The sequence below is a fragment of the Myotis nattereri genome, assembly GCF_964212035.1.
Source record: "Myotis nattereri genome assembly, chromosome: X".
Taxonomy (NCBI): domain Eukaryota; kingdom Metazoa; phylum Chordata; class Mammalia; order Chiroptera; family Vespertilionidae; genus Myotis; species Myotis nattereri.
The window spans coordinates 124,007,656-124,079,744 of NC_138078.1; the positions used below are offsets into that span (position 1 = coordinate 124,007,656).

A 72,089-nucleotide genomic window follows, 5' to 3' on the forward strand; every position below is an offset into this window, starting at 1 on the left:
TCTGGCCGAGGCGTCTGGCCCAGGCAGGGGGGACCTGCAGCTGCAGCGGCCCCACGATCGTGGGCTCCGCTTTAGGCCCAGGCAAGGGACCCCTAGCTCCCGGGACTGCCAGCTTCGACCGTGCCCAGCTCCCATCGCTGGCTCCACCCCTACTTCCTGCTATCACTGGCCAGGGCGGCAAAGGCGCCTGATTCTCCGATCATGGCTGGGGGGCAGGGCAAAAGTGGCCCCAGGGCCGCCTTTGCCCTGCCCCCCAGCTCTTAGCTCCCCCCTGGGTTTCCGATCACTGTCAGTGGCAGGGGGCTTCTTCCTGTTTTCCCTTCCGCCTCCCTGCATTGTGCCTACATATGCAAATTAGCCGCCATCTTTGTTGGCAGTTAACTGCCATCTTAGTTGGCAGTTAATTTGCACATAGCCCTGATTAGCCAATGAAAAGGGTAGCGCCGTACGCCAATTACCATTTTTTTCTTTTATTAGTGTATATATCTACACTAATAAAAGAGAAACATACAAATTGGTGTCACTTCACTACGTCCACCAGCCAATCAGGATGAGTATGCAAATTAACCCAAAGAAGATGGCAGTTAATTTGCATATGCAGGCTTGGAGCAAAGACTGAAGATGACTGAAGACTGAAGAGGCTTGGCTTCTCCACTGAAGCCAGACCAAAGGCCTGGGTTCTGGGTACCGGAGGAAAACCAGTGCCAGCAGCCAGGGGAAAGAAGGCTTATTGTGCGAATCTTTGTGCAACGGGCCTCTAGTGTGTGTGTATGTATATATATATATTTATGTGTGTGTGTGTGTGTGTTTGTGTGTGTGTATATATATATATATATATATATATATATATATATATATATATTTTAAACACACTGGGCTGGCCAAATAGCCTACTTCTTCCATTTGAGGCAGCTAATTTGCAACTCCTTTGCTAGTACAACTATTTTAAGACTAGAGGCCTGGTGCACGGATTTGTGCACCAGTGGGATCCATTGGCCTGGCCTGCAGGGATAGGACCAAAACTGGCTCTCCTACATTCCCTGAGGGGTTCCGGATTGCAAGAGTGTGGTTATTGGGTGATGCACCCCGCAATCGGGCTCCCTCCTCTCTGGTTCCGGGTGTGTCACCCAAGAACTGCAGCTGCCAATTCACCACAGCATGGCAGCTCCTGCCGTCTTCCCCCTGGTGGTCAGTGCACCTCATAGCTACCGACTGGATCATCTGCTTCCTGGTGGCCATGTGCGTCATAGCTATTGGCCAGTCAGCTGGTCGTTTAGACTTTTACATATATATAAATATAGATTTGTCAATAAATATTTATTTTCCCATATACCCACTTTATGGGTTTTCAGATTTCAACCTCAATTGTTTTCACTCTTACTCTCCTCACTCTTACTCTGGTTTCTCTTCAGATCGAATAAATCTTTCGCCTTTTACATACCGTTATATTGGCTGGGCTGCAAAAATATTCATTGTGGGCCACATGGGACCTGCGGGGTGTGAGTTTGACATGCTTGACCTAGAGCAGTGATGGTGAACCTAAGACACACATGTCAGAGGTGACAAGCAAACTCATTTTTTGGTTGATTTTTCTTTGTTAAATGGCATTTAAATATATAAAATAAATATCAAAAATATAAATCTTTGTTTTATATGGTTGCAAATATCAAAAAATTTCTATATGTGACACGGCACCAGAGTTAAGTTAGGGTTTTTCAAAATGCTGACACACCGAGCTCAAAAGGTTCGCCATCACTGACCTAGAGGAATCATGGTAACTCTACAATGGCTCTCAGAACATTGTTACCAGACTCAATGGCAAGTTCTGAACACCAGCCACCAGCACCTGGATTACTTCTGGTTCAAGGATGAATACAATGAGTGACTGGGAGAGGGGACAGATTTAACATATATATGAGTTGTCTATTTCTCAAATTCTCCATTTAATATTTTCAGGCTGCAGTTGACTGAGGGTAACTGAAACCAGTGAGAGCCAAACAGCATAAAGGTTCTGGGGATACTACATTATCATCTCATTTAATCTTCACAAACTTCCACAAGTGGGGTTGCTATTGTCATCCCTACTTTACCAGGGAGAATCTAAGGATGAGAATTTAAGGGGTTTGCCCAAGCACACACAGAACTAGCAAATCAGACCACCTTTCTCTTGAGCCTGTGTTCATAATCACTTTTGTATATAATGTATTTTTACTAACTTAGAGAAATGACAGTCCTCATGCTGTCATTACACATCAGGGTTGGAGTCCATAATTTCAATTAGTTTGTTGATGGCAGACAAAGATGCCACATTATCTTGGTGTATCTGAATGTTTATTTCCCAGACCACTGAGCAGCTACATGTCCTGCAGAAACAACAATTGATCAGGAATGGAAGGCAAGGAGAGAAAGAAGTTCCCTTTCCCCTCCTCCCACTTTTCCCTGAGTCTCAAGACCCAACTGATTAGGCATAAAGAGGTGTCATGACAACTCACAATGTCCTTTAGGACACATTAACCGCACCCTTTTACAAGGTCCAAGCACTGACCACCACTACTTGGGTTACTGCATGATCACGGATGAATATGGTGAGTGAGAGGTGCTGGAAGAGAGAGAAGATATTACCTTGGTTTGGGTACCGTCTGCTACTTATCTGTTCCCTGGACACTGGTTATCATGGTCTCAGAACTTTTCTTTGGCTTGCGCAAAATCTCTCCTCTAAAAGCTCCTGTAGGAGGAGTTACCAAAATGTCCTAATAGTGTTCATTGTATTTCAAAAGGTCCACTGGGCAGTGGTCAGCAACACTGGCTTCAAGATCCAACTACAAAGAGAAAATTGAAGAACTCAGTCTCAGGTAGGATTTTCTACTCTTTCTCAGTCTCTGGATTCAACCTCGGCCATGACTCTTAAATTACTGCTTTTTTAAAATGCCAGTTCACATAAATGGGATGTTTAGTTGTGGAAAATATGGTTGTGAGTGGTCACACTTCTCATGCCATATTACCTAGCAATGCTCTGATACAGAGCAACCATATGCTTAACATTAAAATGTGACCCCTGTAGGTATTGTGTAGGGGTAGGACATGGATTTTTATAGGATGTGAGAGGACTAATGGTGAGGACAGGGCTTTGTGGCTTTTTTAGTGCTGTTCTATGAGGAACTAAAACAGATTATGAGATGTGACTTGCTGCCCCACTCAGTCTCACATAACTGAAGAAGGTGAGGCACAGATGCCTGTAAGAGTGGGGAAGACCACACATTACCTTTACTTGAGTGGCAGGGAGGGCTCAGTCCTCCAGGTTTCTTTCCATCCCATATAGAAACATGTAAAACCAAAACAAATAGACGGTGGAGAATGGTTTCCTTGCCTCCCACAAGGATCAAGAGGAGGCATTCTGAAGAGGTGGAAGCCTGGGGCTCTGAAGCCAGGCAAGGGGGTTCATATCCTGGTTCTGCAGCTATGTGGCTTTGGGCCAGTTACATACCTTTCCTGTGCCTGCCCACCAAAGCTGTTCAAGGTTAAATGAGCTACTGTATGTACATCCCTTGGAGAAGTGCCTGGCAGGCAGACACCCTGAGCAGAGGTCTGGTATTGCTGGTGTTGTGACTCTCATTACTGTATTCCTGGTAAAACAGGGAGGCCCAGGGAGTCTCAGAGACTGGAGAATGGGTGTCTTCACCTCTTCTTTCCCTCCCAAATAAGAATCTGTTAAAGACACAGATCTTTACAAATGTACTCCCTGTCTGGCTCCTTTCCTATACTCTACCAAAAGAACTGCCATTAGCAGTTTGCTGTACATTTTTCAGATCTTAGTCTTTGCATTTACTTTTTGCCATATGGATGACTCTGTGAAAAAAGACAAATGGGATAAGGAGACAGCCATTGTTTTTCAATGTTCTTTCTTCAATTACCATTTCTTGGAGATCCTGTCCATGTCAGTACATAGAGGACCCCTTCATCTTTTTCAATAGCTGCATTTTATGTCATACTAGTGACCCAGTGCACGGATTTATGCACATTGGAAGGAAATTATTTAGAAGGTGGCTGGTGGGGTGGGACTAGGCAAGATGGGCCAGACATGCCCTGGGGCCAACCTCCTGCAGTCCCTCCCCCAGTGTCTGCTGAGTGAGCGGGGTCCCTCTGGCAGGTGGGGTCCCTCAGCCTGGCCTGTGGGGATCAAGCTGAAACCAGCTCTCCAACATCCCCCTAGGGGTCCTGGAGTGCGAGAGGGCACTCTGCAAAGTTGCTGTCGTACAGGGTGGGGAACGCAAATGCAAGTGTGCAGTAAACCAGATTCGGGGGCGACAGTGCCCCAACAACAATATAACCCACAGCTGAAGGTGGAATTGTGTGGCCCGCGAGGAATTGGACTCCCTCCTCTCTGGTTTCAGGGTGTGCCACCTGAGAACCACTGCTGCCAAGTCACTGCAGCTCAGTAGCTCCTGTATTGAGCATCTGTCCCCTGATGCTCAGTGCACGTCATAGTGACTGATTGGGTGGTCAGACACTTAGCATATTAGCCTTTTATATATATATACATATAGATTATTGATATGCTATAATTTCTTTACATACAGAAATTGGAAAATTGCCTATGGCTTCTTATGTGAATGTCTCTTCATAATAACCAAGTCAATTATTCAGATAGTTTACAAAAAGTAAAATTGAATGCTCTTGAAACACACAAAAGAAGACATTATATACTCTAAAATAAAATATGAAAGTAAAGAAATATGATAGCCAATTCACTTGGCCACAAAACATATGTGAATGTAATTTTTTAAATAGTGGGAAATTTGCATGAAACTTTTTGTGTGTTTCCTGTTTTGACACTAAAAATACCATTCCTTGCTAGATAGGAAAAATAATTATTGTTATCAATTCTTCCCAAAATGAATCTATGCATTCAGTGCAAGCACAGTCATGACTCTCAACAAGATTTTGCCATGAATGAACTGATTATTCAGTAAACTTGAAGAGAACACATGTGGGAGTACCCATGGTATCGAGCTTTCTTTACAATATATGAATATCTGCACTATAGATTTAGCAATTAAAATAGGAATTGAGACTATGTCAATGTAAAGGAACACAGATTCTAGACACAGTCACATGTACATAACAAAATGAAAGAAACTGGCTGGCATTTGAAGTCAGATGATGCCCCAAAGCTATCTCTTATGACTCGTGCTGTAACCAAGTGACTGTGTGTGTGTGTGTGTGTGTGTGTGTGTGTGTGTGTGTGTGTGTGTGTGTTGGGGAGGAGGCTGGGGGAAGAGGCCCCTAGGTCCCCTGGATTAACTGGGTTTCATCACACTTTCTAGTTTTTGCACTCTTCTACAGCTGTCTGTGGTGTTGAACAGTCATAGATAAAGACCAGTCTGAAGTCATTCCTAGCAAGCTCTCAGTGATCCTCAGGAGAAGGGCAGATACACACATAAAACCCAACATAGCCTCCTCAGCTGGGAAAGGCAGATACTCACTCAAGAACTTGGAAATAGTCCCTGGCCAGCTTGGCTCATGTGCTGACCTTTTTACTTGGTAGGCAGCTGGAGATTCTGAGAAATGATGTGGATCTGTCAAAGAGGCTGTGGATGCTGACATAAGCCACACCAGGTTAGAGTTGGCCTTTGAAAAAAATTCATGTGACTTACCTGTTTATGCCTGCCTGTGACTTTTGAAAATGCAGAAAAAATGATTTAGGATAACAAAGTCCTCCTTTTGACAGCTGTTAAAATAAAACTGCATTTTCACTCCTTTTGATTTGATGTGTTTTTATGCCATATAACTTTCTTGATTTACACTGAAGGGGAGTCCATTCATTCTCACATACTAAGCAGCAACTCTCAGATACTGGGGATGGTGAGATCATGCTGCATGTCAGAGTTCTTCCACCTTTAATGTGAAAAAGCAAGGGAATAGTGATGTAGTACCAGGCCACTCTAGGACTCAGAACTACTCTCCCTAGGCATTTTGGAGAGACAGCCACTATATTCACCTCTAAAGCCTAGTTGCTTACCCTGATGAGAAGACATTAAGAACAGGCCATGAGCTGGGTGGGGAGCTTAGGACACTCTTTTTTATTACTCTGATTCTCATGAAAACATCATTTAGAAACTACAGCTGTGTTTGTTTATTCTACTAAATATAAAAAAATAGATCACGGACATTTTAATATGAAAATATCAAACCTTCAGGGCCTTCTAAAGGTCATTGTTATTCTCATTGTCCCCAAAGAGTGGAACCCACGCCCCCCCCAGGTCCCTTTATTTTGCCATGTTGAGTAAACCTGTTCAGGCCACTGTTAACAGAAGAGAATTCATTTGACTGAAGTGAAGCCAGACTATAGGTCATAAAGACCGGCAGTGCAAGGGCTTCCAGAAAAAAAGTTCCCCAAAGGAATTGCTGGGAAAGGCAGATACCCACTCAAGAACTTGGAAATGGTCCCTGGCCAGCTTGGCTCAGTGGGTAGAGTGTCACTCAAAGACTGAAGGATCACAGGTTCGAGTCTGGCCAAGGGCATGTACCTCAGTTGCAGGCTCAATCCCAGGCCCCAGTCAGGCCGTGTGCAAGAAGCAACAAGTCAACGTGTCTCTCTCACATTGATGTTACTCTCTCTCTCTAAAAATCAATGGGAAAAAATATCCGCCAGTGAGGATTAACAAAAAAAACAAAACACAAAAAAATAAAGAACTTGGAAATGGGTGTTAAGTGGCAAATTGGGCATTCAGAAGTGAGAGCTAAGCTGAAGAGAAGACAGAGAGAGCTAAGAGATAGGAGGGGTGGTGGATATGGGCAACCTAAAATGACCAGTAAGATTACCTTAAAATAAGGACAAAAAGTTCATACCATCATATATTCCAGGGATGACTCTCCTGTAAAGTGATATCCAAAAGTAAACTCCAAGCAGCCTTTCCTTTACCCTCTCTGCTCTCCCCTTACAATTTGTAAACCATTTCCACAACACCCTCTTGTCCTTCTCACCCACCTACAGTTCAGGGGCTGTCATTCTGTCTCCTTTGCTCAGTTTCTCCCAGCTCTTTATTATGCAGACAATTTAACCGCTCCATGTCCTCTGCATACCCCTCCCTGTTCATACCCCCTTCACTTGTGCATGCTCTGAATTGGCTTTGTCAGAGTATAGCCAGTCTCTCCTCAGAGGGTCAGGTATGGCTGTGGGATGGAGGGGAGGGTGTCTGAGCACCGCTGAGCTACGACTGTTAACCTCCTACTTGTGAGCAAATAAAGGCAGTGGTGTGGGGGAACATGAAGAGCTGAGGTGAAGACCTGAGGGTAGAGCTAGGAGAAGATAAACCAGGGAGCTTGGTAGAGGGAGGAAGAGACAAACTAGAGATCAAGGACCCATTATGGCCAGTCCACTGGCATCTAAGGGAAAACACAATACTTACAACATAGAGCTCCATGAACCAACATAGATAAATCTCACAATCATCCTGTTGAGAGACAACACCAGCAGCAAAGAGAAATTTAGCAATGGTGACTAGCACACGCCAGGCAGTCTTGGATATATAGGGACATAGTAAAAGTGTCCACACCAGTGGGGCAGAAGGTTCAGGTTGAACTCTATATTATCTCACACTTGGCTGACTCCCCCCAAAATTGGTATTGACGGCTCCACTTCTCACAGGGGATGCCTACCATCCATGAAGGACTGGTAACGAAGGCAGTCTCACACAGATCATGTGAACTCTGACTATTCAGCCAAGGGAGGGTGTGAACTCCTATGGGAGAGTCTGGGTGGGTTGAAGACCAGAAAGGCCTTCTTCATAGAGGCTCAGTGGTGTGCTGAGTTTACAGGAAGAAAATACCCTTTACCTATGGTGATGATGAGGTCTCAAAATGTCCACTCGGGGGGCTTGATCTGTCTCTCCAGAAGTCAGAATCACAAATAAGATATTCAAAAGGGAAATGGTTGCCAAGGAGACAGAGAGAGAAAAGAAGATTGACCAGAAACCAAGGAGTGCTGCAAGGGACCAGCCATGTCCACACTCATCCTCCTTAGGAACCTTCCTCCCTTTGGTTTGTAGGGACACACAGTGCTCCTCTTATATGACTCTTTCTTCCTATAGCGTTTGACTCACATCCACTGTCCAGTGCCTGGAATACCAATGCCAAGTGTCTCAGGAAGATCCTCAATCACTCCCAAATGCTCTAAAAGACAGGCTCACAATGCTCACCCCTCCTTGATCTTTCTGGGCTGGGGACAGGAATAGGAACAAGAAGTGGATTTGAAACCAGGAAGATATTGCTTCCTCTCCCTCCTCTTTTTTTTTTTTTATTGGCTGCCTTACTCCCCCTGTTCCACTCCAAGTTAATGCCATCTTGGAGGAAAAAAGAGAAGAAAGGGGCTCACTGATATGTGTGGAGGGGCCTGTGTTCTGGGTGATGACCAGAGACTCTCCAGTGGAGTGCTGGAGCTGTGTTTAATGTACATGCACACACTACCTGTGCATTATGTATACTTACACGTGTGCATGTGTGTAATACCAGGGTATTCAGTGGCTGAAACACTTTCTCTTTAATCTCATATCTAACCATAGGACTGTTTATGAGGGAGGACTGGATGCAGAGAAGGCTGGGAGCCCAGAACAGAACTCATCTTCCCTTTTCTTTGCTACTCTTAGCCCTCTTGGTAGTGCTAGCACCTTCCCCATACTCAGCCTGAATCTTCTTCACTCCTAACTTCTTTTTTGACCCCACAGTAAATCAACAAATCCCCTGTACTAAACTGACACAAGAACCCTTGGTGTTTTTATTTCCCAACCTGAGAAAAGAATGTCTCTGAGTAAATGCGTTTTTGCAAGAAGGAGAATCATTGATGTGGCAAGACCCAAAGCAAGTCGGTCAGGTAGAATCAAGGGCACAATGAACAGAGGAAGGAGCAAGTAGTTACTCCATTTGGGATTAGGAGTATTTGTGGAAAGGTGTGCCAAACGAAGTTGTTGCTCCCTGAGAGAATGTTCCTTTCCCTTCATGCTGTACTCTCCTGGTTTCTGCATAAGACAGATGGATTCAGAATTGTTACTGAGGTCTAGAGTAGTGTGGACTCTCAGCATATGGCGCAGCCTGAGGGCATTTTCCACCTGGAGGCTGTGTCAGTGGGTAGAGTCAGATAGCACCCATCAGTACCAAAGATTCCCCCAAATCCTGCAAATACATATTTTTTTTATCTAACTCAGATTTTCTTATTGTTTTTTTTTTTCTAGCATGGAGAGCTTTGATTCATGTAATAGCAGACAACTGCTTCATGAAGTTCAGCTACAGAATAAGAGAAACTTCCCAATGGACATGCAAGCATTTTGACACCACTTAGAAGTTTTGAGGATATTGGCAGTTTCTAGCAGATTTGTAATTTCAAGTAGCTCAGAAATGTAACTTTCTTTATAGCTCTATATCTTAGGTCAACCTGCTCACGAACTCCCATTTCTACTGATGGAAGAAATTATTGAACCTTGTCCCTTGAAGGTGACTCAATCTCTCCTAGTTTAAAACTTAATCTTTCTGGTGCAATTAATTATCTATTTTGTTCTGGATTTCAATTGTGTAGATTTAAAATCCAATATCCTTATACGGGTTGCTTTCCCCTCTTATATATACTCCCCCATGTCCCTGTCCCCTTCTTGCTTTCCCCCCTTTCCTTCTTCCTCCTTCCAGTCCTCATCCCCCTCTTCCTCACTCCTCCTCCACATCTCCCCTTGCTTTTCTCCTCCTTTCCCTCTCCTTCTCTTTTCTCCCTACCAAATCATTACTTTTTCTGCTTCCCCCTCCTCTTCTGCTTCTCACTCTTCTTTCCTCTCTTCCTCTTCCCCAAGAAATTATTTAGCTACAGATGACTACAGCAAGGACCTGTCCTCTTTTCCCTCTCACCTCTCTTAGTCTTTGAGTGTTTGTGATCCCCACCCCTCATATATATGGTGGATGGGTGTAACTGATCCTTCCTGGCCTTTGGCACACACTAGCATCTGCTGCCAGTGCTGATGGCTGCTGCCATGGCCTCCAATCAATATAGTTGTACACTTTGGGGCATCTTCTTCCAAGTTCCAGGCCTTGTCTTGTTACCACTCCTCTCGGCATTTCTATGGAGTCTCTTTCTGAGCCTATACCTGAAACTCACTCATGCTATTCATTAGCCCTCGGGAACTCAAGGATACTGTCTCAGGATCTCTCCTCCCTAAATGCCAGGCTCATTTTATGTATGTATGTATGTATGTATTTATTTATAAATCTTTATTGTTGAAAGCATTACATATGACCCTTTTATCCTCCCATTGACCTCTTTTAACCCGCCTCCACCCCCCAAACCCAGACCTTCATCACCCTATTGTCTGTGTTCATGGTTATGCATATATGCATACAAGTTCTTTGGTTGATCTCTTCCCACCCACCCATCCATATTCCTTCTGAGATTCATCAGTCTGTTCCATGCTTCTATATCTCTGGATCTATTTTGTTCATCAGCTTATTTTGTTCATTACATTCCACATATGAGTGGGATCATGTGATACTAGTCTTTCTCTGACTGGCTTATTCTGCTTAGCATAATACTCTCCAGATTCCTTCACGCTGTCTCAATGCGTAAGAGCTCAATTTCTGACCTCCTCTTGACTTCTCCTGCTGGTGCGGGGCACTGATAGGGTGTGTCCCTCCCAGAAATACAGGTAGAATGTAGGGCCAGGTTCAATTCTGCTCTGGGATTCCCAATCTTTCACATTTACTGTCTCAATACTCTCTCATTCCTTTCCAAGCCTCTTTCCAGGGTCATTTCATACAGTTATAAAGGTTGTGCACTTTGTATTAAAGTGAACCCATTCACATGTGATGCACCTTGGAGTTGTGCAGTGCACAGCCTGCCTAGCAGCACATACTGATATTGTGTCCAGCCCCATCCCTAGCTCTAGAAGTGCCCTATTCCCTCTTCTGGGAGAGAAGCAAGCACTTTATCCTATTCTAGATCCTACTTATCTATGGCTAAAAAATGCATATATCTAGTCTATGAGCTCTAAGCTTTGGCTATCTGAGGGTCTGCATATACTTCTTTCTTTTAATAAAACCCAGCTTTTGCAAATAAAAACATTAGCTTTAAAAACTAAGGTCTATGCAGTGGGCTTCCAAAATCTGTTTTAGAAATCCAAAGCTACACCTTGCTTGGCTGCTGCTTTTTGTCATTCTTCTACTGAAGGGGATTCCTCAGCTTCAATAGGGAAGGGGTCATGAGCAGCAAAAGTGATTTTGGGAAAGAAAACTCTTGGTTTCACATCCCTAAATATTTGCCACTGCAACTTTTTGTGGTGGTTAGATAGGTCTTGGTGTGTATGGCACAGTAGATTCACAACTGAAATTCTTCCACAAGGTCAAGAACACTTAAGAATGGTCCTATATTCAAGGACCAACAAAACAAAACAAAAAGAGCTTTGCCATGTCCACCCCTCCCTGCTAAAGAGAGGGCACATAAGAAAAGGATTGATGGGAACAAGAACCACAAAGTGATGGTAAGGCAGACCCCCAGGGAGCTGGGCTCTCCTGTCTCTTCCTGGGCTTGTGTCTCAGAAGGGTGCCTGGTTCAGGAAATCTCTCCTTAACCATTGACCCTGAGAATGCTCTCCACCACCCAGAGACACTTTGCTGCTAGAAGGCTCCAGCAAAGGAAATCAGACCATAAGTTCCAGGCCCAGACAATGTTCCCCACCCCCTAATAGCAGGACTCCTGCCTCCAGTAGCTCCCAACACAGGAAACATTCTTCTTGCAGAAGTTAGCAGAATCCCTTCCTCCACCACTAGATGGCCAGGTCTAGGAAAGCTCCTTTCACCCCCTCTAGCAGCATCAGCAGGGAAGACATGCTATAAACCAAGCATACCAAATGGAGCACCACATCATCTCTGAAAATCATACTGTCATTACAACCATAGTCCACAATAGTAGGCCAGGGCTGCATGCCAAACCTAAAAAGGGGGCTGCCTGCTAAAGTAAAAAAAAAAAAAAAAAAATAGAACCAAGTGTCTCCTAACAATATCCAAAATGTGCAGGATACAATAAAAATCATACAAAGAACCAGGAAGGTCACAACTCAAATGAGAAACAAAAACAGACTGGCCCTAGCACTAAAATAATTCAGATATCAGAATTCTCTGACAAGAATTTTAAAGCAGCCATCATAAAAATAATTACAAATTCTCTTGGAAAAAATATAAAATCTCAGAAAACAAATAGAATACATAAAAAAGAACTGAATGAGAATCACATAACTGAAAAATATAGTAACCATGGGGTAGCCACAGTGCAGAGATTTCTGAAAACAAAACCCAGACTATCATCCTACAAGTGGCTAAATTACAATGTAAATTAAATTCCAAACTTCACAGGGTGTCTTCTGTTAAAGTAAGGGCATTGATCGGAAAGAAATGAGATCTTGAATGTTGGCATGGGGACATATGGACAGATCCCAGTCACGCTGAGGACAGTGAACCCCTAAATTCTGCTGAGTCTTCTCTGCCAATAGAAACAACCCTTCCACACCTGTCTGAAGAGGTTAAACCTGCTGCGCCTAAAAACCTTTAATGGCTTCCCCTGAGGTAGTTTACTTCCAAACAAACGTTGCTGATTTTCCTCATAATCTACCCAACACTTGTCTTTGCTTCTTGACTAGTCATGAGTCCTAGCAGGCTCCAAAATGTGAAGTACAAAGTGTGACCCATGAGAAGGCACATTACACATCAAAAGAACTGTGTGATTTTTTCCAATTTATACAGACAAAAATCTAGGGAATTTGTGTGGAAACTAATATTAAGAGTATGAGATAACAATGTGAAGAACGTAAAGTTGGATTGGGCTGAATATATGAATATGGGCCCAGTAAGCAGAGATTCTGGACTCAATCATGCAGCTCGATGGATTAGAAAAGGTGCTATCACTTTTGTTGGTCGGTTGAAACATGGACCAAAAGGTGGTCTACACTAAACAAATTTAAAATGCTAGAACTCCTTTGGTATACTGTATCTGAAAGCTTAGGGAGACTGGAATGTAAAAGTGGATTTATCATGTAAGACCTGTTCACCCGCCCTGGGAGAACATATCTTTCATGACTATGAGAAATGCATTTTTGAAGAGCTCTGTGCTCACTCTTCTCTATAGGTCAGAAATTATAGTTGTGATTACTGCCACTGAACCAGTATCTTTAAATGCAATGGGGATAACTGGATCCCAGGGTGACAAGGGCCAAGTGAGGGCACTTAATTGACAAAAAACAACGTAGGCATAGTTACTGTAATAGACAGCAAAGTCAAAGAAGTAATGAGAACAGTCTGACTTACAAAGACTTATGGCATTGGCTAGTTGATCATTGTGTCCCTTGAAGAGAAATAGATGGGTAGTCTATTATATTCTTACTTGGACTGTATAAGTGAAGAATCCTAGGTCAAGTCCACTGAAGATTAATTTAAGTCACCAAAACAGAGCTATATGGCCCCAAATAAATTGTAAGACTTGAGCCAGTTTACAGACTTAGAACCCTTTAAATGAAAGGGGAGACCAGGGAGATTAAAAATGGTGGCAGAGTAAGTGGATGCTGCATGTTCATGCTCCCAGGAACAAACTGGAATTACAACTAAAATACAGGAAAACTTCCTGAATAATCAACAGGAAACTCGCAGGAGAGAACCCTGATACCCGAGGACTGAAAGTTGGAGACCACATAGAGACTGACACATCATCAGGGAGGAGATACACATCCTCTAACTTTAGAAGAAATTTTGGATGGAACACAACATTTAGATATTTGACTCAAGCAGAAACAATGGCTAATGTCTAAGACATTAATCAATAACCCCAAAATTGAAGTAATAGATGGGAAGTATGCCTTCAAGACCAAGTACAACTTAAAAGATAAGAAGGCTCTGCTTAGACTCTTAGATAAGCATGACCAGTGAGGCTTAGGAGGAATTCTTCTAGAAGACATAGAGGAAGGACTGCCCAATTCCCAGAAAGCTGTCAAGTCTTTATGGGACCAGATATTATCTGTAAATCGTCCTGATAAGAAGAAAATTCTTTTCTTCGATGATAAAAGCTGTCAATTTTCTGTGGACAAAGAGTTTCAGAAACTGTGGAGGAGTGTCACTGTGGATTCAATGGATGCGGAGAAAATCAGAGAATATCTGAAGCGACAGGGTATTTCTTCAATGCAGGAATCTGGACCAAAGAAAGTAGCCCCTATTCAGAGAAGAAAAAAGCCTGCTTCACAGAAGAAAAAAAAAGATGACTTACGACTCATAATGAACACATGGCTGGAGTGCTAAAGGACTACCCTGACATTGCTCCTGGAAAATAGTGAACAGTTTTGTAGGATAAATCAGAATTTAGCCTCTTGGATTTTGCAAGTCATCAAGGATGGATGGATAGCGTTGTCTTGCCAACCTGAATGTCAGCTTTACAGCCTAACCCTCAGGGGGCTTGACGGTATCATCTAAAATGTCATTGTTAAGACCCATGTCAAGAAGCTTTTAAAAAAATGTTTTTATTCAATTCTGAAAGAGGAAGGGAGAGCGAGAGTGAGAGAAACATCAATGAGAGAGAAATGTCCATTGGCTGCTATGTTTTATTCTAGGAGTTTTAAGATTTCTGGTCTGACATTACTATGGCTTTCTAATTTAACTTGAAATCATGAAGTGTGATGCCTCCTGCTTTATTCTTCTTAGGATTGCTTTGGCTATTTGGGCACATTTGTGGTTTTATATACATTTTAGGATTGTTTTTATACTTCTGCCACTGGAATTTTGATAGGGATTGCATTAAATCTATAAATGGCTTTGCGTAGTATGGATATTTTAATAATGTTATTCTTTCAATCCATGAACACAGGATATCTTTCCATTTATTTCTGTCTTCAATTTCTTTTATCAATGTTATGTAATTTTCAGTGTGGAGATCTTTAACCTCCTTGGTTAAATTTATTTCTAAGTATTTTATATTGTTTTGCATAGTATTGTAAATGGGATTGTTTTCTTTATTTCTTTTTAGATAAGTTATTGTTAGTGTATAGGAATGCTACTGGTTTTGTATGTTAATTTTGTATGCTGCAACTTTATTGAATTTGTTTATTAGACTGAATAGTTTTTTGGTGAATTCTTTAGAATTTTCTTTATATAAAATCATGTCATCTTCAAGTAGAAACTATTTTACTTCTTCTTCTTATTTGTTCTGGTGCCTTTTATTTCTTTTTTCTACCTGATTGCTTTGGCTAGGAATTTCTGTTCTGTGTTGAGTAAGAATGGGCACCCTTGTCTTGTTTTTGATATTAGAAAAAAAGCTTTCATTGTTTTTCTATTGAGTATGATGTTAGCTCTAGGCTTGTCATGTATGGCTTTTATTATATTGAGGTATGTTCTGTACCCATTTTATTAAGAGTTTTTATCATGAACAGATTGAGTTCTGTCAAATGCTTTTTCTGTGTCTTTTGAAATAATCATAGGATATTTTTCTGTCATTGTATTAATGTGGTGTATCACATTTACTGATTTGTATACATTAAACCATTCTTGCATCCAGAAGAAAAAAAAAAGAAAGGGGAGTCCAGGTCTCTGAAGGAAGGACCCCCTCCATACTGCCAAAAATATATACTGCAAATCTTTCTGCCAGGATTTACCAAAGAGACATATGGCCTTTTAACAGGCTGATTGTGCATGAGGGGGAAAATAATCAAACTTTTCAGGGAGTATTGAGCACTGCTTCTGGATTGACACTAATTCCAGAAGACTCAAAGTGTTTCTGGGGTCTACCAGTCAGAGTGGTGGTTTATGTAGGTCAGGTGATCAATGGAGTTTTAGATCAGGTCTGTTTCACAGGGGGTCCATTAAATATCTAAACTCATCCAATGGTTATTTCCCCAATTCCAGAATGTATAATTGGAATAGATATGCTCAGTAACTGGCAGAATGCCCATATTGGTTCCCTGGCCTGTGGGGTGAAAGATATTATGGTGAGAAAGGCCAAGTGGAAACCACTAGAATTTCCTTTACCTAAGAAAATGGTAAGCCAAAGGCAATACCACATTCCTGGAGGTATTTCTGAGTCTAGTGATGCCATTTAGAACCAGAAACATGCAGAGATGGTGATTCCCACTACATCCTCATTCAACTCGCTTACTTAGCCTGTGTAGAAAACAGATGGATCTTGGAGGACGACAGTAGTTTATTATAAACTTAGCCAGGCAGTGACTCTAATTGCAGCTACTATTGTAGATGTGATTTTATTACTTGAGCAAATGAACACATACCCTGGTACTTGTTACGCAGCTATTGATCTTGCAAATGCTTTTTTCTCACTAACTGTTTGTATAACCACCAGAAGCAGTTTGCTTTGAGCTGGCAAGGCCAGTAATACTTACATCGTCACTGTCCTACATCAGAGATATATCAACTCCCCAGCCCTATGTCATAATTTAGTCTGTGAAGATCTTGATCAATCTTCCCTTCTACAAGACATCTCAAAGTTCTATTACATTAATGATGATAAGCTGATTGGACCTAGTGAGCAAGAAGTAGCAACTACTCTAGAATTCACAGCTTCCCTGAGTGTCCCTGGGCTCCAGCTTGAAGCTCAGTAATTTTCATGCAGTTTCCTGAGGCAAAGTCTTTTCCAAAAGCACTTATATTCCCAGCCCATTATTTTTTAAAATATATTTTTGTTGATTTCAAAGAGAGGAAGGGAGAAACATCAATGAGAGAGAATCACTGATTGACTGCCTCCTGCACGCCCCCTACTGGGGATTGAGTCCCCAACCTGGAATCGAACCTGGGACCCTTCAGTCTGCAGGCTGATGCTCTATCCACTGAGCCAAACCAGCTAGGGCCCAGCCCATTATTTGCAACCAGGAGCCAACCTGCTGTCACTCATCATCATAACAGGGCCCAATAGAATGGGAGATTATTAAGGGAATATGAGGGTAAACCTTCAACAGGAAACCAGTTGGACCCAAAAAGATAAAAGGATGGTTTAAACTAGAAGGGGTTTTTGACACCATGCCCACGAGAAAAAATGTGTGCAGGTGATTGTATGTGGAGGGTTTGGAGAGAGGGTCTTTGCCAGTACACACTTTACCCTGTAGATCTTCTGATGTACTTCATTCCTCTTTCACTCTCCACCTTTCCCAGATACTGCCATTCCTCACTTCTGGATAAGCTAAATTGGGGAGACCTGGGGGCACTGACCTCAAAGCCTCAGTGCCAAACTGTTTTTTCCATGTTCACCATTAAGACCCAGCTCTGCAGATGAGACCAGACTGCTGACCTTAATATAACAACAGCTAACAATTTTAAGCACTACCTTCCAGAAGTGTGATCAAAATAGACAGGCTACTCTCTCCCTCTAATCCTCAAAATAATCCCGGAAGCCATTTTACCAAGGGGAAAATTGAGTCCCAAGGAGGAATAGTAACTTGCCAAAAGTCACATAGCTAGTGGGCAGCCAGCAGAGACAGGACTTGAACCCCTTTGATCTACTCCAGAGCTAACACTAACTATTGCAGCAGCAACTCTGACTCTCCATGGAAACAGGCACCCTTCACTATTCACTCTGTGTGCTTGGTGGGAAATCTGGAGAATGAAAGTTCCAGAATAAACTATAAAATGTCACTTGGCCATGTAAGGTCTACTCAGGGCAATCAAGAGAATCTGAGTGGGGAAGTAAGAGTCTGTGATGTCACAGGCTTTGGGCCCAACCAACCACAGGTGAAACCTCTTTCTCCCTCATCTATTCCCTCAGTCTCACAAGCTCTCTCTGCACATACTCTAAGAGTCACAGCTTCTTTACAGCTCTGCACCCTGCTATGGCTCTCCTGGGACAGAAAGATCAGAAACTGCTCCAACATCAGAAGCTCTAAGATCTGCTTCATTGTGTGCATCTCAGGCCAAAGCCACCGACCCATGGCAAAGCTCCAGGAGCCACCTAAGGGTTTCTCCAGGGGCCAACGTCAGAACCCACAGAAGTGCAGATAGGAAGCCTTCATGCTGGATCTTTGGTCAGCAGAAACAGCTCTTGGCTCCAGGTGCAGGAATATCTTCAGTTTCACAATCAGGAGCCATTTTTGCTTCTGGGAGCCCAGGTCAGGCCATTGTAAGACTCCTGGACCATTTTGGCCTTGAAATCAACCTCAACTGCAGGCTAAGTTTCCCCTAGCACTTCTTGCAACAATAAACAGCATGTGCAGGAATCAGCGTTGCTGAGGCTTCATGTCCCAGCCCATAAACACAACTCTATCCATGGTGGAGCTGTTTCCAATACTTTGGTTTCTGTGGGTTCAGAGAGGTGATGCACCTGCCATGGAAAGACACAATGGCAGACAGCTCTCTACTCTCTGTCTCAAACCCATGCAGGACTGGATGCTGCTCTCACACAGGAAGTACCAGAAATAAAGTTTGGTGTCCAAAAACCAATAGTACCGGCTCCAAACCAAAGTGATGACAACTTTACCAAATGACAACATAGCATCTGACAGCCCTAAAACTCACCACTGACCACCCAGACAGAAAAAATCTGACTCCAGGAGTGGGACCAGCAAGGAACCAACTGGAAGACAATAGAGGTGGGGCATCAGGCAAACCTCAAAACCTATGAACCCTCTGGTTGTAGCTGAAAGGTGAGAGGAATAAAAGGGTTAGATAGGTGGAAGCTCTGGTCTTTAAGAGAAGAAAATACAAAGTTAGATAAAGGCCATTATGAGCTATGAGCTAAAGAATAGAGTCACAAAGAAAACTTATTAAAATGGGAATTCTAGCCCTGGTTGGTGTGGCTCGGTTGGTTGGAGTGTCATCCAGTACTGTGAATTCTAGAGCTATGGCGAGATCCAGTGCCTCAGAGTGTTGGGATAGGTCCCAGAAATATAATTTTTAACAAACTCTCCCTAGAAATTCATCCTACATATAGAGGTTTGAGAATCACTGGCCACATCATAACAGATTTACAGGAGGGCAATGTGGACTCCAAGAAGGAATTTATCTGCTGAGATGAACTTCCCATGGTCAACCCAGAGCCCAAATTTAATAAATAATAAGAGCTTACCAGCTATTTGCTGACAGGGGCTTCCCCAGGGGAGTTCAGACTGAACTCTGAGCTTCTGGCACATTGCCTGGTTTGTTTATCTCAGTCAACCACTACAGGGAAACACTGGTTTCCTCTTTCCTCCGTTGGACTGAGAACTGCCTTATCCATTCAGAACTTCATATTTGGATACTTCATTTACATAAAGCAGACATAATTGAGAACCTGAGCAAGAACTTGCACTATAAAAGACAGCCTCCCCTTTGCCTCAGTGGAGCAAAATAGAAGTTGCTACCTAAATCTGTGTCTCCTGAGCTGCAGCTCCTTTTGGGGCAAATAAAAGCCTTTTATTCTTTATTACAGTCTAAAATTTATTTTGGTTTACATTCCCAACCGCTCCTAGTATTCTTGAGCTGATGGGAGAGAAGCCCTGGCTAGGATCAAGAACATGACAGGCCCCACCCAAACCCCGGGGACTTAGAAGCCTCTAAGACCGGAAATGGAATCCCTTCCAAAGAAAAGCTCCAGCCCCTCTAACGTCAGCAATCTTCTTTCCAGCCCCCCACCCGCAGGGAAGGGTAGCCTGCGGCCTGCTGGGAGTTGCAGTCCGCTGCGTGGCCCCACGCCTGCGCACTGGGTACTGCACCAAGCGAGCTGGGAGAGCCGTGGGCGCCCAGGCGGTGAGTCCGGGTGCGTCCGGAGGGCGTGGCTGTCCCTGGGGCGCGGGGAGTGGGGCTCCCTTCCCGTTTGGGCTACAAATATTTGCAGCCTCCAGGCCTGACCTGGTGGCGGGCCCCTGTCCCGCCTGGATCCCCGCTGCCGTTCCTTGAAACCCGGCCGGGCCTTCCCGGGGGTCCTTTGGGGCTGGCGTCGCCCCTCCAGGAAGCGAGACATCTACGCCTGGAAGAGCGCTGGGGCCGCGCCCTTGCCACCAGCATTCGATTTTAAACCGGCTTTTAGACATTTAGGGATTTGTCCTCCTATCATTTCCCCTAGTGCCCTCTTTTCACGACTCCCAGTGCCTCTTTCCGCACACCTCCCTATCCACGGCCCGGTGAGCGCGGGCTCATTCCGGACGGTTTGGAGAGAAGCCATCAGCCCGGAGGGGAAGTGGAGTTTTCATCCGGAAGGGCCGATGGGAGGAAACCCGGAGGGGCAATTCCGTGGGAGACGTGGGGTAAGGTTTGGGTCAGTAAGGGAAGAGCTGCCTAGCTGTGAGGCTGGAGTACACGAAAGGTGGGTCCCCAGACTAAACCGCCAGGGTTCCTGGATGCCCTCCAGCGACACTTAGGTACCTACACGGGGACTAGAAGCTTTCTAGCAACGAGTTCTCGCGAGCAGAGCTGTCTCTGGGCCGGGCATATTGCTGTTCCCTTTCCATCCAGTTGGATCCCTCAAAAGCAATTTTATGAAGAGGATGCTACAAAGAGGCGCTGGGTGTCATTTAAGAAACTAGCCCAGGGATGAAATGGAAACAGAGTGAAGCTTTTGAATGACCAGGCAGGAAGAGATTCCGGGTTTTTTTTTTGTTTTGTTTTGTTTTGTTTTCCCGTTGATCGCGGCCAGGAAAGAAGACAGGTATGTGAGCTGTGGGTAAATTCAGAGAGGACCCATAGCACACGGGCAGGTACCAGTCTTCACACCTTTGGAGACATGTATGTTACCACCAGTGTGACCTTGGAGATTGCACTAAGGACATTTGGATGTTTTTAGACATGAGCATTGCAGGAGTTTATAGTTTCTAACCTCATCACCATTTCTCTCTGGCATTTGCTATGGGTCCTGGGACATGTTATCCAGTTCTCCGAAGCCTCAAACCTCAGTGCCCACATCTGTATTCAGGGTATAATACTAGTACCCACCTCCTAACATTGGGTGAGAACTAAATGAATTAACACACACACACACACACACACACACACACACACACACATACATGGCTTGGAACAGCACCTGGCACTTAGCATGTTGAACATGATAACTGTCCTTCATTATTAACGCAGACCAGATTTCCTGATGGCCTGCCTTGTGTAGTGTATTTTTCTCATGAGAAAGCCACTTGGACTGCATTGCATGATGTGGTTCATGATGATGTTGGCTGAACTACACATACCTGAAATGGAGAAGAATGAGGGATTGATGAGTTGCTACCTTTGCAAGGCATGGCTCTCCCTAAGATGCCGGTGATTGCCGGTGATTGAAGGTGACTGAGGGTTACTCAAAGCTAGGTGAACTTTCAGGTTTACTCACCTCTCTTGTAAGTACTGCTCCCTCGTATTTCTTCTTTGGCTTACTTATATTCAGAAACACAAGAAAATTGTTATTAGACTATGAGTGGAGATATAGACCACCAGATGTATAGGGGTTAATTTAAGGGAAGAGATTCTTAGCTCTGGGTCCAGGAATTCTAGAAAAGAGCTGTTCAATAGAACTTCCTGCAACAGTGTCTACTAAGCATTTGAAATGTGAATAATATGAATAGGAAATAGAATTTTTATATTTAAATAATTTAAACTTAAACTGCCACATGAGACTATAGTCTACCATATTGGACAGAACAATTCTAGAGGGCCCATGGATGGTCTTGAAGTTTTAGTGAACTTTTTGAAACTGGATGCAGAATTTGAAGTGTTATGTGTATTTTTCTAGGAAGTGAGTCCATTGCTTTCATCAGATTTTCAAAACCAATGAAACTATTACAATCTGCTACTTTAGAGCTTTGCTGAAAAGCAAGCGATTAAGGGAGATAAGAATGCCCTGTTAACCACTGCTCTTTCTCCTTTCTCATTTGACCTTTCCTCAGCTTTAGATCCTCCACTCAAGAAATATACAAAGAAACAAATTGGAGTCTGAGACTTTAGGCCCAGATAAATTGGACACTGCAGGAAGGGGGCAATGGCTGTTGCCCTGGGTTGTGCAATCCAGGCCTCCTTGAATCAGGGCTCAGTGTTTCAAGAGTATGATACTGACTCTGAAGTCTTCCGTCAGCGCTTTAGGCAGTTCCAGTACAAAGAAGCAGCCGGGCCTCATGAAGCTTTCAACAAACTTTGGGAGCTTTGCTGTCAATGGTTGAAGCCAAAGCTGCGTTCTAAGGAGCAAATCCTGGAGCTTCTAGTGTTGGAGCAATTCCTAACAATTTTGCCCACAGAGATAGAGACCTGGGTGAGGGAACATTGCCCAGATAATAGAGAAAGAGTTGTGTCACTGATAGAAGACTTACAGAGAGAACTTGAGATACCAGAGCCACAGGTAAGAAAAGAGTTTGGGATCTGGGTAATTATACTAAAAGAAGTAGCAGACACATCTGGTACTAGATCAGCCATTTTGTCTTTTTGTCCTAGGACCTCCCTGCAGTGATTTTTATATTTTCCTTTTGTTGGAATCAGCAAATGGGTCAGTGATTCTCAACTGTTAAACCAAACTCCTTAAATATTTGGTTGTGCCTCTTTTACTGTCCTATAGATAGTGTAATCTACTTATATACACAAAATCAAAACCATCATATAATGTGCTCTGTGGTTTGTGAGCCAAAAACAGCCCAAGGCCTGTTTTTATACAGCCCATGAGATAATAACGGTTATTACTTTTTTAAAAGTGTTGTTTTTTTAAAAAAAGAATAGGCAACAGACCAACACAACCCAGAAAGCCTAAAATCTTTACTATCTGGTTCTTTCCAAAAAGGTCTGTCAACCATAAGTCAAGTAGGGTTTAGAAGTAATATAAAAGAAAAGGAACATAGTGTCTTATAAACTAATGGACATTTCAGCATTCACATGTCTGGGCTTGAGCGTACCAGAAAATCTCATGAAGTCAGATGCTTGCCTCACTGCACAGATTTGCTGTGAAGGCAACAAGCAGAAATTCAGACCAATATAACTCAAACACTATGAATGGTGTTGCTGCTGGTCATGTGATTTTCCAAAGTGACAAACAACTTTGGTGAATCTGAACAATTAGTATAGTATTTCTTTGATTTTCAAATTATGGCTTTCCTAGAAAAGTTAAGTCAAGCTAAAATTTGCAAAAATATTTTGTGATTATATGACCAGCAAGGTGAGGTTCTTGACAGGTTCTTTTTACCTATATGAATATTTGAAGGGGGCACTCCAATGTTGGTAAGGACCTGGAACAATTCTGCACTGTGTGCATTATCTATACTCCCATCTCTGCCCACTAACATCAATGATGAGAGAGAACCGTGGATCGGCTGCCTCCTACATGTCCCCCTATTGGGGATTGAGCCTGCAACCTGGGCATGTGCCCTTGACTGGAATCAAACCCAGGACCCTTCATTCCACAGGCCAATGCTCTATATACTGAGCCAAACCAGGTAGGGCTATTGTGTTGATTCCTGTATGTGCCTTGACCAGGCATCAAACCCACAACCTTGGTGTATTGGGACAACACTCTAACTGAGCTACCTGGCATTATCTATACTCCCACCTCTGCCCACTAAATTCTGATAGCCACCACCTACTACAATATCTAAAATATCTCCTGGGGGTGCTGGCCCTACCCTCTTTCAGAACCACCTAGTAAAACCTGTTTGGGGCTTGCTATAGCTCAGTGATGGCGAACCTTTTGAACTCGGTGTGTCAGCATTTTGAAAAACCCTAACTTAACTCTGGTGCCATGTCACATATAGAAATTTTTTGATATTTGCAACCATAGTAAAACAAAGATTTATATTTTTGATATTTATATTATATATTTAAATGCCATTTAACAAAGAAAAATCAACCAAAAAAATGACTTCACGTGTCACCTCTGACACGCGTGTCATAGGTTCGCCATCACTGCTATAGCTGAACATGGCAGCGTCTTTGGAGAAGGGAGAAAGTGCTTCTAGTTAGGCATTTAGTGGCACTGGAGTCTTGTGTGTTGATGGGATTCTGTAGTTAGCCTGCATGAACAGGATTCTTCCAAAGTTTCCTGACCCTAGGATAGAATTGTTTATAGTTTCCCTTCCTTTCTGTGTCTCCTTGCTTGGCTTACCACATGAAATTTTGTCTTCGTGCAGTCTAATCCTGCATTGCCAGTATGATAGGCACCAGCCAAAGGTGGTTCTTGAGCACTAGAAATTTGGCTAGTCCAAATTGGGATATGCTGTAAGTATAAAATGCACACCACTTTCAGAAGACTTAAGGTGAAAAATAAAGTAGGTGAAATATATTATTAATAATTCATACTGAGTACATTATGAAATTGTGTTATTTTATATATGTATATTTTGTTAATGCATATTATTATATTATTATTTCTTTTATTTTTTTTTCATATGACCACTGGAAAATTTAAAATGACTTTGTTGGCTTGCATTATATTGCTCCTGGGCACTGATGGTCTAGATATTAGAGTGATGGGTTCTGGCATTTTCCCCAGATTGATAGGCAGGAAATACTCTTGGAAGACCTCGCAGCAGTTGGAATGGCAGACATACCACCAAACATCCACGTGGAAGTACCCCCACTCCAAGCAATGGGACCTGTCCCCGAGGCCCCGGTTGCAGATGCGTGGATCCCACAGGAACTGAGCTATGGTGCTGCGGGGGAAGGCCAGTCCTTTCTGGACCCTGGTAAGCCAAAGATTTTATTTCCTTTCCTTGCTTTCTTTTTGAGAACTCAGGAGCTATCCAGGGTTTGGTTTGGTTAGAAACACGGAATAAGGGATGAAAATGGATAAAGAGTAAGTGTGGAAACGTCTCTCTGGGAATAGCCAGCCACAAAACACATTAGATTGATCGGGATTCAAGAAGTTTATTTTTCACTTTTTTTAGTGCCATAAACAAATCATATATTAACTTCTTACCCATTTTTGCACGTACACTTCAGTGGTAATGAATATATTTATAATGTTGCGAAACCATCACCATTACCCATGTCTACAACTATTTTCATCTTGTAAAACTTAAACTTTGTACCCATTTACACAATAACTTCTCATTTCCACCTCCCCCCAATCCCTGAATGACCATTTAAATTTTTGTCTCTATGAATTTGACTACTCTATGTACCTCATATAAATGGAATCATATAGTATTTGTCTTTTAGAGACTGGCTCATTTCACTTAGTGTAATGTCCTCAAGGTTCATTCATGTTGTAGTATATGTCAGAATTTCTATTCTTTTAAAAGTTGAATAATATTCCATTGTGCATATATATTGTATTTAATATATCCATATTTTCATAAATGTATATTGGGTTGCTTCTGTGTTTTAGCTGTCATGAGTAATGCTTCCCTGAGTATGGGTATAAATCTCTTTGAGACCCTGCCTTTACTTCTTTTGGGTATATAACCAGAAGTGGAATTGCTTGATCATATGGTTATTCTATTTTTAAACTTTTGAGGAACCATCATACTGTTTTCCACAGTGGATGTACCATTTCACATTCTCACTAACAGTGCACAAGCTTTCCAGTTTCTCCACATTCTTGCTAACACTTGTTATTTTCTGGTTGTTGATTGTTGTTTTTTGTTGTTGTTGTTTTTATAGTAGCATTCCTATGGGTGTCAGGTGGTATCTCATTGTAGTTTTGTGGGTTTTTTAATCCTCACCCAAGCATATGTGGTTTTTTTTATTGACTTTTATAGAGAGAGAAAGGGAGAAAGAGAGAAACATTGATGTGAGAAACATCTATCAGTTGCCTTCCTTACACACCCTGACCGGGTATCAAACTCACAACCTACGTATGTGCCCTATCTGGGAATCGAACCCACAACCTTTTATTTTTTTAAAAAATTTTTAAAATATATTTTTATTGATTTTAGAGAGATAGGGAGAGGGAGAGAGAGAGAGAAACATCAATGATGAGAGAGAATCATTGATTGGCTGCCGCCTGCATGCCCCACACTGGGGATCGAGCCCGCAAGCCAGGCATGTGCCCTTGACTGGAATCGAACCTGGGACCCTTCAGTCCGCAGGCCGATGCTCTATTCACCGCGCCAAACCAGCTGAGGCAACCCGCAACCTTTTAGTGTATGGGACAATGTTTCAACCAACTGAACCACATGGCCAGGACTAATTATAGTTTTGATTTGCATTTTCTAAATGATTAGTGACGTTGAACATCTTTTCATGTGATTTTTGACCATGGATATATCTTTTTTTTTTTTTTTTTACCAGTCTGGATGAACACACTTTATTTAGTTTTTGTTGTTTTACATTTATATTGAATTTATTGGTGTGACATTGGTTAATAAAATTACATAGGTTTCAAGTGTACAATTCTATATGACATCATCTTTACATTGTATTGTGTGCACAACCCAAAGTCAAGTCTCCTTCTATCACCATTTATCTGCCCTTTACCCTCTTCTACTCTCCCCATCCCCCTTTCTTTCTGGTAATCACCATACTGTTGTCTGTGTCTGTGAGTTTTTGGGGTGTTTTTTTGTTTTTGTTTTTTGCTTAAGAATGTCTATTCAGTCCTTTGCACATTTTTAAATTGGGTTGTTTAGCTTTCTTTGTTGAATTTTAAAGTTCTCTATATTATGGGTATTAATCCCTTATCAAATATATGATTTGTAAGTACTTTTTGCATTCTGTGGGCTTTTTTACTCTGTTGACACTGTCTTTAGATGAACAAATGTTTAAATTTTTCATGAAGTACTATGTCTACTTTTTCTTTTATTGCCTATGCTTTTCTTGTCATATCCAAGAAAACGTTGCCAAATGAAATGCCATTACACTTTTGCTTTATGTTCTTCTAAGGCCTTAACTTTTAGGTTTTTGATCCATATTGAGCTAATTTTTTGCATATGGTGTTAGGTAAAAGTCCAACTTTATTTGTGTGTGTGTGTGTGTGTGTGCATATTCAGTTTTCCAGCACCATTTCTTGGAAAGATTGTCTTTTCTCCATTTAATGATCTTGGTATCTTTGTAAAAAGTCATTTGACCATATATTTGATGGTTTCCTTCTGGGCTCTCTATTCTATTACATTTGTCTGTATGTCTAACTTTATGTCAGTACCAAACTGTTTTGATTACTGTAACTTTGTAGTAAATTTTTGAAGTCATGCCAAAACCGGTTTGGCTCAGTGGATAGAGCGTCGGCTTGCGGACTGAAGGGTCCCGGGTTCGATTCCGGTCAGGGGCATGTGCCTGGGTTGCGGGCACATCCCCAGTGGGAGATGTGCAGGAGGCAGCTGATCGATGTTTCTCTCTCATCGATGTTTCTGGCTCTCTATCTCTCTCCCTTCCTCTCTGTAAAAAATCAATAAAATATATTTAAAAAAAAAATTTTTTTTGAAGTCAGGAAATGTGAATCCTCAAATTTTGTTCTTTCTTTTCAATAGTGTTTTGTCTATTTGAGGTCCCTGGAGGTTCCATATGAATTTTAAAATGGGTTCTCCTTTTTCTGCAAAAAAAATGTCACTTGGATTTTGACAGATTACATTGACCCTATAGACCATTTTGGATAGTGTTAACATCTTAACAATATTAAATCTTCCAATCCATGAATGTGGAATGTATTTCCATTTATGTCTTCTTTAATTTCTTTTACCATTGTTTTATAATTTTCACTGTACATTTTTCATCTACTTGTTTAAATTAGTTCCTGTTTTATTCTTTTTGGTGCTGTTATAAATTGAATTGTTTTCATAATTTCCAGAATTGTTCATTGTTAGTTTATAGCAATGAAACTAATTTTTGCATGTTTATTTTGTATCCTGTTATGTTGCTGAATTCATTAGAATAGTTTTAAATAGAATCTTTAGGATTTCCATTAGATCATATAATCTACTAATAGAGATTATTTTACTTCTTCCTTTACATTTTGAGTGCCTTTTACTTCTTTTTCTTGCCTAATTGCTCTGCCTACAACTTCCACTACTGAGTTTAATAGAAGTGGCCAAAGTGGGCATCCATATCTTCTTCCTAACCTTAAAGAAAAAGCTTTCAGTCTTTCACAATTGAGTATGATGTTCCCTGTGTGTTTTTCATATATGCCTTTTATTATGAGGAGGTAATGTCCTTCTGTTCCTATTTTGTTGAATGTTTTTATCATTAAAGGTGTTGAATTTTGTTTAATGCTTTTTCTGCATCAATAGAGATGATCATGTGGTTTTTTCATTATGTTAATATGGTGCATTACACTGATTGATTTTCATATGTTGAAACATCTTTATATTCCAAGAACAAATACAACTTGGTCATGGTGTATGATCATTTTTTATTTTCAATTATAGTTGACATACAATATTATATTAGTTTCAGGACATTATATAACTTAGCAAGTGTTCATCCTGATAAATCTCATACCTATCTAACATAATAATTTTAGAATATTGACTATATTCCCTATGCTGTACATCACAGTGACTATTCTGTAACAACCAATTTGTACTTCTTAATCCCTTCACCTTTTTCACCCATCTTCTCAGCCTCCCTCCCATCTGGCAACCATCAAAATGTTCTCTGTATATGAATCTATTTCTGTTCTGTTTATTCATTTTGTTTATTTTTTAGATTAGGTTGTTGATAGATATGTATTTATTGCTATTTTATTGTTCATATTTTGATCTTTTTAAAAATTCTTCTTTTTAAAGAAGACCCTTTAACATTTCATGTAATACTGGTTTGGTGGTGATGAACTTTAGCCTTTTGTTGGCTGGAAAGCTCTATATATGTCCTTTGATTCTAAGTGATAGCTTTCTGAGCAGAGTAATCTTGGTTGTAGGTCCTTGCTTTTCATCACTGAATATTTCTTGCCAATCGCTTCTAACCTGCAAAGTTTCTGTTGATAAATCAGCTGACAGTTTTATGGGAGCTCCCTTGTAGGTAACTAACTGCTTTTATCTTGCTGCTTTTAAGAATTTCTCTTTGTCTTTAACCTTTTGCATTTTAAGTATGATGTGTCTTGGTGTGGGCCTCCTTGGGTTCATCTTGTTTCTGACTCTCTGTGCTTACTGGGCTTGTATATCTATTTCCTTCACCAGGTTAGGCAAGTTTTCTGTCATTATTCTTTCAAATAGGTTTTCAATTTCTTGCTCTCTCTCTTCTCCTTCTGGCACCCCCATGATGCAAATGTCTATACCTTGAAGTTGTCCCAGAGGCTCTTTACACTATCTTCATATTTTTGGATTCTTTTTTTCCCTTGCTGTTCTGATTGGGTGTTTTTTACTTCCTTCTATTCCAAATCACTGATTTGATTCTTGGCTTCATCTGCTCTACTGTTGACTCCCTGTAAATTTTTCTTCATTTCAGGTACTGTATCCTTCATTTCTGACATGATAACTACAGATTTAAAGGTCATGTGCAGGAGACAACCAATTGATGTGTCTCTCACATTAATGTTTCTCTCTCTCTCTCTCCCCCCTCCACCCCTTACCCCCCCCCCCGCCCTCCTTCCCTTCCACTCTCTCTGAAAATCAATTGAAAACATACCCTCAGGGGAAGATTAACAAAAAAAGAAAAGGAGCAATGGCCTCTTCCAACACTTCTGTCTGACAGAAAGCTGCCCCCAAACCAGACATTTCATTTCCTCCCAGTATACCCCTATTTCCATTCAAGATGCTGTGTTGGGGGGGGGGAGGGTGAGTCCCAGTAAATCTGTGTGTAGACCCCTTAGGAGGAACTGCCTGGGACTCCATCATCCCTCCATCTCAGCCACAATCTCCACTGGTTTTTACAGCCAGAAGTTATGGGGTCTCCTTTGCCTGGGTCTGGAACCCCTAGGCTTGGAGGCCTGGTGTGGGGCTGAGACCCCTTGCTCCTCAGGGAGGACCTCTGCAGCTGAGATATCCCTCCCAGTTTTAAAGTGCCACACGTGGGTGTGGTAGCAGCCCATTCCTTGTTTCTGCCCCTCATACCAACCAGTCTCGATGTGGCTTCTTTAAATCCCTAGTTGTAAGACTTCCATTTAGCTAGATTTTAGGTAGTTCTGACTGATGGTTGTTCTGTAGTTGTTATAATTTTGATGTGGTTGTGGGAGGATTTGAGTTCCATATTTACCTATGTTGTCATCCTGACTGGAAATATGTATATTCCTTTAAATATACTGCTGAGCCATGCACGGCCAGGCATGGCTCAGTGGTTGAGCATCAACCTATGAACCAGGAAGTCACAGTTTGATTCCTGGTCAGGGCACATGCTCAGGTTGCGGGCTCATCCCCAGTGTGGGGCGTGTAGGAGGCAGTCGATCAATGATTCCCTCTCACTGATGTTTCTACCTCTCCCTCTCCCTTCCTCTCTGGAGTCAATAAAAAAAATAATATATAATATACTATATATGATTGGCTTTACTGCTGAATTCAATTTGCTAATATTTTATTCAGGATTTTTGCATTGGTGTTCATAAGGAATATTGTTTTTAGTTTTCTTATAGTGTCTTTTTCAAGCTTTGATACCATGGTAATGCTGGACTCACAGAATGAGTTAGGAAGTGTTTCTGCCTCTGACTTTTTTTTTTTTAATTTGAGAAGCATTGGTATTAGTTCTCCTCTAAATATTTAATAGAATCCACCAGAGAAGTCATTAGGTCCAGGGCTATTCTTCATCAGGAGATTTTTGATTACAGATGAAATCTCCTTGCTAAATTCTAGGTCTATTGAGATGTTTGCTTCTTTATGATTTAGTCTTGGTAGGTTTTGTGTTTCTAATAATTTGTCTATTTCATTTGGTTATCCAATTTGCTGACATACTATTTTTCATAGTACTCTCTTATAATTCTTTTTAGTTATGTAAAATCATTGTTAATGCCCCTACTTTCATTTTTATTTTAGTAATTTGAGCCTTCTCTCTTTTTTCTTAGTCCATTTAGCTAAAGGTTTGTCAACTTTGATTTTTTTTTAAACCAGCTTTTGGTTTCATTTATTTTTTTGTTATTTTTCTAGTCTCTATTTTATTTATCTCTACTCAGTCATTAATATTTCCTTCTTTCTGCCAGCTTTGGGTTTAGTTTTTTTTTTTCTTAGTTCCATAAATTATAAAATTATGTTGCTTTAGGGTCTTTCTTGTTTATTAATATAAGTATTTATATACAGGATGGGGCAAAAGTAGGTTTATAGTTGTGAGTTCATGAAACAGAGTTTATTCCTATATTATTATTTATTAATTTTTGAATTATTTTCCATATGAACTATAAACCTGTTTTTGCTCCATCCTGTATAGCTATAAATTTCCCCCTTAGCACTGCATTCATTGTGCCCCATAAGTTTGGATATGTTGTGTTTTCATTTTCATTTATCTCTAAGTGTTTTTTAATTTCCCCTGTGATTTCTTCTTTGATCCATGGGTAGTTTAAAACTATGTTATTTATTTTTCACATATTTGTCAATTTCCCCATTTTCTTTCTGTTATTGTTTTCTAACTTCATCCTGTTGTGGTATATCTATATTGTGAAATCAATTGAGAGTAATTTGTGGCCTAACATATGGTCTATATACTAGATATATAAGGTATCCCCAAAAATGTATATACACACTTTGAATAATTATAAAGGCAGTATTTATTAAAATACATTTTATTTTTTAAATTGAGCTGTCAGATGTAAAAGTGTGTGTACAATTTTTTGGGATACCCTGTATATTACCAGTGGGGAGGAACTTCTATCATTTTGCTATTTGTTTTCTATATGTCTTAATAGCATTTTTGTTCCTTATTTTCTACATTACTGTCTTTTGGGTTTAGTCGATTGTTTTATATCAAAATGCTTAAATTCCTTTATCATTTATTTTTGCATTTATTGTATGGCTGTTTTCTTTTAATCTGTAATCAAAGTGGTTTCCATGGAGATTACACTTAACATCCTAAAGTTATGCTCTAATTTGAATTTATAACATCCTAATTACCATAACATCCGGAAACTCCACTTTTTTACAGCTCCATCCCTACTCTTTTCAGTTGTTGATGTCACAAAATTACATCTTTATAGAATATGTGCCCCAAAACAAACCAATAATTATTTTAAATGCATTATTCTCTTAAATTATATAGAAAATAAAATGGTGAGTTACAAATAAGTTACCATAATACTAGACTTAGACTAATAATTGTGTTTTTAAAAATCTATTAGTCATTTAAATCATGTAGAAAACAAAAAGTGGAATTATAAATCATTGTTACAATAATACTAGATTTTATAATTGCCCACCTATTTACGTTTATTGAGATATTTATTTCTTCATGTGGCTTCAAGTTACTGTCTAGTGTCCTTTTTATTTCATCCTGCAGGACTCCCTTGAGCATTTTTTCACATCAGGTCTAGAGGTAATGAACATCCTCAGCTTTGGTTTATCTGGGAATGCCTTAATTTCTCCTTCACTTTTGAAGGACAGTTATGTTAAATATAGGATACAATTCTTGGTTGACAGTTTATTTTAGTACTCTGAATATGTCAGCCCACTGCTTTCTGACCTGCAAAGTTTCTGATAAGAAATCTGCATATTTTCTTTTTTTAAAAAAATTTCTTTATTGGTTAAGGTATTACAAATGTGTCCTCATCCTCCCATTAACCCCCAACCTCCTCCCCCCTACTCATGCTCTCTGCATATTTTCTTATTAAGGCTCCATTGTATATAATGAGTCTCTTCTCTCTGCTGCTTTCAAGATTCTGTCTTTGACTTTTCAAAGTTTGATTATTACATATCTTGGTGTGAGTCTCTAAGTTCATCTTACTTGGAGTCTGTTGAACTAATTAAATGTTTGTATTCATGTCTTTCTTCAAATCTGGGAACTTTTCAGCCATTATATCTTCAAATATTAGCTAGTAATATTATATCTAATGATAAATCTTTCTGCATATGCATTTCCATTCCCCATGTTAATTCACTTAGCAACAGTGCCAGGTAGGAAGATCACATAAAATGCTGAGAAATGCTACTGCTCTTGTTTTTAATACTTTCCAAAGCACAGGAAAGTCTAGTATATTTAACATGGGAAAGATAGAATGAATTTAAAAAGTAAAATATTGCCCTAGCTGGTTTGGCTCGGTGGAGAGAGCGTCGACCTACGGATCCAAGGGTCCTAGGTTCGATTCCAGTCAAGGGCACATGCCTGGTTTGCGGGCTCGATCCAACGTGTAGAAGGCAGCCAATCAATGATTCCCTCTCATCAATGATGTTTGTATCTCTCTCTTCCTCTCCCTTCCTCTCTGAAATAAAAATATTTTTAAAAATAAAGTAAAAATAAATAAAAAGTAAAATATACCAATTAGGAGTAGGGGAAACTACCTTTTTTTCATCACTCTTAAAGTAATATATTATGCTTTTTAAAATGATGTAACACTGTTCCATAATTTAAACATTAATTCTACTTTTACTGCTTTTTTATAAAAGAGAAAACATAATGGATGTATTACATGAAGCACTTCCTATTTTAGGCTGAGTGGAAAGAACAGCTTGTTGGCAGAGTGGAAGAATAAATTTTAAACTGATGGAAATAAGCCAAATTATTTTATATTAAAGTTTGGAATATACCCTGTCAGCAAAAAGTGAAGCTGTTGGTATATATGAAATGGAAATACACACACACACACACACACACACACACACACTTCTTTATCCATTCATCTGTCAATGGACACTTAAGTTTTTTCCATATCTTGGCTATTGTAAATAATACTGTACTGAACGTAAGGAATGCCTATATATTTTCAAATTAGTGTTTTTATAATCTTCAGATAAGTACCCAGAAGAGGAATTGCTAATCCATCTCTTTACTTTCATTCTATTTGTATCTTTGAATCTAAAGTTTGTCTCCTGTAGACAGCATATAGTTGGATTTTTAAATCCCTGCCTTTTGATTGAGTTGTTTAATATGGATTATTAAACAACATTTAATCTTGTTTTGATATAATGTTCTAAAATTTAAATCTCCATCAAACTAGCTTGCTAATGTTATTTTAATAATGCTAATATGTAAAGGTCATTCTGCATTTAGATATCAAATCATCAGTTTCCAGCCCACATGGTACTGCACACCATGTTACTACACACCAATATTCTTTGACAGAGCTGAGGAAGGCAAAGAAGGGGTGTAGAAAAGAGGATTTGAGCTACAGGGTCTCTCAATGAGAAGGGTGGTAGAATGTAAGGGGAGCAACAATAATAGAAACATCTCCTGTTCTTCGATTGACAATGAGAAACACTATTTGATAGATATTTGGGTTAATTTCAAGAGAATCCACTTCTAGATTTCAGTTGAAACAAAAACTGCTTTTGCCAACCCACTCAATTTCCTTTTGTTTTTAATCCTTACCCAAGGATATTTTTCTGTTGATTTTAAGAGAGTGGAAGAGAGAGGGAAAGACAGAGAGAAATATCGATATGAGAGAAACACATTATCTGTTCCCTCCTGCAGGAGCCCTGACCAGGGCCTCAGGCCAGGGAGGAGCCTGCAACCAAGGTGTGTGCCCTTGACTGGAATCGAACCCAGGACCATTCAGTCCACAGGCCAATACTCTATCCATTGAGCCAAACCAGCTAGGGCTCAATTTCCATTTTAATTTGAAAATCTCAACTGAAATTATTTCAGTAAACAGTTTTATAACTCCTACTTTTACCTCTCTTCACTTGGTACTCAGTAGTAGCATTTCTGTTTTAATATGCCAAAACTTTAAGAAGATGTACTTCATATTTTGGCTCTAACCTAATTAAATCTATACCAACATAGATACAGAAGTAATTTAGGACAGTGATTTCAGCATAGAATTGATTACCTCTCCTTCCATAGATTAGAGGAGAATAGTTTTGAATTGAGCAAAAATGGATGTTCTCTCCTTTTTGTTTTCTTCTTTTAAAAGACTCTTGTATAAGATTCTGGTGAAATAATAATAATTAAGGTAGAAGTAGATATTAAGTGGCTATATGTCCAAGATATCAGCCTGAACTCCAGAAAAACCATTAGTAACACAAACAATTATGCTTCTCACCTTTCTAATGGCCAGGATACTCAATCCCAAAGCTTGATGTGAGCTTTCCATTGGAGCAAAGAGAAGAAGCATGGGTGAAGGAGCTACAAGATTCCAAAGAAATTAAACAATTACTTGAATCCAAGATAGGTAAGTAATTGTTCATTGATACTAGAGAAGAAAGAAAAGAAAAATTCATCCTTAATCAGGGTAAAGAATTTTGGCTTCCATTTAGTAATTTCTATATCCCTACTGATGGTTTACTATAACTCTTCATTTTCCTTCATGTTCTTTTCTCTGTGGGACACAGTGACATCTAGAGTTTCTGTCTTCTTCTCCTAGGTTTTGAGATCGGGATAGAAAATGAAGAAGATACTTCAAAGCAGAAAAAACTGGAAAATATGTACCCATTTCTTGTTACTTTAGAGGAGAATGCTAACCATGGTCCCATTTTGCAAAAAGACTATGTACAGTTAGAAAATCAATGGGAAAAACCCCCAGAGGATTTACAGACAGATTTGACAAAACTTGTAGATCATCAGAATCCCTCTATAGGAGAGAAACCTGAGAGCTCTAGCTTGGAAGAACCTCTCAACCCTAGAACCCATAAGAAAAAGAGTCCAGGAGACAAACCTCACAGATGTTCTCAGTGTGGAAAATGTTTTGCCCGGAAATCACAACTTACAGGGCACCAGAGAATTCATTCAGGAGAGGAACCTCATAAATGCCCTGAATGTGGAAAAAGATTCCTTCGTAGTTCAGACCTTTATAGACACCAACGACTTCATACAGGGGAGAGACCCTATGAATGTACTGTGTGTAAAAAGCGATTCACTCGGCGCTCACACCTTATAGGGCACCAGAGAACCCATTCTGAAGAAGAGACTTATAAATGCCTTGAGTGTGGGAAAAGCTTTTGTCATGGATCAAGTCTTAAAAGACATCTGAAAACTCATTCTGGTGAAAAACCTCATAGATGTCACAATTGTGGGAAAAGTTTTAGTAGACTGACAGCTCTTACTTTGCACCAGAGAACTCACACAGAAGAGAGACCTTTTAAATGTAATTATTGTGGGAAAAGCTTTAGACAGAGACCAAGCCTTGTTATCCATTTAAGAATTCATACAGGGGAGAAGCCATACAAATGTAGTCATTGTTCTAAAAGTTTCAGACAGAGAGCAGGCCTTATTATGCACCAAGTCACTCACTTTAGAGGACTTCTTTAAGAATTATTAAAGGAAACAGGTCATGCAGAAATTGGCACTAACTCAAAAAAAATCTTAACTTGAAGCAGTCTGTTTGTCTTGGAAGAATCTTTTTTGTTTGAGCTTATAGAAACAGATTTTCTCTTTTTTTTTTTTTTACTATTAAAAACCTATCTTCCAAGGCATGTGAATTCTAGAGTATCTACCTATTCTTGCAACTCTTACAACTTTACTAGATTTGATGTATTCTATCTTTACAACTCTTACTTTTTAATGAAAATGAAAATGTGTCCCAAGCCAACCATATCATAGATGAAAGCATAAAACATATAGGGTAGGGTCAATATAATGGATAACCATGTCTATCTGGTATATTATAGCAGCACCATAATTATTCTGCTGTCATTATTAAAGGTGGTTATATTAGTTTAAAGCTTTATTTGTGTTCCAAGTGGCAAGAAAGGAGACAGTGTATTTTGTTCAAAATAAAAACGTGTCAGGAACATATGGATAAAGAGGATTTCATTTGCCTCATAAGAACTGGGTTATTTCCACTGAAAATATTTATGTTTATGAAATTAAGATTTTAACCTCTTTGAATTTTGCCAGATTTGCTAATCTGCTTATTTGGCTGCTTGTTAGAGCTGTTAATTTAATGGTTTATTTTGTTCACTGAATGAATAAACTCTAGGGGGAAGAATCCATTTGACAGTTGAAGTCATATAATTAGAACCTGATTCAAATTAGATTGACTAATTTGAGGAGCCAGTGTCCATTGCTTTTTAAAATAAATAAATATATATATATATATATATATATATATATATATATATAATTATTGATTTCAGAGAGGAAGGTAGAGAGATAGAAACATCAATGATGAGAGAGACTTATTGATTGGCTGCCTCCTGCACGACCCACACTGGGGATTGAGCCTGCAACCCAGGCATGTACCCTGACCAGGAATCAAACCATGACCTCCTGATTCATAGGTCTACGCTCAACCACTGAGCTATGCTGGCCAGGCAGTGTCCATTGCTTTTTACTATCCTTTGGTATTCAAATATTCCTCATTCTTTAATTCAGTGTCTCCCTAAGTGTGTGTCATAGAACACTTAGTTCTGTAAGATATTTTGCAAATAAGGTTGGGAATCCCTGCTTTTTCCCCTTTCTAGATTCATAGTGCATATCAGCATATGAGAATCTCTGATAGGTCCTTCAGTAAAGGCAAAAAAAGCGCAACTCTGTTGGCTCAATGTTTTGACCCTAGAACCCTTTTTCATGTACACCCAAGTAATAACCCACAGAACTAGTATTCTGCAAATATCTCTTGGAACACATGCCTTTAACATATATTTCTATAGTTATCAATATAGTCTTATTACTCCCAAGCCTAGTTATCTCCAGTCATTTGAAGGGTGTTATGAAAAATTCTTTACACATATGTTTTTATGTAATACACAGATAAACATACACACATTTTAAGGAGGTGAGGCTCACTAATTCAGATACTTTATAAGTTGCTCAGTGATTCTCAACCTCTTTGAATTTTACTTATAATCACATACATACACATTGCTACTTATATAAATGTTCTCATATAATCATAGTAATGACTCAAACTCCTGTAGCAAGGGAAGAATTCTTTGTCAGTTAAAGCTGTTAATACATGAAAATATTCATTCAGCCTAGTTCCTTGTTATAAAATACAAAAAAAAATAGAACATTCAAGTATTTTCCCTTTATGAAGATACCAGTCATCTTTTCCTTAAACTAGATTTAGGGAAAGTATATTTTTTCTATTCCACTGAACTTCTTGGAAGTCATATTTAAGTACTTTGGGGGTATCTACTTTGTGCCTAACTAGTCCTGTTCTAGGCTTAATGGAAACTAGTAAAGAAATTAATTCATGGGTCAGGTTCATAAAGAGTTTATAATATCTTTAATTAAACAAGAGTTGGGAAACAAATGGAGAAGAATGCAAGAGAGTTTGTATTAAGTGCCAAATCATATCAAGTGCTAAAGCTAGGATGTGTCTTTAATTATTGTCACCCCAGTCCCTGTATGACGCTGCTATAAATGTGGGATTAAATACTGAGATCCTAGTAGCAATAAAATGTAACATGGGAGGAGTCTGAATGTAGAGATGAAAAACACTGAATGTAATGGCTTCTCTTTTCTCTCTTGTGGAATTGCATTCCAACCAGAATAGTGCCTTAGAATGGATGTGCCCAACTGCTCTGTATCTATGCAATATTTTAATAAAGTGGAAATATATATATGCTCTTTCTGCTTCAATCACATAAACTAATTGTTTGCACAACTTAGAGCTGCTTCCATGAGCAGTGGCAACAGGCACCACAATTGACTCCTGCCCCTAAGCTGGAATCACTTTACTCTCTGCATTTAATACAGTCAATTTTAGCCAGTAGGGTTAGTTGTAGTCATAATGTGAGCTACATCCTCCCCTTCATAGAACATCCATTATTTATTTTGAGGCACTGAATCAAGAAATACGAGAAATAGTTATTGGAAAAATAGATCATAGAACATTGTATGAGTGTCCCTAATTTTATTTCACAAAAGTAAGGGCAAAATACAGTACAAAAAATACAGTACCTACCTATCTTGTAATCAGTATGAGGGTCAAAAACAGTACCCACCTTATAAGTACTATGAAGATTAAATGAAATATATTTTGTTCAGGCCCTACACAGTGTAAGCTTTCGATGAATATCCAGCATATTGTGTTTTATTTTTTGTTTTTTTAATGATAAAAGCATTTAAGGCTATGGACTTTCCTATAAATATGGCTTTGGTCACATGCCATAGTTTTTATATATAATGTTTGTATTAATCAGGATTCTCCAGAGATGCAGAAGCCAGTAAATATATATATATAGAGAGAGAGAGAGAGGGGAAGATGTTTGTTATAGGAATTGACTCATGTTGTCATGAAGATTGATAAGTCCCATAATCTACCATCTGCAAGCTGAAGAAAAAGGAAAGCTAATGGTATCCCTCAGTCTAGAGTCTGAAGACCTGAGAACCAGGGGATCTGATGGTGTAACTCAGCCAAAGTCCTGGGACCTGGGCAGGGGGATGTAAATCATGAAATATGAAAGCCAGAGAACCAGGAGCTCTGATATCTGAGGGCAACAAAAGATGTAGGTTCCAGCACAAGAAGTGATGGAATTCACTCTTCTCTGTCTTTTTGTTCTATTCTGGTTCTCAATGTATTGGATGATACCTACACACACACATTAGTGAGGGCAGATCTCTGTACTCATTCTACTCAAGCAAATGTTAATCTCTTTGAGAAGCACCCTCCAAGACACACCCAGAAATATTTTACCAGCTATCTGGGCTTCTCTTAGCCCACTCAAGTTGGTATATAAGATTATTCATCACAGTGTTATTACTGATAATTTAAAAATTGTTTGTTATTACTGTTTTCATTAATATTCCCTCTGACCCAAGAGCTGTACAATATTGCCATTTTCCACTTCATTTTTGGTTTTGCTATATTGTGATTAGAAAAATGCAGTTCATTCTATTTCTGCTTTTAAAGTTCACTTAGTTTTTTTAAAGACATATTTGATAAAATTTGGTAAGTATCCCAAAGACCCCAGAAAATAAGGATTTGATCTGTAAGGCAGAGGTTCAGAATACAGTATTGGACCTCTCAATTAAGTTAATGTCTTTAGGAGTGTCCTTGGTGCTTATGAAGGGACAGTGACACAGAATAGATTGCCTTGCTCCCCATTCTGAAAACCAGAATCCTGGTATTCTCCATTCCCCTCTTAAGAGTTTTATATTTTTGACCCATTTTATGAATGTCTTATAGCAATTACTAATAGCTTCCCAGCTATCAAAGCTGGCAGTTAAAGCTGGAACCTAAAGGACCTAGGAGAGACCTAGCCTCTCCATACCAGGATGAGGAAGCTCTCCCTTGAGATTCCAGAGTAGTTTGTTCTGAAAGCAGAGAGATAAAGCAACTCTGCAGCAGTGGTCCTCCTGAATCAGCAGGGACTGTTTGACAGTGTGCTGAGGAGGTTGTCTAGGCCAGGGGTCCTCAAACTTTTTAAACAGGGGGCCAGTTCACTGTCCCTCAGACCGTTGGAGGGCCAGACTATAGTTTAAAAAAAACACTCTGAACAAATTCCTATGCACACTGCACATATCTTATTTTGAAGTAAAAAACAAAACGGGAACAAATACAATATTTGTATTTGCATGTGGCCCGCGGGCCGTAGTTTGAGGACCCCTGGTCTAGGCTAAAGTCAAGGTAATCAGGGAACATACAGGTGAATCAGCCGCCAAGTGGCTCACCATCAGGTTGGGGAGCAAAGACATTACACTCTGCCCTCTTGCATCTGCAGTCATCATGACATTCTGAAGAGAAACATTCTGGGCACCTCCAAGAAGCTACATGATCTTTGTTCCTGATACCCTCTCTCATTTCTAGCCTAGTCATATGGGCTGAATATTCTTTTAAAGAACTAAAGCTCACACTTAAAACTTGAGCAGCCCCTGTTTCTGTAGTCCTATTTGACAGATATAGAACAGATGGAAAGGCAGCTCATCTCTTACTCTTGCCTCAGTATTAGTAATCTGTTTACTCAGCCCCCTATGAATGTCACATCCATTTGCAGCTAGGGTTCAAGGTCTCTGAGAAGGGGCTAATGCAGAAATGAATATACTATACAAGAAATATAAATTTAGAAGGCATCGGGGAGCCAGACGGATAACTTCCCTCTAGTGGAGAAGCTCTCTGACTTCTTGGTCCCCTTTGCTTTTATTCACTTGAATACACATTTGCCCTTTAGGAAAGCAAACAGGCATATCATAGGTAAAGTTTGGTAAACAGTAAAAGGATTATCAGGTTAGGGGATTGCCTTCAGCCATTTTGCCAAAAGCAGGGTAATATAAAGCTGATTTTCAGCCCTGCTGAATATCAAAGTCCATTAGCCTTCTAGCGGACTTCTCGAATTTATATATTAACTACTTTTGGTCTTTGCCTCCAGTAGCCCCCGATTTTGGAATTTTAACTTTTGGGGTTGGGTGTGGTGGTAGAGCCTTTTCTCACCAGAATGATGTATAGGTTAGTCTTTAGCCTTTTCCAGCTTGCATTGTCAGAGAGGACATCTCAGACATCTAGCAAGGCCTAAGTTCACATTTTTAAGCATCCAAAGATATTAAAAAACTGTGTATCTTCCTTCTAAATGAGTTAAACCCATCTCAATCCCCAACAGACATGATTTTCAAAATCAAAGTTTTATCACCAAGGGGTTACCTAGAACCATGGTTGGCAAACCGAGGCTCGCGAGCCACATGCAGGCGCACACGTACAGTGCGACTGAAACTTCGTGGCCCATGCACAGAAGTCGATATTTTGTGGAAGAGTCATACTCAAGGGGCCAAAGAGCCGCATGTGGCTCGCGAACCACGGTTTGCCAAGCCGCAGTTTGCCGACCACTGACCTAGAAACTTGATTCCTATATTAGAGAACCAGTTTACATTCAAAAGATATATAACTACTGAGTCACTGAAGAATTTCTTCAGGTTTTTATTTGAAATAAGCAATATCAGTAGTCCGTTTTGACTGCACCTTGCCTCTTACTGCTGCACTCAGAATTTTCTTTCAACAGAGCAATGACATATTCCATCCATGATCTTCCCTCCTGGACACTCCTACCACCATCTTTACCTTTCAATATAACCTGCATTTTAAAGTGCTATATTCTGAAGGGAAAAATGTCCAGGGTAAAGAATGCAAAGGACTTGTATGCATGCATATTAGCATAACCAACGGACACAGAGACTGGGGCAGTGGGGGCTTGCCCAGGGTGGGAATGGCTGGGGAGGTCAATTGGTGGAAAAGGAGACATATGTAAAACTTTAGACAATAAAAAAAGAATATACTTCATGCCACTCACATTTCTTAAACTACTTGCTTCATACTCCTGTTAGAGACACCTCTCACAGATACCAGAGAGGTATTACCAAACAGCCCCCTGAGTCAGTGGGAGAGGGCCATTCCCAACCTTGATCCTTGTCTTCTCATATAAACTAATTTATACAAGAGACCTTACCTGTGTTGTGAAAAGCCAATTTATTAAAGTAATTAAAACATGCACCTTTACTGAAAAAGCAAAGCAAGCAAACCTATACATCTGGCTTATGAAGTGCAGACAGGCTCTCAGCGAATCTTAAGAGTGAGTAGGGATTTTAAAAAGATTCCCAGGTGATTCTAATGTGCAGCCAAGGTTGAGAACCACTGGCTTAGGGAGTAAAACTGCCTTTTTTTCCTTTCCCTGGTACCATCCCTTTCTGTATTATCTCATTAGGGAGATTTTTAACCATTTGCTCTCAAGTGTCTTTAGCTGGGGAAGATAATGGCTTGTTAGTTACAAACTGGCTGCAAATTGCCCACATTGTTTGGCCTTGTTTTAACTTTCCTGTCTCATTTTCCCTATTCCTTCTGCCTTTCAAAACAAAATACCTTTACTCTTCAGCTGTACCAAGGCCCCTGCTCAGACTCCTACATAAACTGACCCATATGTCATGCTTCTAGAGAATTGTAAAGCATGAAATAAAGAAAGGAAACCATCCTTCTGAATGCATCTTTGGCCTTTTCCTTCAACTGCTCCAGCTGCTGAAGAACTATGGAAGTTGATAAAAATATCTTTGTTGTGACTACAACACCTTGCATGAAAGTGGTGAATTCAAAACCGGATGCTCTCTCTATCTAGCTCAAAATCTCAAGGTCCATGTAGATCTCCTTCTTGACACGCTGAGTTTTGAACAATAGAATCTCCAAGCTTTGGAGTCTGGTTTCCCCTTAGAGGGCATTATGTTAACTTTCTCACAGCACTATATTCTGATTTACCTCTTTAAAGGCACCTGATGTTCAGTGGAGTAACTTTAAGGTCTATTGTGAGACAACAAGAATGATAATACCTGGAACTGTTATTGGTAGGGATGTTACTGATTTCAAGGGGTTTGACACTTGGGGTGGTCTATTCAAGAACCGGATATGGCTATCATTAGGTAGTTTTATTTACTTATAATGGGTAAAGAAGACAGAGGATTAACATCCAAAGCTCTGTCTCCCTAAAGGAATTCTTAGTCATTGCTTATATACACTATTTGGTTAATTACATGTTGATTTCTTCTTTGCAGTTAGTTAAATTTATCTAGTTGCAATCCCAGTCAAGCTCATTAGTTTCAGCTGCATCTGCAAAATTATTATATTTTAGCATTTTAGCAAGAGTAGCATAAGAACCAACCTTGAGATCGTTGTCCTTTCTTAAAGGAGACAAGAAGCATTAAGACGAAGACTCAAATAATGTTAGTGCTTCAACAATAAAGATTTAAAAAACACACAAATAATGTTAGTGCCAAGTGTGTGGCATAAAAAATGACTGCTCCAGGTCCTGTCTAGGCAGAGAAGACAGCTGCACAACAGAGGTGACTGAGGGCCAGGCGGGGCCAATTGCAGTAAGATGGGTGGTGGGCTCATCATCTCCCCCGCTTCCCGTCTGTAATCAGTAGGGTGGTCCATTACAGAAATGACATCATGGAGGGTTATATGAAGGAGGAAAGGGGGAAGGAGCAAAGCCTTGACTACAAATATCTTAATAATGAGCAAATATGCCAGGAAAAATATATTAAGTAAAATGCAAACAATTGAATCCCAGCAGGGTGGAACAGATTCTATGTAACATTCTGTGACAGAGAGCAAATCTGCACATATGCAAACTTAGATTGATCAAAATTCAATCTCTGATTTAGCTCAGGTTTCTGTAGCTAGATCTAGTAGCAGAAGCAGCTCCCCAGCTGTAACTCTAGTGTAATTGCCCTCAGGCCAAACACTACATGTCCAAGGAGTAATTGAGACACCACAAACATCGGTTATTCAGTTGCCACAAATACAAATTGTTCAGGTAGCAGCAATTGGAGAGAGATGAATCTGCAGAATCAGAAGGTGTTATCAAATCTCATAAATGTAGAGAAATCATTTTATGAAGACACTTTATTAAAAAGTACTGAATGAACTTCCCTCTGCTGATGTGACTGGTGTTTTCAAGATTGAAGAAGAAAAATGAGAGGAGTGAGAAATGCCTTATATGCTGTAATAAGATATGATATAGTAGTAGCTTTGTCTTCTCTATTTATAGTAAAGCAACACAGGTTTTGCATTAAATTGTTCCATTTAAAAATACTAATACCTAACCTGTGTATTATAAAATGAAAAATGAATATTTTTTATTAAAATGAGAATTTTTACTGATACCTGTCATATATTTTTGAAAAGTAAAAATTTTGTTACTGAATATAGAGGACAATTTGGGGTTAAAATAAACAAGGAACAGTTTTTTTCTATTTATATGTTCATATATTTATGTCTTGTAAAAGTTTAAAACTTATTTTTGTTGTCTTTATAATGCATTCAAACATGATAAGACACAAATGTCTGTATTTGATTCTTGTTGGCTTTTGGTACCAAATTTATATATCATAGTTACTAATCCAAAGGAAGTACATTTGTTTTCTAAATTATGTTTTATTTTTTTAATATATTTTATTGATTTTTTACAAAGAGGAAGGGAGAGGGATAGAGAGTTAGAAACATCAATGAGAGAGAAACACTGATCAGCTGCCTCCTGCACACTCCCTACTGGGGATGTGCCCGCAACCAAGGTATATGCCCTTGACCGGAATCGATCCTGGGACCCTTGAGTCCGCAGGCTGACGCTCTATCCACTGAGCCAAACCAGTAAGGGCTCTAAATTATGTTTTAAATGTAATTCTGTTTTCACTACTCTCTACTAAGTTCATCTGTGTTGCAGTTTTTTTCCTAAAAAATGGGAAAAAAGTTTTTTTAACCATAGCAATCAGACAGATCAATTTATTTAAAATATTAGTCACTAAACTAAAGCAGTCACATTTACTTTTTAAAATGACTTACATGAATTATATTAAGGTTCAGAGTGAGACAACAAGCATGGATGGCACTTGGAATAAAATTAGGGTTCAATATTTGATAACAAACAGGTAAATCTGACTATGGAATAATTTTAGATTCAAGCATGAAACAATGCACTGGATCAAAGTTTAGATTCATTGTGAAACCACAAGCACAAAGACAACCACTTGTTCATGTGAGACAAAAACCACTTGTTCTGTGTGAGACAAAAACAGGAAATTTTTACTGGGAAAGGTTATGGTTCAGTGTGAGACATCATGCAGACTGCTGCAATAAGGCTATTCTCAGTGTGAGAAACAATCCTGAATATGATTGTTGGAATGAGGTTAAGTTTCACTGGACAACACAAGCAATTAGATGGCTGCTCAAATAAGATTATGCTTCAGTTTAAAACAAGTATACGATGAATGCCAGAGTGAATTTATTCATCAATGTGAAACAAAAAAGTTTCAAACTGACTGCTGAATGAGGTTAGGTTTGGTATGCAACAAGAAGAAAGAAAATCGCCCTAGCCTGTTTGGCTCAGTGTTTAGAGCTTCGGCCTGTGGACTGAAAGGTCCCGGGTTTAATTCTGGTCAAGGGTGTGTAACACAATTGCAGGCTCTATCACAACGATGTTTTGCTCTCTCTCTCTGTCTCTCCCCCTCCCACTCTCTCTTAAACAAACCAATGGAAAAATATCCTCAGGTGAGGATTAACAAAATAATAATAATAATAATAATAATAATAATAACAACAACAACAACAACAAAACAGAAACTGACAGAGTAGATTTTTAAAAAAAATTTCTATGCTGCCTACAAGAACTTCACTTCAAATTTTAATGTGATTTTAAAGATTTATTCATTTTATTTTATTTTTATTTTTTTTTTCTTTTTGTCTATCTGTATTTGTATTTTAAATATTCAGAAACCAGCAGAGACTCTGTCGGCCATTTTGGCTTGAACTAACTCTCACTCACTCTCCCGCTTGCTCTCTCTCTCCCCCCTCTCGATTTATTCATTTTAAACATAGTTTTTTTTATTTTGTTATCCTCTCTGGAGGATATGTTTTTACTGATTGTAGAGAGAGAAGAAGGGGGAGGAGAGAGAGAGAGAGAGAGAGTACATCGATGTGAGAAACATTAAGTAGCTACTGGGGGTGGAACCCACAACCTAGGTATGTACCCTGACCAGGAATAGACCCCACAACTTTTTGGTGCATGAGACGATGCTGAAATCAACAGAGCCACACTGGCCAGGGTGTCATTTTAAGCATAGTTTTATGCTTGTTATAAAATTTTTTTCCAGGGGGGAGGTCAATGGGCAAAAAGGAGACATACGTACTACTATTTGTAATACTTTAAACAATGATTAAATAAAATAAAAAATTTTTTTCCAAATATATTACAAAATAAAATTACTTAATTTTATAATGAACACAAATATCAGTGAACTTGGAAGCAAAAGAGCCCGGAATTGTAAAGGTTCTTTTTTTTATTATTATTATTATTATTTTTTAAATATATTTTTTATTGATTAAGATATTACATATGTGTCCTTGTCCCCACGTTACCCTCTACCCACCCCCCCCCCACTCATGCCCTCACCCCCCCGTTGTCCGTGTCCATTGGTTAGGCCTATATGCTTGCATATAAGTCCTTTGGTTGATCTTTCCCCCTTACCCCTCCCCTCCCCTACCTTCCCTCCAAGGCCCGACAGTCCAATCAATGCCTCTCCGTCTCTGGATCAGTCCTTGTTCATCAGTTTATGTTGTTCATTATGTTCCACAAATGAGTGAGATCCTGTGGTATTTATCCGCTCTCCAGTTCCATCCATGCTGTGGCAAATGGTAAGAGTTCCTTTTTCTTCTTCCTCTTCTTAAAGAATACCTTTCAGCATTTCATATAATGCTGGTTTGGTGGTGATGAACTCCTTTAGCTTTTTCTTATCCATGAAGCTCTTTATCTGACCTTCTATTCTGAATGATAGCTTTGCTGGATAAAGTAATCTTGGTTGCAGGTTCTTGCTATTCATCACTTTGAATATCTCTTGCCAGTCTCTTCTGGCCTGCATGGTTTCTGTTGAGAAATCAGCTGACAGTCGTATGGGTACTCCCTTGTAGGTAACTGACTTTCTTTCTCTTGCTGCTTTTAAGATTCTCTCTTTATCTTTTGCTCTTGGCATTTTATTTATGATGTGTCTTGGTGTGGTCCTCTTTGGGTTCCTTTTGTTTGGGGTTCTCTGCGCTTCCTGGACTTGTAAGTCCATTTATTTCACCAGGTAGGGGAAGTTTTCTGTCATTATTTCTTCAAAAAGGTTTTCAATATCTTGCCCTCTCTCTTCTTCTGGTACCCCTATAATTCTGATGTTGGTACACTTGAAGTTGTCCCAGAGGTTCCTTACACTATCTTCATATTTTTGGAATCTCTTTTCTTTTTTCTTTTTCGGTTGGGTATTTTTTGTTTCTTTGTATTTCAAATCTTTGACTTGATTCTTGGGATCCTCTTGTCTGCTGTTGGATCTCTGTAAATTATTCTTTATTTCAGTCAGTGTATGCTTAATTTCTAGTTGGTCCTTTTTCATGTCCTCCATGGTCTCACTATACTTATTGAGGGATTCATTAAATTTATCGGCGGTTTCCATAAAATTCTTGAAAAACCTTATAGGATTTATCCCAGGGATGCAAGGATGGTACAATATCCGCAAATCAATAAACGTGATACATCACAAACAAATTGAAAGAAAAAAACCACATGGTCATATCAATTGATGCAGAAAAAGCATTTGACAAAATTCAACACCCATTTTTGATAAAAGCTCTCAGCAAGGTGGGAGTAGAAGGATCATACCTCAACATAATAAAAGCCATATATGACAGGCCCACAGCCAACATCATACTCAATGGACAAAAACTAACACCATTTCCCCTAAGAACAGGAACAAGACAGGGATGCCCCCTCTCACCACTCCTGTTCAACATAGTACTGGAAGTGTTAGCCATTGCAATTCGGCAAGAAGAAGAAATAAAAGGCATCCAAATTGGAAAAGAGGAAGTAAAACTGTCCTTATTTGCAGACGACATGATATTATACATACAAAACCCTAGAGACTCCATCAAAAAGCTACTAGACTTAATACATGAATTTGGCAATGTAGCAGGATACAAAATTAACCCCAAGAAATCTGAGGCATTTCTATACACCAATAGTGAACTTTCAGAAAGAGAGATTATAAGAACAATCCCGTTTACCATCGCACCAAAAAAATTAAGCTACCTAGGAATAAACTTAACTAAAGAGGTAAAAGACCTCTACTCAGAAAACTACAGGACGTTGAAAAAAGAGATAGAGGAAGACATAAACAGATGGAAGAACATACCGTGTTCATGGATTGGTAGAATCAACATCATTAAAATGTCCATACTACCCAAAGCAATCTATAAATTCAACGCACTTCCCATTAAAATACCAACGGCATACTTCAGAGATCTAGAATGAACTCTCCAAAAATTCATTTGGAATAAAAAAGACCCCGAATAGCTGCAGCAATCCTGAAAAAGAACAAAGTAGGTGGGATCTCAATACCAGATAGCAAGTTGTATTACAAAGCCACTGTTCTCAAAACTGCCTGGTACTGGCACAAGAATAGGCATATAGATCAATGGAATAGAATAGAGAGCCCAGAAATCGGCCCGAACCAATATGCTCAATTAATATTTGACAAAGGAGGCAAGAACATACAATGGAGCCAAGATAGTCTCTTCAATAAATGGTGTTGGGAAAATTGGACAGATATATGCAAGAAAATGAAACTAGACCACCAACTTACACCATACACAAAAATAAACTCAAAATGGATAAAGGACTTAAATGTACGACAGGAAACCATAAAAATTCTAGAAGAATCCAAAGGCAACAAAATCTCAGACATATGCCGAAGCAATTTCTTCACTGATACAGCTCCTAGGGCACTTGAAACTAAAGAGAAAATGAACAAATGGGACTACATCAAAATAAAAAGCTTCTGCACAGCAAAAGAAACCATCAACAAAACAACGAGAAAACCCACTGTGTGGGAAAACATATTTGCCAATGTCATATCTGATAAGGGCCTAATCTCCAAAATTTATAGGGAACTCATACAACTCAACAAAAGGAAGATAAACAATCCAATCAAAAAATGGGCAAAGGACCTAAATAGACACCTTTCAAAAGAGGACATTCAGAAAGCCAAGAGACATATGAAAACATGCTCAAAGTCACTAATCATTTGAGAGATGGAAATCAAAACAACAATGAGGTACCATCTCACACCTGTCAGACTGGCTATCATCAACAAATCAGCAAACGACAAGTGCTGGAGAGGATGTGGAGAGAAAGGAACACTTGTGCACTGCTGGTGGGAATGCAGACTGGTGCAGCCACTATGGAAGACAGTATGGAGTTTCCTCAAAAAACTTCAAATGGAACTCCCATTTGACCCTGTGATCCCACTTCTAGGAATATATCCCAAGAAACCAGAAACACCAATCAGAAAGGATATATGCACCCCTATGTTCATAGCAGCACAATTCACCATAGCTAAGATCTGGAAACAGCCTAAGTGCCCATCAGTAGATGAATGGATTAGAAAACTGTGGTACATCTACACGATGGAATACTATGCTGCTCTAAAAAGGAAGGAACTCTTACCATTTGCAACGTCATGGATGGAACTGGAGAGCATTATGCTAAGTGAAATAAGCCAGTCAATGAAGGAGAAATACCACATGATCTCACTCATTCATGGATAATAGAGACCACTATAAACTTTTGAACAATAATAGATACAGAGGCAGAGCTGCCTCAAACAGATTGTCAAACTGCAGCGGGAAGGCCGGGGAGGGTTGGGCGGCAGGAGGTAGGGGGGTAAGAGATCAACTAAAGGACTTGTATGCATGCATATAAGCATAACCAATGGACATAAGACACTGGGGGATAAGGGAGGCTAGGGGACTGTCTAGGGCGGGGGGATAAAATGGACACATATGTAATACCCTTTGTAATACTTTAAGCAATTAAAAAAAATAAAATAAAATAAAACATCAAAAAAATTAAAAATTTATAAATTGCAGAGATTAAAAGTTTCATACTCAAAAAAAAAAAGAAAAACCTTATAAACGTGGCCTTGAACTCTATATCCAGTCGTTTGCTTTCCTCCATTTCTGCCATTTGTGACCTGTTTCTTTGTCTCCGCATTTTGGCTGCTTCCCTGTGTTGATAGAGTGGCCCTGCGCGCCAGGTGTCCTGTAGGGCCCAGTGGCTCAGCCTCCCCAGTTACCTGAGGTGGACACTCTTGGTGCACTCTTGGTGCCTTGGTTGTTGTAGGATCACTGGGAGGAATTGACCTCCAGGCCAATTAGCTGTGAGAATCAGCTGTGTCTGAAGTGGGAGAACTTCTGTGCTGAAGACACCCTTCTGGGGCAAGACTTGCTTCAGTGGGGCTTTGGTGCTCACTGAGTCTGCTCCCTGAGTGCGTCCCTTATGGATCTGAGGAGTTGCAATCTGGATGGTCCCCCTCTGACCACTGGGTACAGTGGCTCCTGGATCTAAGGAGGTGCTAATTCAGCCTCTGCCTGAGGCCACACAGCAGGAGCCACGAAGAGGCTCAGCTGTGAAGCAATGCAAGCCACTGCGGGGCCTTGGGCCTTCTCTTGGAAGTTCCGGGTCTGCCTGGCTCGGCTGCAGTTAGGTACATTCACATGCAAAAGCCTCTGCCGCAGCCTGGGTGGGGCGGGGTCTCAGGGAATCAAAGAGTGGAGCAAGCAACTATGGCTGATTCTCCTAAGGAGTCACGCATCTCAGTGACCCGGTAATTGCTGCAAGAACCTCTGAGGGAAAGCCGCCCTCAAGTTCGCTCACTGCCCGACAGTCCAGCTTCTCTCCGTATAAGTCCTGGGTCCCCAGAGACTTCCCGGAACCGGAGTTCAGAGCAGTCGGGAGCTTGTGATTCAAAAAAAACAGCCGCGTCCTCAGGTGCCACCCCCTTTCTGCGCGCACGAGCCGCCGTACCTCTGCACTTCACCTCTGCAGCTCCTGTGGCTCTCAGTGTGCTTTTCTTTCCTTCTAGTTGTAGAATTTACACTCAGCCAGCTTTCCTATTGTTCTAGGTGATGTCTGCTCTGTCCTTTGCGGTATTTTTCAATTGTTGTGGGAGGCGGCAATTTCCTGGTGTTTATCTATGCTGCCATCTTAGTTTCCTAGGCCCGATTATTTCTGTAAAGGTTCTTTCAAGTCATCTAGTTTAATGACCCTATCATGGAAAACTTAATTTAACAATATCCCTGACCAATAATTTCCAAGTGGTGCTAAGATACGCAAATGACAGGAGCCTTATTGCTTCTCAAGGTTGTACATTCCTTAAATTGGCCAAAGACAGTTTCAGCCAACTGGCCTAAATTCCAAACCACAGAATAGTACTGTGATAGTTTAATCCCTCTCCAGCATAGTAGGCCTTCAAGTACTTGAAGGAAATCTCATATCTCTTTTATGTCTTTGTTCTCTAAACTACAAACATTTCATTCATCACAAGGCATGGATCCAGTTCTTTCATCACCCACATTGCCTTCCTCTGGAATCACTCCAGAGGGATGCTCTTCTTAAAGCCATAAAACAAATCTAAAAATATCTAAAAGAATGAGAAGCATACCGCCCAGCTGGCATGGCTTAGTGGTTGAGCATCAACCTCTGAACCAGAAAGTCATGGTTCGATTCCAGTCAGGGCATATGCCCGGGTTGCAGGTTTTATCCCTAGTGTGGGGCATGTGGGAGGCAGCCGAGCAATAAATCTCTATCAACATTGATGTTTCTGTCTCTCTCTCCCTCTCCTTTCCTCTGTAAAATCAATAAAATATAATTTGAAAAATCAATTGCAGTTCTATATACTAACAACGGACATGTGAAAACCAAAATTAGACACATACTATTTTGTGCAGCCACTCCAGAGAAAATGAAATAGATATAACTCTAACAAAATATGTACAGGGTGACTAAGCGAGAACAAAGAGCCCGAAGGAGTTCTTATGTGGTGATGAAATATTTTTGTATTTTGATTGTAGTGGTGATTACACAAATCCTGACATGAGAAAAAATTGCTAGAGCAATACATATGCACACACACAAATTAATGCAGGCTAGAAAATATGGTGAATGCTGAATTAGGCTGTGGTCTAGTTAACAGTAATGTACCAAAGTCAATTTCCAAGTTTTGATACTATACTGCATCTATGAAAAATCTTACCATTGGGTAAGCTAGGTGAAAGGCACAAGGTCTTTTCTGTATTATTTTTTCGACGTCCTGTCCCTAATTGTTTCAAAATCAAATGTTAAAAATAAATGAGATGAGGCTAAGGAGAGATTGCAAAAATGTTTGGAGAAAACAGGCACTGCAAATGAATTAAGCTGGATCCAGTATAGAACAATGGGTTCCTATGTGGCTCAAGTCTATATTTCTGTGGCCCCTTTTTCAAATAATTAATATTTTCATTGAATTACACAAGTAATACTTATATACATGTAGATATGCATAGATATACACAGTAAAAAGTGTTATGTCATCCTTCCTACTGTCTTAACCAGAGTTAAACAATGTTGACGAATTTGATATATCTGCCCTGGTATTTTTTATGCACTCATATCCATGCATAGTTATGTTATTGATAAAATCATGATAACATGATGACACACAATAATCTAGTGTCTCTGAAACTTGTTGTTTTTCCTTGACCATGTAGGTATAACAATTGCTCAATCAGTGTACATGAATCTGCTGAGTTCTGTAAACATTTATATGGATGCCATAGGGCTGTTCACTTGCGACAGTGAACAGACATTTTGAGAGGGCCTTAATACTCAGGCCAGCCTTCCTCTTGAAAACTTGGATGAGTTCTTCCTAAATCCACTTCCTGCAGATAGATTTTTAAAAGTCATAACTATAATGAAGCGCAAGCATTTCAATAGTTGTGAAATCATGGTCAAGTTTGGGTTGGATTTGGTTTAGAATAAAGATGAGATGAAACCATGAAAGGGCTTTTAAGCCCACCAGCAAGAAAAAGTCATGAAAAGGGCAAATGAAAATCTGAGAAGACCTGCAATATCCAGGGCAAAAACAGACTAACAGGAATCCTTAGAAATCACTATGGAGTGAAAGGTAAGAGCAATGGGGCAATCCTATCTAATAAAAGAGAAACATGGTAATTGGCGTACGACCGCTACCCTTCCCATTGGCTAATCAGGGCGATATGCAAATTAACTGCCAGCCAAGATGGCGGCCGGCAGCCAGGCAGCTTGAAACTAACATGAGGCTTGCTTGCTTCAGTGACGGAGGACTCCAACGTTCCCCGCCTGCCGCTGCAGGCCTCTGAGCTGCAACTCTAAGCAACTATGTAACAAATATTGAAGCTAAACAAAACCCCAGAAACCTGCTTTAGTCGCCAGGCTTCAGCCAGCAGGATTGCAACACTGTAAGCAAAGGCCAGAAACCTACTTTCAGCAGCGGAGGCCTAAGAGCTGGAGCCAAGCCTCAAAGCTAAAGCTGGCCCAGAATAAAAAAAGAAAAAAAGAAAAAAAGGAGCGGTTGGGAGCTTCAGTCACCCCCAGCCTGAAAACAGCCCTCAGCCCCTCACCCAGACTGGCCAGGCACCCCAGTGGGGACCCCCACCCTGAAGGGTGTGTGACCAGCTGCAAATAGCCATCATCCCCTCACCCAGGCTGGCCAGGCACTCCAGTGGGGACCCCCACCCTGAAGGATGTGTGACCAGCTACAAACAGCCATCATCCCCTCACCCAGGCTGGCCAGGCACCCCAGTGGGGACCCCCACCCTGATCCAGGACACCCTTCAGGGAAAACCAGCCGGCAACCACCCGTGCACCAGGCCTCTACCCTATATAGTAAAAGGGTAATATGCCTCCCAGCACTGGGATCAGCAGAGCCGCGAGGCCTCCCGGCACCTGGATCAGTGTGACGGGGGGCAGTGCCCAAACCCCCTGATCGCCCTGTGGCTCTGTGTGTGACAGGGGGCGGGGCCACAACCTCCCTATCCACCCTGCTCTGTTTGTGACAGGGGAAGGTGCCCCAACCCCCTGATCGCCCTGCGGCTCTGTTTGTGACAGGGTGCAGCGCCCCAACCTCCCCGCACCCCCCCCCCCACGGGCCCTGCTCTGTGTGTGACGGGGTAGAGCCATAACCTCCCCATTGGCCCTGCCCTGAGTGTGAGAGTGGCGGCGCCCCAACCCCCTGATCGGCCCTGCTCTGTGGGTGATAGAGGGCGGCGCCCCAAACCCCTGATGGGCCCTGCTCTGTGCATGACAGGGTACAGCGCCCCAACCCCCTGATGGGCCCTGCTCTGTGAGTGACAGGGGGCAGTGCCCCAACCCCCTGATTGGCCCTGCTCTGTGCATGACAGGGGGTGGCGCCGCAACCTCCCCATCGACCCTGCCTTGAGTGTGACAGGGGACGGTGCCCCAACCCCCCAATCGGCCCTACCCTGAGCATGACTGAGGGTGGCATCGCAACCTCCTGATCACCCTGCTCTGTGCAAGACAGGGGGCGGCGCCCCAACTCCCCAATCAGCCCTGCTCTGAGCCCGACCAGGGGCTGCACCTAGGGATTGGGCCTGCCCTCTGCCACCCGGGAGCAGGCCTAAGCCAGCAGGTTGTTATCTCCCGAGGGGTCCCAGACTGCGAGAGGGCACAGGCCGGGCTGAGGGACCCCCCTCCCCGCCGAGTCCACAAATTTTTGTGCACCGGGCCTCTAGTTCATGAATAAAGAAAAACACACATGACCAGCAAATGTACCAGAAAGGATATTTTCTGGGTTTGTTGGAACGCCATAGTGCATTAGTACTAGAGAAATATGAATTAAACAAAGGAATGATGGGTTGGGTGGCCACATTTTCTGTGGAGACAGTGAATGGTGGGCCTTCGGTAAGGACTCAGTATACCAGTCCAGAACTTCTGCCCTCCACTCTGCTCTAGGGCTTTCCACAAAAGTAATCCCTGGGGAGCACCGCTTTCTAATTAGCTCAAGCCCTCGGGCTCTGCTCTGAAAAGCCTGGGCTTGCCAACTGGGCCATGTCCTGGGGAGGCCTTGCCAACAGGGCCGGTGCCATTGGTCCGGGCTATATTCCCTGCAGAGGCTCTGAGGCTGCAGGCAAGAAAGGTAGATAAAAATGGGGGCGAGGCTATGCCGGTGGCCACACCTCAAGGAGCCGGCGAAGAGGCGGGGCTGTCTGTGGGCCTTGGAGGAGGGGCAGGAGCTGCTGCAGCTTTCTCTAGAGATGAGCTAGGGAGGAGACGAAGTGCGGAGCCGGGCAGGAGGGCTTCCAGGGCTGGCGGGGCGCTCCAGACCTCCTGAACAACTGCCCTTGGCTCCTGGTCCTGCTGGTCAGCGAGGCCTGAGACTGACCGGCCCATGGCGGTGTCAGCGGCTCTGTCGGTGGCGGCGGCGGCAGCGGCCCTATCCGGTCTGGCGGTGCGACTGTCGCGCTTGGCCGTGGCCCCCGGCTCCTATGGCGCCTTCTGCAAGGGGCTCACGCGCACGCTGCTCACCTTCTTTGACCTGGCCTGGCGGCTGCGCATGAACTTCCCCTACTTCTACATCGTGGCCTCCGTGATGTTCAACGTCCGCCTGCAGGTGAGGATCGAGTGAGCGCCTGTGGCCACAGCGGCCGCGGGAGGGTGCCGCCCCCGCCCGCCCGCCCGCCCGCCCGCCCACATGGAGGACAGCCGGGCCGCCCAGGTCGCGGGGACGCGGCGCGGAAAGGAGGAGGGGTGGCCCGGGCCCCTGGACCCAAGAGCTGCCCGAGAGGACGCTGGCCACCGAGCCCCCAGGGCCACGGAACCCCGGACCCAGGCGTGACCTGCGCACCCGCGTGGCGGCCAGTGCCGCGTTGCACAGAAACGGACAAAACGGGCCCTTTCCCTGGGGCTCCAGAAAATTCTCCGAGTACAGCCGACCTGTTGCCTCACATTGGCCGAAGTGGGAAACCAGGAGGAAATGCTGCTGCAGGGACTTGCTTTGACTGGTCTCAGCCAAAAGGTAGGCTGCCAGAGAGAGGTTGCACCTGTGGGCTGGAGGGAGGCGGTTGCCATGGCATCTAGTCGTCTAGGCCCCTGGGGTTTGGGGTGGGGGGGGTGGATATGGAAGGACCCAAGGAAGCCAGCCCAGAGAGCTGCGGAGCGGAGGCAGACAGGGAGTCACAGGCTCTTGGAGTCCCTTGCCGTGATTCCAAACTGGGGGTGAGGGGCGGCTGTAGCTTAGGCATCTTGCATCTCAGAGGTTCAGCCCACCACCCTTGGAGACCTGGGTGTCCCTTCCTGGGTGCCCCCTCCCGCCCACAGCCAGCCGCCCCCCCCCCCATCCCCAGAGGCCCAGGAAGTGTCACCTGAGCCAGAGGCAATGGAGGGGGATGGGCTGGGGTGGCCCACAGGAAGGCCCTAGAGGAGAAAAGATGGTACCACACTTCACCCTCCCGGACAGGGAGCCTGGAACCCCAGGTCTGTCCCCTTCTCAGCACTCCGGCCCCCGGACTCTGCAGCCCCCGGAATCCTGCCCCTGCTCTCCCCTTTGCTCTCCTCCTTCCTCTTTCCGGAGCGTGGAGAGATGCCTTCCTCCCTAGCACTCCCCCCGGTTTTCCTCTTCTGCCACCCCCAGCCCTCCCCTTGCCACAGCATGCCCTCCTTTGGCCCAGACTACGTCCAGGAGTGCCCTGTGAGCCCAAAGCACCTGGGAAAATGTGGATTTCCTTGAGCAGAGGCAGGTGTCAGGCTGGGGTGGGGAAAGCAGATGGAGAAGGGGCTTGTGGAGAAGGCAACACTTGGAGAAGGGGGGGCCTCTCTGGGTAGGGAGGCAACTCTCAAGTCTCATGTCTTTGTTTCAGGAGCCAGTGGTTGTAGCCAGTGACTCACCCCTTCTCCGGCCTCATCAAGAGTCAAATCTGTGCCCAAGGACCCCCTGCCCCTAGAGCTTCCTGCTAGCAGCTGAGTGAAGGGCCTGGCTGAGGAGGAGATGAAGGGCGTGCCTGGCAGAGGCCACGAGGTATGGGGCAGCCCAGAGGTCCGGCTCTGGCGTGGGCAAGGACAGGACGACGTCACCTGGGCACTGAAATCTCCTAGCACACCATGAGGGTGTTCTCTTCTCTCTCCCTGCTGACATGGGAAACGGGTTCTGGGAGGGGGGGCTCACCTTTGCCCTTGTCACACAGATAGGGAGTGGTGGAGCTAAATCTTCCCTAAGGCCTGCACTCCCCCACCCGCACCCCAGGCTTCTGGAAGACCTGGCCCAGCGGAATGGGGCAAGGGCTCCCAAGGCTCCAGGGGAGCGCAGGAGAGAGGTTCAGGGTGGGGAATGTGGGGAACCAGCTTTCCTTGGAGTGGTATGGGTGGTCACAGGAAACACAGGAGGACAGTCTGAGCTGAGATGGGCACAAGAGAGATGAGTGCAAGGATCCCCTGGGCAGCTAAGGTCCTCACCCACAGAGCCAGGTCTTCCCACCCCCACCCCAGGCTTAACCAAGGGCTTCTGCACAATTGGGCACAAGCCTCTCAGTTTGGGAGGGGAGGTGGGGGTAGCTCCTGCGGACATGATGTGACCAGAGGGTAAAGGGTGACCTGTGGGGGGTGGAGACAAGGAACCCACTTCTCTGTCCCCAGGCTCGGATCCCCCACACCCAGGAGCACACAGGAGACTCTCCTCCAGATGGGCTTGGACTGGTCCTGGAGGCCCGGGCTGTGCTGCTGACTGGTGCACCAGCATGGCCAGAAACAGCCCAGAGGGGAGCCAGGAGAGACCTGGCCCTCACCACCCACCCTCGGTCCCACATCTGCTCTGACACTGGCTGCTGTCCAGCCCAAGTTCTCAGAGCCCCTGAGACTGGAGACCACAGTAGGGTGGTCAGCCCAAGGGACGGTGTGGCCCAGTCTCACAACATCTGCCCTACTCAGCTGCCCAGCTGGAGCCTGGGGCCTGGGTGAAGTACTCCTCCTGCCTCCCCATAGGACTGGGGACCAAGGCTCCCACGTGCCCCCTGCAGTTTCCCACTAACAGGGCCTGATGGCTTCCTTCCTTGTGCCAAGTCACCTGGGAGCCCCTGGTCCTGGTGGCCCCTCCACCCCAGCCCTGTCCAACCAGGACCACTTTTGGGAGCCTGCCAGCCTGCCTGCCAACTCCATCCGTAGCTCTCTGGGGACAGCCGCAGAAAAAGGAGAGCAACACGGCTGTAGAAGATGGGAGGAGGACCAGGGGCCTCCTTGGGGATGAGACACAGATGTGCCCCTTTCAAGCCCAGGTCTCACCCTCTGGGTGACTCCATCCTCAGCTCCAGCCTCTTCCTGGGCTGGCCAGGGAGGAAGAAGACCTGGGAATGGCATGAGGGAGGCTCCTCACTGAATGTGTGCTGGTGTCCCACAGGGAGAAATATGTCTCTGAACCTCAGGGTCCCCTGGCCTCATAGACCTGCTCCCCTGCCAGGAAGCTCTTCCCCATCCAGGGGGACACAGGAAGTCCGCTGTGGCTCTGGCTGCTCTGGCTCTGGCTGTGGCTGCCTCTGCTCCAAGGGAATGGCTGGGGGAGGGGCCAGCCACCAGTCCTTAGCCTGTTCCTGCGCTGCTTTTCTTACCATTTTGGCCTTGAGTAGTGTGAGCTGCTTCTGCTCTCCCACCTCCCGCCAACCCACTGGGCCCTGGCTGCTTGACTGGCTCTCAGTGCACTTTACCTGTTAGTCATCCGTTTTCCAGGCAGCGGAAATTCTACGCAATCAGAGACACCAACCTGAATAGGATAACTCAGTTTTCTGTGTGCGTGCACTCTGTACTGGTCAGAAATGTTCTTGTTTCTGGTGTTGTCAAAACTTGTTGTCTAAGTTATTAAAAAGTCCTTAAGTTCAATAAAATAAATAAAACTGGAAGGCTCCTGTTTCTGGTGTGGTGCAATAGCCCTGGAGGACAGAGGGGCCAGTGGTGAGATCATTGATGCCCAGGAGCTGGGGAAGGGAGCACCCGCAGAGGGCTACAGGTGGGCAGGGCCTCCTCAGGAGGCGCTGGGGACCCCACTGGCCCTGGACCACTGCCCCCATGAGGGGAAGGCGGCAGCATAGGCCTGGCCCCGCAGGTGGCAATTGTCCCACTCACAACCTTGTTTGAAGAAACTAATACCTAAGTCTCAGCTTCATTTTAGAGCCTGGTGTTACAAAGCACTTCAGTTGAAACCCAAGGGTGGGATGAGGGAAGTGAGGTGCAATTGTCTGTCTGCAGATCATTGTGTTTCACCAGAAGCCCCTCGGCAGCAGCAGGTGGCAAGGTCCCCGTCGCCTCCCTGCCGGCCACGTGGGTGCAGAGTTTTGGAGGAGATAAACCACAGGGAAAGAAGCTTCCCTTCCCCCCACCTTAGATCCCAAGTCCCATCGGAGCTCCACTCCCAGTGCCTCCCCAGAGAAGCCAGGCCAGGGGTGCTGCCTTCTGAGGCTGCTGCAGGGGAGAGGGTGGCAGGTGGGCAGAGGTCTGAGTCAGGAGCCTGGGGAGCAGCGCAGTGGCCAGGAGAGAGAAAAGCAGGTCCACAGGCCCCAGGAGGGAGCCGTCTCCAGGACGCAGGATTTGGGTAACAAGGAGGAGCACAGCCTGGGGAAGGGCCCTGGGTGCACTCCTCATCTGTGCCAAGATCTCCCCAGGGGTCAAAGCACCCTGACAGCACAGACCCTTTCAACATCTGCCACCACAGGAAGGAGGGACCCAAGTGCCCTGAGCTTCCCACCCTTTGTCCAGATGGTCCTGTTCAGTCCCTGATGGTCTCACACCCACTCCAGGGATCATGAGGCCTGGCACAGCAAGATGGGATAGGATCAGAACAGACCTCCAAGGTCCTCTGAAGAGGGAGGGCCACCGTTCCCGGCTAGGCACACCCTGTTCTGGTTAAGACCTGTGCCTTGGCCCAGCTGGCATGGCTACCTATGAACCAGGAGGTCACAGTTTGATTCCCAGTCAGGGCACATGCCCAGGTTGCAGGCTCGATACCCATTGGGGGGGGGGGTGGTGCAGGAAACAGTGATCAGTGATTCTCTTTCATCATTAATGTTTTTATCTCCCTCTCCCTCTCCCTCTCTGAAATTGATAAAAATATTTTTTTTTAAAAAAAAGACCCATGCTCTGAGCCCAGCTCCTCCTGTGTGGGCATTCAAGGGGATGTTGTCTAGTCAACATTTGTCCTCAGGCCTTATCACTCTGAGGAGAGAAAAACAGATGAAGGGAACTGGCATGTAATGCGAACCTACCAAACTCCTGGCACTGTGATGGGTGGTTTGCTGCCATCATCTATATATATAAAAGCCTAAGTGACCGTCCAACCATCCGACCGGTAGCTATGACGTGCACTGATCACCAGGGGGCAGACGCTCAATGCAGGAGCTGCCGAGCTGCAGTGACATGGAAGCTGTGAAGCCAAAATCTTATTTCTGTATTTGTTGAAAACCAGGTGACCCACCCGGAACCATAGTGGAGAGAGCCCAATTCCAGGGTGCATCACCTGAGAACCACCCTCTCGCAGTCACAATCCAGGACCCCTCGGGGGATTTTAGAGAGCTGGTTTTGGCCCAATCCCTGCATGCCAGGCCAAGGGACCTCACCACTGTACAAATCATGCACCAGGCCTCTCGTTTTATTATAATTCCACAGCCATCTCCTGGAGGAGGTCATTGAGAGAATGTGACCACCAGTTGACCCTTGAGCTGGACCTGGACAATTAGGCCCTTTACCCTCACCCTTATCCTTGGATTGTACATTCTGCCCACCATTCCCATAGGCAGAGCTGTTTCAAAGACAGAGCCTTGAGAGAGTGAGGTGTTGAGACCATCTGGACAATAGAGTGACTGAACCAGTTAGGGCACCTATACAAGCTTTAAGATTCTTGCAATCACCCGACAAGCCACGAATGTTAGTTCCCTAGCTAATTTAACCTGACCCCCACCAATCTGACTGGTCTGTCTCTATTCACTCTCCCCTTGTCCTCTATATTCATTGAGGTTGGGGGATGCATAAAATTTTGACTATATGTCTTCCTAATAGATACATTTTTTTTTAAATATATTTTATTGATTTTTTACAGAGAGGAAGAGAGAGATAGAGAGTTAGAAACATCGATGAGAGAGAAACATCGATCAGCTGCCTCCTGCACATCCCCCACTGGGGAAGTGCCCACAACCCAGGCACATGCCCTTGACCGGAATCGAACCCGGGACCCTTCAGTCCGCAGGCCGACGCTCTATCCACTGAGCCAAACCGGTTTCGGCAATAGATACATTTTATCAGTATAAATAGCCCCTCATGGACATGCTTAATGCATGATTCTTTGTTTTGTTGGAAATTGAAAATGCTATTTACTCAGCCATTTCTCCAAGGATTCCTGGTCCTTCTTATTGGAGACCATCATGTTTAGAAGCCAAAATCTTATTTCTGTATTTGTTGAAAACCATGAGGTTACAGTAGCACCTTCAGTGCCAGTCCAACAGCACAGGGATCACACCAGATTTCTTTCACTTTTCACCTTTCCATGTCTTCTGGCAGGAGAACCCAACCTCCCAGATACTCAATATATTTGCTTATTTGCACAGTCCTTGTGTATACACTTTGACCCTGCTGGATAGGCCTTTCATTATACTCTAATTCACTCCTCTCACTGGCCCTGGCTTTCACGAGGCCACCTCCACACCTTTTTTGGGCAGGAACCAGACCACCATCCTACCCTCAGTGATATACCAATTAGGAACAAACTGCTAAGACTCAGCCATCTCTGCAGGGGTTCAAATTCTATTGGCAGAGAAGCAGCTTGGAGACTCTGACATCAGGAAGGCCAGGTCACTGCTGGGAGAGGAATGCTCACCAAAGAGGAATCACTTCCAAACTGCCAGCCTGAGCACACTGTGAATTTACTCCCATGGGAGAAAGCCCCTTACGGGTTGGAGTACAGAGGTCAGGAATGACTGCAGGGCTCATGGACTGGGTGAGACTAGCCTTCTGCCCTTCCTTCCCTGGTTGTGTCTCCTTGACACAGCTGTAAAATGAACTTGATAATACCACAACTTGTCTGACAGGAGTTTTTTGAGGATTAAAATTATGAATGCCCTTAAGGCCCAGATGTGATGACCACAGAAAATCTTCTCATGTTTTTCCAGATTCCCACCAAAAATATGAAGCTTCAAATTGTCCCCTGAGTCATCAACTCAGTGCCATATTTGGGGTAGGTTTTTAGAATATAAAGGTGAGCAAGATAAATATGTCCCCTGCCCTTTGAGGGGCAACAGATATATGACTCATCCTCTTGGCTTCAAATAGTCCACTGAATTCCATTGTATCAATAAGGCACAAATTATTTATTCATTTGCCTAATCTAGCAGCATATTGAAATATAACACACTGCAATTAAATGAAGTTTATCCCAGGAAAGCAAGATTGTTTTATCAATTAAAAATCAATCATGCGGAGGAGCAAGATGGCGGCGGTATAGGCAGACGCGTCCCAGCTTGTGTCCCGGAGCAAATGGAGTGAGCAGCTGAAACTAGTAACATCCACCCCGAATTGGCGAAATTGATCAGCTCGTGAGACAATTTGCAGCCGGGAAGAGCAGAACTCCTCTGGAAAGGTCTAAGGCGAGCCACACTGAAGAATAGAATAACCGAAGGACCTTCACTACTGCAATTTTTTTTTCTTTTTTCACCTTTTAACTAAGAAACCAATTTTTTTTCTTTTTTTTTCTTTTCTTCTTTTTTTTTCTTTTTTTTTCTTCTTTTTTCCATCACCTGATTTTACCCTTTTAATTACTACCTTCTTATTTTTAACCAGTATTATTACTGCTACCATTTTACCATTTTTTTAAAGTGCCATTTTATTTTCTCTTTATTTTATTTTGGGATTAGTGTTCTCCATTCTATTTTCATCGTTATATTACTGGTTGTTTCTAGTTTGCATTCATCTCCAGGGAGCTGTTGCTGGAATTTGTTGGGATTAATGGCTGTTCTATAGGAGTATTCTCCTCATATAAAAAAGTCTCTTCCCCTCTTCCACTTCATTCTCTCCTTTCGCTCTTTTTTTTTTCTTTTCTTTTCTTTTCTCGCTTTTATTTTCCCCCCTCCTTTTTCCCAATTTCATTTTTGCACTCCTTTTTTTGGTCCCTACTTTTCTTTTCTTTTTTCTCTTTTATCTTTTTCTCTTCCTTCTTCCTTATCCCCTAATTCTCTTAATTCAGGTGGTCACCTTTATTTGGGGTTATTAATATCGTGAATATATTTTTGTATAGTGCCTGGTACGTGGTGCCTTGTTGTGTTGTATTTTGTGCCTTTAAATCAACGCAGCAGATCCAAGCAACAGCAACCTCCTGAGCACCAACACCCTCTGCTGAGGAACAGCAGCTGTACGTGAAACCTCGCCCCACCAGCCAGAAGAGCCACCAAAGCTGTGAACAGCACCCACCAGAGGAGCTGCTGCCAACTGAAGAGCAGCTGCTACCGCAACCGCCCGAAGAGCAACCACAGACCAAGGAGTCACTGCCACCAAGGGAGCAACCACTGAACGACTCAACGTATAGATATGTCAGTGAGATCAAACATGGGTAGACAAAGAAACCCCCAAAGGAAAGAGAAGGAGGACTCTCCAGAAAAGCAGCTAAGTAATACAGAGGCATGCAACATGACAGACAAAGAATTCAGAATAAGGGTCCTAGAGTGCATAAACCGGATGGAGGAAAAAATTGACAACCTCTGCAAGAAGCAAGAAGAAACAGATGAAAAAATCGATAACATATGGAAGAAGCTAGAAGAAACAGATGAAAAAATCAACAACTTAAGTAAGACCCAAGAAGAAATGAAGAGTGATATAGCTGCAATGAAAAACTCCATTGAAAGTATCAACAGTAGACTAGGAGAAGCGGAGGACCGAATTAGTGAATTAGAAGACAAGGAAGCAAAACACACCCAAAATGTACTGCAATTGGAGAAAAAAATTAAAAGACAGGAGGAGAGCCTAAGGGAGCTTTGGGACAACATGAAACGAAACAACATACGAATAATAGGGGTACCAGAACAACAGAAGGATGAACAAGGATTAGAAAACCTATTAGAAGAAATAATATCAGAAAACTTCCCTGAGGTGGGGAAGAAAAAAGTCACACAAGCCCAGAGAGTCCCAAACAAGGTGAACCCGAAAAGACCCACACCAAGACACATCATAATTACCATGGCAAATGTTCAGGACAAAGAGAGAATCTTACAGGCTGCAAGAGAGAGACGGAAAGTTACATACAAGGCATCTCCCATTAGATTGTCAAATGATTTCTCAACAGAAACACATCAGGCCAGAAAAGAATGGACAGAAATTTACAAAGTGATGCAAAGCAAAGGTCTGAATCCAAGAATACTCTATCCAGCAAGGCTATCATTCAAACTTGAAGGGGAAATAAGAAGCTTCACAGACAAAAAAAGGCTAAGGGAGTTTATCACCACCAAGCCAGCAATGCAAGGAATGCTAAAGGGACTGGTATAAAAATAAGAAATAAAAAGCAAAGAAAGAAAACAGCCACACAAAAACAGAAATGGCTACAAACAAGTACCTTTCAATAATAACTTTAAACGTAAACGGACTAAATGCTCCAAACAAAAGACATCGAGTGGCTGAATGGATAAAAAAACATGACCCATACATCTGCTGTCTACAAGAAACCCATCTCATTAGAAGGGACTCACACAGACTGAAAGTGAAAGGATGGAAAAATATCTTTCAGGCATATGGAAAGGAAAAGAAAGCTGGGGTAGCAATACTTATATCGGACAAAATAGACCTCAAAGTGAAGGCCATAACAAGAGATAAGGAAGGCCACTTCATAATACTAAAGGGATCAATACAACAAGAAGATATAACTCTGGTAAACATATATGCACCCAATGCAGGAGCACCCAAATTCATAAAAAAACTCCTGGAAGATATCAAAGGAGAGATCGACGACAATACAATCATAGTCGGGGACTTTAATACACCACTGACAACACTGGATAAATCCTCTAGACAAACAATCAGCAAAGAAACAGCAATCCTAAATGACTCACTAGATCAGATGGACTTAACAGACATCTTCAGAACACTTCACCCCAAAGCCAGGGAATATACATTCTACTCAAATGCTCATAAGACATATTCAAAAATAGACCATATATTGGGTCACAAGCAAAGTATCCCCAAATTCAAGAAGATTTAAATCATAAAAAGCGTCTTTGCAGACCACGATGGCATAATATTAGAAATAAACTACAATAAAAACAACCCAAAATACTCAAACACCTGGAAGCTGAATAGCATGCTATTAAATATTGATTGGGTTACCAATGAAATCAAAGAAGAAATTCGAAACATCCTGGAAACTAATGACAATGAAAACACAACAATCCAAAACCTATGGGACACAATGAAAGCAGTCCTGAGAGGGAAGTTTATAGCTCTACAGGCCTATCTCAAAAAACAAGAAAAAATGGTAGTAAATCAGCTAACTCTACAACTCAAAGAATTAGAAAGAGAGCAACAAGAAAAGCCCAGAGTGAGCAGAAGGAAGGAGATAATAAAGATTAGAGCAGAAATAAATGACATAGAGACCAAAAAAACAATACAGAAAATCAATGAAACCAAGAGCTGGTTCTTTGAAAGGATAAACAAGATTGACAAATCTCTAGCCAGACTCACCAAGAAGCAAAGAGAGAGGACCCAAATAAACAAAATCAGAAACGATAGAGGCGAAATAACAACAGACCCCACAGAAATACAAATGATTGTTAAAAAATACTATGGACAGCTCTACTCCAGCAAACTAGACAACCTGGAGGAAATGGACAAATTCCTAGAAAAATATAACATTCCAAAACTCAATCAGGAAGAATGTAAAAATCTCAACAGGCCAATAACTATGGAAGAAATTGAAGCAGTCATCAAAAAGCTTCCAGCAAACAAAAGCCCAGGACCAGACGGCTTCACAGGGGAGTTTTACCAAACATTCAAGGAAGAACTAAAACCTATCCTCCTCAGACTACTACAAAAAATTCAAGAGAAAGGAACACTTCCAAGCTCATTCTATGAAGGCAGCATCACCCTAATACCAAAACCAGGTAAAGACAACACAATGAAAAAGAATTACTGGCCAATATCCCTCATGAACATAGATGCCAAAATCCTCAACAAAATCCAGCAGTACATCCTCAACTGATCCAGCAGTACATCAGAAAGATCATACACCATGACCAAGTAGGATTTATCCCAGGGATGCAAGGATGGTACAATATCCGCAAATCAATAAACGTGATACATCACATAAACAAATTGAAAGAAAAAAAACCACATGGTCATATCAATTGATGCAGAAAAAGCATTTGACAAAATTCAACACCCATTTTTGATAAAAGCTCTCAGCAAGGTGGGAGTAGAAGAATCATACCTCAACATAATAAAAGCCATATATGACAGGCCCACAGCCAACATCATACTCAATGGACAAAAACTAACACCGTTTCCCCTAAGAACAGGAACAAGACAGGGATGCCCCCTCTCAACACTCCTGTTCAACATAGTACTGGAAGTGTTAGCCATTGCAATTCGGCAAGAAGAAGAAATAAAAGGCATTCAAATTGGAAAAGAGGAAGTAAAACTGTCCTTATTTGCAGACGACATGATATTATACATACAGAACCCTAGAGACTCCATCAAAAAGCTACTAGACTTAATACATGAATTTGGCAATGTAGCAGGATACAAAATTAACCCCAAGAAATCTGAGGCATTTCTATACACCAATAGTGAACTTTCAGAAAGAGAGATTATAAGAACAATCCCGTTTACCATCGCACCAAAAAAAATTAAGCTACCTAGGAATAAACTTAACTAAAGAGGTAAAAGACCTCTATTCAGAAAACTACAGGAGGTTGAAAAAAGAGATAGAGGAAGACATAAACAGATGGAAGAACATACCGTGTTCATGGATTGGTAGAATCAACATCATTAAAATGTCCATACTACCCAAAGCAATCTATAAATTCAACGCACTTCCCATTAAAATACCAACGGCATACTTCAGAGATCTAGAACGAACTCTCCAAAAATTCATTTGGAATAAAAAAAGACCTCGAATAGCTACAGCAATCTTGAAAAAGACCAAAGTAGGTGGGATCTCAATACCAGATAGCAAGTTGTATTACAAAGCCACTGTTCTCAAAACTGCCTGGTACTGGCACAAGAATAGGCATATAGATCAATGGAATAGAATAGAGAGCCCAGAAATCGGCCCGAACCAATATGCTCAATTAATATTTGACAAAGGAGGCAAGAACATACAATGGAGTCAAGATAGTCTCTTCAATAAATGGTGTTGGGAAAATTGGACAGATATATGCAAGAAAATGAAACTAGACCACCAACTTACACCATACACAAAAATAAACTCAAAATGGATAAAGGACTTAAATGTACGACAGGAAACCATAAAAATTCTAGAAGAATCCAAAGGCAACAAAATCTCAGACATATGCCGAAGCAATTTCTTCACTGATACAGCTCCTAGGGCACTTGAAACTAAAGAGAAAATGAACAAATGGGACTACATCAAAATAAAAAGCTTCTGCACAGCAAAAGAAACCATCAACAAAACAACAAGAAAACCCACTGTGTGGGAAAACATATTTGCCAATGTCATATCTGATAAGGGCCTAATCTCCAAAATTTATAGGGAACTCATACAACTCAACAAAAGGAAGATAAACAATCCAATCAAAAAATGGGCAAAGGACCTAAATAGACACCTTTCAAAAGAGGACATTCAGAAAGCCAAGAGACATATGAAAACATGCTCAAAGTCACTAATCATCCAAGAGGTGCAAATCAAAACAACAATGAGGTACCATCTCACACCTGTCAGACTGGCTATCATCAACAAATCAGCAAACGACAAGTGCAGGAGAGGATGTGGAGAAAAAGGAACACTTGTGCACTGCTGGTGGGAATGCAGACTGGTGCAGCCACTATGGAAGACAGTATGGAGTTTCCTCAAAAAACTGAAAATGGAACTCCCATTTGACCTTGTGATCCCACTCCTAGGAATATATCCCAAGAAACCAGAAACACCAATCAGAAAGGATATATGCACCCCTATGTTCATAGCAGCACAATTCACCATAGCTAAGATCTGGAAACAGCCTAAGTGCCCATCAGTAGATGAATGGATTAGAAAACTGTGGTACATCTACACGATGGAATACTATGCTGCTCTAAAAAGGAAGGAACTCTTACCATTTGCAACGTCATGGATGGAACTGGAGAGCATTATGCTAAGTGAAATAAGCCAGTCAATGAAGGAGAAATACCACATGATCTCACTCATTCATGGATAATAGAGACCATTATAAACTTTTGAACAATAATAGATACAGAGGCAGAGCTGCCTCAAACAGATTGTCAAACTGCAGCGGGAAGGCCGGGGAGGGTTGGGGGGCAGGAGGTAGGGGGGTAAGAGATCAACTATAGGACTTGTATGCATGCATATAAGCATAACCAGTGGACATAAGACATTGGGGGTAGGGGAGGCTAGGGGACTGTCTAGGGCGGGGGGATAAAATGGACACATATGTAATACCCTTTCTAATACTTTAAGCAATAAATTTTAAAAAAATAAAAATTCAAAAAATAAAATTAAAAAAAAATCAATCATGCGACATGCCATACATACTAACAAAAAAGGAGAGTGTGGGAGAGGGAATAATGGTCCATCAAAGCTGCCTGTGTCTTAATCCCCAGAATTTGAGAATACTTTGCTACAAGGAATTAAATGCGGGGATGACACTATATGGTTTCTAATCAGTTGACCATAAAATAGAGAGATTGTCCTGGATTATCTCATCACATAAACTGATCAAAGTGGAAGAAAGAGAAGAGTGGGTTAGAGAAATGCCCTGTGAGAAAGACTCAAACCACCACTGATGACTTTGAAGATGGAGGAAGGGGCCAGGAGCCAAGAAATATGGTGGCTTCAGGAGCTGGGAATGGCCCCCAGACAGCAAGACAACGGGACTTGGATCCTGCAACCACAAAGAACTGAATTCTGCCAACAGCCAAATGAACAGGAAAGGGATTATCCCATAGACTCTCCAGAAAGGAATGTAGCCTTCCAGTACCATGATTCTGGTCTGGGAAGACCTGTACCAAATTTCTGGCCTACAGAACTGTGAGATGATAAATTTATGTTGTAAGTTTGTGCTAATTTGTTAAGACAGCAAGAGAAAACTATTACAAAGAGAAAAATCCCTATGATCATCCCAATTGAATAAATGCAGGCCGTGCCCTTCTAGGACAGATATATGACTGTCCACCTGGCGTCAAATACACGCGTGCTTGTGAAACAAAACCAAACGCACCCTCTAATGAGGGCGGCACACTGTGCTGAAAATACAAAAAAGAATCTGCTGAAGGAAATGCAGGGGAGGGCAGCACCCCCAAGGGCCTTCTCTGTCTCCATCTTTGCCACTTTGGATGGACAGGAGAGTCTGGAGCTTGGGGTGGATGCAGGCCCAGCTTGGGGGACACTAGGACTCCAGGACTTGGGGACGCCCCTATGCTCTCAGGAGTTGGAGCCACCTCCCCACCGGCTCCCCACCCACCCATCACCAACCTGACCAGGGGTGGGGGAGCCCTTCAGGGGCGGGTCACTGTATGGGGAAATGAAGGCACTCAAAGAGTAACTGGCAGGGCCCTGGCTGCCTCAGGAACTGTCACTCCATGGAGGCTGCCCTCCCGCAGAAGAAGACCACAGCCGTGGTCAGAAGCTTGACCATGGCCTGGGCACTCACCACAGAAGAAAAAGCACAAGGCTGCCTCCTGACTCACTGTGGTGACAGAGGCCTCTCAGGGTCCCTGCCTCTTACTTCACTTGGTTACTCAGCCTCTAGGTCTCCCCACCCTTCTGCCCTGCTGGGACCTGCTGCCATCACAGGAGCTAGCCCACCAAGGCTGCAGACTCCCTACTCCTTGGTACCTCTCCTGCAGGGTCTGTGCCCATCAAGGTCTGGCCAATGAGGGTGCAGCAGGAGGGTGGGATCTTGGGCCACCAATGGGTAATGGCCAGGGCTGTTTTCCCTCCTCCCATCATTGGGAAAGGCACAAATAAGGTGACCAGTGGGCTGGGGTCTGGGCCCTGTGTGTGCTTCAGGGGATAGAGGGGTTTCTCTGTGAGGTCGCTGGGAGGATGGGAGGTGCAGCTTTTTAACCTGGCTGCAACCCTAGAAGAGGCTGGTCGCTCCACACCACCAACACTAGGATTCCGTTTTTTTCTGCCTCATGGACAGCATTCTTGAATGCAAAGTAGGGAGATCAGGCAAGACCTGGTGCAAACACCTTAGAGATACATACCATGACCAAGTGGAATTTATCCCAGGTTCAAAGTTTAACATCTGAAAATCAATAAATATGATATCTCAATAAGTTAAACTTAGACTTACCGCGTGATCTAGTAATTCCCCTCTTAGATATGCACCCCCAAAATGAAATTAGGTTTTCAAATAAAACTTGTACATGAATGTCCACAGTGTCACTATTCAAAATGGCCAAATGGTGGAAACAACACACCTTTATCTAGATTATTAATGCCAGGGGCAGGAGGGGTGATGGGGATGTCCATTGCAATAAATGTATAAAACAGATTTGACAGAAAACATATTTGACATAATCCAACACCCACTCATGATAAAAATGTTCAATAAATTTAGACTAGAAAGGAATGTCCTCAACCTAATAAAAATTGTCTACATAAACTCCCAGTGTGCATAATATTTAATGGTGAAAGAATGAATATTTTCCCTAATATTGGGAACTATGCAGGATGTCCATGTTCACCTTTTCTATTCAGCATTGTATTGGAGGTTCTAGCCAGTGGAATAAGTGCCCCCATCCACTAAAATAAAACCATTCTTATTGAAAAGGAATAAATAAAAATTTCTTTATTCACAAATGATCTTATATGTAGAAAATCCCAGGAAATGCACATACACAAAAAGGCTGCTAGATCCATAAAGAAATTTAGCAAGGCAAGAAAGCACATGATCAAGAGTAAAATGCTGATTTTATTTCTGTATACTGGTGACAAAAATTCCAAAAATGAAATTAAGAAAATAATTTGATTCACAATAGCCTTATAAAGAATAAAACACTTATGTGGCCCAGTTGGTTGGGTGTCATCCCATGCATTCAAAGGTTGCTGGTTTGATTCTGGGTCAGGGCACATGCACAGATTGAGGGCTTATCCCTGGTAGGGTGCGTGCAGGAGGCAGCAGATTGATGTTACACTTTCACATCCATGTTTCTCTCTTCTCCCTTCCTCTCTCTCTCTACAAATCAATAAGTTATTCTTTAAAAAAAAGAATAAAACACTTAGGCATAAATATTATAAACTATGCACAAAACCTGAATACTAAAAACTACAAAACATTTCTAGGAAGATTTAAATAAGCTATTAACAAGGACATTTCATGGATTGGGTAACTCAATATTGTCAAGATGGCAATCTTCCCCAAATTTATCTGTATGTTGTCACAACATCTATCAATATCTCAGCTTACTTTTCTATAGAAATTGACAAGCTGATCCTAAAATGTATGTGGAAATGTATATTACCTTAAATAGCCAAAATATTTTGAAAAACAAAATTAAGTTGAAAACTTATCATACCTATTTCAAAACTTACTATAAAGCTACAGTAATTAACACAATGTGGTATTAGTGCAGGATAGGTGTATAGATCAATGAAACAGATTGAGACACTATAAAATCCTTGATTTTTATTGTGGCAAAATACATATAAAAATTGCCATTTAACCATTTTTAAGTATATAATTCAGTGGCATGAAGTAGAGTGCAACCATAACCACTATCTAATTCCAGAATATTTCAATCACCCCAAATATAAATGCCATACCC

General features: G+C 42.1%; 2 protein-coding genes and 1 pseudogene across 3 annotated transcripts; all 3 read left to right on the forward strand.

Annotated features, from left to right (window-relative positions):
- The first annotated feature begins 13,202 nt into the window (after positions 1-13,202).
- On the forward strand, positions 13,203-14,342 carry LOC308511815 (general transcription factor IIE subunit 2-like; annotated as a pseudogene). Its single transcript has 2 exons — positions 13,203-13,238; positions 13,732-14,342. The product of its transcript is annotated as a general transcription factor IIE subunit 2-like (transcript).
- Positions 14,343-19,672: 5,330 nt separating this feature from the next.
- ZNF449 (zinc finger protein 449) lies at positions 19,673-36,605 on the forward strand. The gene is made up of 5 exons (XM_081081404.1): positions 19,673-19,728; positions 21,852-22,297; positions 24,431-24,623; positions 34,937-35,050; positions 35,243-36,605. Exons 2-5 carry the CDS (start codon positions 21,944-21,946, stop codon positions 36,124-36,126), a joined length of 1,545 nt encoding a protein of 514 aa, XP_080937530.1. The 5' UTR covers positions 19,673-19,728; positions 21,852-21,943; the 3' UTR covers positions 36,127-36,605.
- Positions 36,606-55,497: 18,892 nt separating this feature from the next.
- LOC308536184 (small integral membrane protein 10-like protein 2A) lies at positions 55,498-55,899 on the forward strand. The gene has a single exon (XM_081115270.1). It carries the CDS (start codon positions 55,528-55,530, stop codon positions 55,762-55,764), a length of 237 nt encoding a protein of 78 aa, XP_080971396.1. The 5' UTR covers positions 55,498-55,527; the 3' UTR covers positions 55,765-55,899.
- Positions 55,900-72,089: the final 16,190 nt, after the last annotated feature.

Bases quoted from the DNA above. Each gene is read 5' to 3' on its own strand.
- LOC308536184 (XM_081115270.1), top strand. From the start codon at position 55,528: ATGGCGGTGTCAGCGGCTCTGTCGGTGGCGGCGGCGGCAGCGGCCCTA.
- ZNF449 (XM_081081404.1), top strand. From the start codon at position 21,944: ATGGCTGTTGCCCTGGGTTGTGCAATCCAGGCCTCCTTGAATCAGGGC. The intron at 22,298-24,430 runs GTAAGAAAAGAG...CATTTTCCCCAG, and splicing joins TTGAGATACCAGAGCCACAG to ATTGATAGGCAGGAAATACT. The intron at 35,051-35,242 runs GTAAGTAATTGT...TTCTTCTCCTAG, and splicing joins ATTACTTGAATCCAAGATAG to GTTTTGAGATCGGGATAGAA.